Consider the following 72089-nt stretch of genomic DNA (forward strand, 5'->3'; position numbering starts at 1 on the left):
TAGTCAAAGTGTTGCACTCAATAGCTGGTGAATAACTACATACAAACCATCAGGGGCAGCAGGTAGGGCTCTAGTCAAAGTAGTGCACTCTATAGCTGGTGAATAACTACATACAAACCATCAGGGGCAGCAGGTAGGGCTCTAGTCAAAGTAGTGCACTCTATAGCCGGTGAATAACTACATACATACCATCAGGGGCAGCAGGTAGGGCTCTAGTCAAAGTAGTGCACTCTATAGCTGGTGAATAACTACATACAAACCATCAGGGGCAGCAGGTAGGGCTCTAGTCAAAGTAGTGCACTCTATAGCTGGTGAATAACTACATACAAACCATCAGGGGCAGCAGGTAGAGCTCTAGTCAAAGTAGTGCACTCTGTGGCTGGTGAATAACTACATACAAACCATCAGGGGCAACAGGTAGGGCTCTAGTCAAAGTAGTGCACTCTATAGCTGGTGAATAACTACATACAAACCATCAGGGGCAGCAGGTAGGGCTCTAGTCAAATGTAGTGCACTCTATAGCTGGTGAATAACTACATACAAACCATCAGGGGCAGCAGGTAGGGCTCTAGTCAAAGTAGTGCACTCTATAGCTGGTGAATAACTACATACAAACCATCAGGGGCAGCAGGTAGAGCTCTAGTCAAAGTAGTGCACTCTATGGCTGGTGAATAACTACATACAAACCATCAGGGGCAGCAGGTAGGGCTCTAGTCAAAGTAGTGCACTCTATAGCTGGTGAATAACTACATACAAACCATCAGGGGCAGCAGGTAGGGCTCTAGTCAAATGTAGTGCACTCTATAGCTGGTGAATAACTACATACAAACCATCAGGGGCAGCAGGTAGGGCTCTAGTCAAAGTAGTGCACTCTATAGCTGGCGAATAACTACATACACACCATCAGGGGCAGCAGGTAGGGCTCTAGTCAAAGTAGTGCACTCTATAGCTGGTGAATAACTACATACAAACCATCAGGGGCAGCAGGTAGGGCTCTAGTCAAATGTAGTGCACTCTATAGCTGGTGAATAACTACATACAAACCATCAGGGGCAGCAGGTAGGGCTCTAGTCAAAGTAGTGCACTCTATAGCTGGCGAATAACTACATACACACCATCAGGGGCAGCAGGTAGGGCTCTAGTCAAAGTAGTGCACTCTATAGCTGGTGAATAACTACATACAAACCATCAGGGGCAGCAGGTAGGGCTCTAGTCAAAGTAGTGCACTCTATAGGTGGCGAATAACTACATACACACCATCAGGGGCAGCAGGTAGGGCTCTAGTCAAAGTAGTGCACTCTGTAGCTGGTGAATAACTACATACAAACCATCAGGGGCAGCAGGTAGGGCTCTAGTCAAAGTAGTGCACTCTATAGCTGGTGAATAACTACATACAAACCATCAGGGGCAGCAGGTAGGGCTCTAGTCAAAGTAGTGCACTCTATAGCTGGTGAATAACTACATACATACCATCAGGGGCAGCAGGTAGGGCTCTAGTCAAAGTAGTGCACTCTATAGCTGGTGAATAACTACATACATACCATCAGGGGCAGCAGGTAGGGCTCTAGTCAAAGTAGTGCACTCTGTAGCTGGTGAATAACTACATACAAACCATCAGGGGCAGCAGGTAGGGCTCTAGTCAAAGTAGTGCACTCTGTAGCTGGTGAATAACTACATACATAACATCAGGGGCAGCAGGTAGGGCTCTAGTCAAAGTAGTGCACTCTGTAGCTGGTGAATAACTACATACAAACCATCAGGGGCAGCAGGTAGGGCTCTAGTTAAAGTAGTGCACTCTATAGCTGGTGAATAACTACATACATACCATCAGGGGCAGCAGGTAGGGCTCTAGTCAAAGTAGTGCACTCTATAGCTGGTGAATAACTACATACAAACCATCAGGGGCAGCAGGTAGGGCTCTAGTTAAAGTAGTGCACTCTATAGCTGGTGAATAACTACATACATACCATCAGGGGCAGCAGGTAGGGCTCTAGTCAAAGTAGTGCACTCTATAGCTGGTGAATAACTACATACATACCATCAGGGGCAGCAGGTAGGGCTCTAGTTAAAGTAGTGCACTCTATAGCTGGTGAATAACTACATACAAACCATCAGGGGCAGCAGGTAGGGCTCTAGTCAAAGTAGTGCACTCTATAGCTGGTGAATAACTACATACAAACCATCAGGGGCAGCAGGTAGGGCTCTAGTCAAAGTAGTGCACTCTATAGCTGGTGAATAACTACATACAAACCATCAGGGGCAGCAGGTAGGGCTCTAGTCAAAGTAGTGCACTCTATAGCTGGTGAATAACTACATACATACCATCAGGGGCAGCAGGTAGGGCTCTAGTCAAAGTAGTGCACTCTATAGCTGGTGAATAACTACATACAAACCATCAGGGGCAGCAGGTAGGGCTCTAGTCAAAGTAGTGCACTCTATAGCTGGTGAATAACTACATACAAACCATCAGGGGCAGCAGGTAGGGCTCTAGTCAAAGTAGTGCACTCTGTAGCTGGTGAATAACTACATACATACCACCAGGGGCAGCAGGTAGGGCTCTAGTCAAAGTAGTGTACTCTATAGCTGGTGAATAACTACATACATACAATCAGGGGCAGCGGTAAGGCTCTAGTCAAAGTAGTGCACTCTATAGCTGGTGAATAACTACATACAACCCATCAGGGGCAGCAGGTAGGGCTCTAGTCAAAGTAGTGCACTCTATAGCTGGTGAATAACTACATACAAACCATCAGGGGCAGCAGGTAGGGCTCTAGTCAAAGTAGTGCACTCTATTGCTGGTGAATAACTACATACAAACCATCAGGGGCAGCAGGTAGGGCTCTAGTCAAAGTAGTGCACTCTATAGCTGGTGAATAACTACATACAAACCATCAGGGGCAGCAGGTAGGGCTCTAGTCAAAGTAGTGCACTCTGTAGCTGGTGAATAACTACATACAAACCATCAGGGGCAGCAGGTAGGGCTCTAGTCAAAGTAGTGCACTCTATAGCTGGTGAATAACTACATACATACCATCAGGGGCAGCAGGTAGGGCTCTAGTCAAAGTAGTGCACTCTGTAGCTGGTGAATAACTACATACAAACCATCAGGGGCAGCAGGTAGGGCTCTAGTCAAAGTAGTGCACTCTGTAGCTGGTGAATAACTACATACATACCATCAGGGGCAGCAGGTAGGGCTCTAGTCAAAGTAGTGCACTCTATAGCTGGTGAATAACTACATACATACCATCAGGGGCAGCAGGTAGGGCTCTAGTCAAAGTAGTGCACTCTGTAGCTGGTGAATAACTACATACAAACCATCAGGGGCAGCAGGTAGGGCTCTAGTCAAAGTAGTGCACTCTATAGCTGGTGAATAACTACATACATACCATCAGGGGCAGCAGGTAGGGCTCTAGTCAAAGTAGTGCACTCTATAGCTGGTGAATAACTACATACAAACCATCAGGGGCAGCAGGTAGGGCTCTAGTCAAATGTAGTGCACTCTATAGCTGGTGAATAACTACATACAAACCATCAGGGGCAGCAGGTAGGGCTCTAGTCAAAGTAGTGCACTCTGTAGCTGGTGAATAACTACATACATACCATCAGGGGCAGCAGGTAGGGCTCTAGTCAAAGTAGTGCACTCTATAGCTGGTGAATAACTACATACATACCATCAGGGGCAGCAGGTAGGGCTCTAGTCAAAGTAGTGCACTCTGTAGCTGGTGAATAACTACATACAAACCATCAGGGGCAGCAGGTAGGGCTCTAGTCAAAGTAGTGCACTCTATAGCTGGTGAATAACTACATACATACCATCAGGGGCAGCAGGTAGGGCTCTAGTCAAAGTAGTGCACTCTATAGCTGGTGAATAACTACATACAAACCACCAGGGGCAGCAGGTAGAGCTCTAGTCAAAGTAGTGCACTCTATAGCTGGTGAATAACTACATACATACCATCAGGGGCAGCAGGTAGGGCTCTAGTCAAATGTAGTGCACTCTATAGCTGGTGAATAACTACATACAAACCATCAGGGGCAGCAGGTAGGGCTCTAGTCAAAGTAGTGCACTCTATAGCTGGTGAATAACTACATACATACCATCAGGGGCAGCAGGTAGGGCTCTAGTCAAATGTAGTGCACTCTATAGCTGGTGAATAACTACATACAAACCATCAGGGGCAGCAGGTAGGGCTCTAGTCAAAGTAGTGCACTCTATAGCAGGTGAATAACTACATACAAACCATCAGGGGCAGCAGGTAGGGCTCTAGTCAAAGTAGTGCACTCTATAGCTGGTGAATAACTACATACATACCATCAGGGGCAGCAGGTAGGGCTCTAGTCAAAGTAGTGCACTCTATAGCTGGTGAATAACTACATACAAACCATCAGGGGCAGCAGGTAGGGCTCTAGTCAAAGTAGTGCACTCTATAGCTGGTGAATAACTACATACAAACCATCAGGGGCAGCAGGTAGGGCTCTAGTCAAAGTAGTGCACTCTATAGCTGGTGAATAACTACATACATACCATCAGGGGCAGCAGGTAGGGCTCTAGTCAAAGTAGTGCACTCTATAGCTGGTGAATAACTACATACAAACCATCAGGGGCAGCAGGTAGGGCTCTAGTCAAAGTAGTGCACTCTGTAGCTGGTGAATAACTACATACAAACCATCAGGGGCAGCAGGTAGGCTTCTAGTCAAAGTAGTGCACTCAATAGCTGGTGAATAACTACATACAAACCACCAGGGGCAGCAGGTAGGGCTCTAGTCAAAGTAGTGCACTCTATAGCTGGTGAATAACTACATACAAACCATCAGGGGCAGCAGGTAGGGCTCTAGTCAAAGTAGTGCACTCTATAGCTGGTGAATAACTACATACAAACCATCAGGGGCAGCAGGTAGGGCTCTAGTCAAAGTAGTGCACTCTATAGCTGGTGAATAACTACATACAAACCATCAGGGGCAGCAGGTAGGGCTCTAGTCAAAGTAGTGCACTCTATAGCTGGTGAATAACTACATACAAACCATCAGGGGCATCAGGTAGGGCTCTAGTCAAAGTAGTGCACTCTATAGCTGGTGAATAACTACATACAAACCATCAGGGGCAGCAGGTAGGGCTCTAGTCAAAGTAGTGCACTCTATAGCTGGTGAATAACTACATACAAACCATCAGGGGCAGCAGGTAGGGCTCTAGTCAAAGTAGTGCACTCTATAGGGAATATGGTGTCATTTGGGATGCAGTTATAACAACACATCATCATCACAGCCTTGAGTGGATGGTGTGTAAATAACATCACAATAGTTTGGTAATATGGAGTGTCAGCGGTATCGGCAGGTAGCTTAGTGGTTAAGAACGTTGGGCCAGTAACTGAAACATTACTGGTTCAAATCCCAGAGCTGGCAAGGTGGAAAAATCTGCCATTTTGAGCAAGGCAGTTACCACCAGCTTGAATGATAACTCCTATCCCCAAGCTGTGATGATAAACAACAAGTCACACATACCTATTATATCATCATTATATGATAGTGTCTGTATTCACCAAGTGTCTCAGAGTAAGATCTAGGATTAGTTTTCCCATTTAGATCATATTTATATGGACCAGGAGGACCTGATCCTAGATCAGCACTACAAGCCTGAGACCCTTGAGTACATGACTTGTGGCTAAAAACTAAAAACCATATTTCAAGATATCAAGAGTACTTACAGACTGACGGGGAGAGGTCTTGTACAGTGAGTCAACTGACTGGTAGTGAGTGGGAACTGCTAGTAAGTGTCAGTTCTGTGATTGACTAATATGTAAAGTAGTCAGGACACAAGTAGCTGATGCAGAACTGTCCTTTCCTTCCTCTTTAAGTCATTAACATGCATGAGGACCAGAACTGCATGTCAGAATAGTGTTTACTATAGCTTACTATTTAGAATGTTTATAATATATTAGAATGTGTTTACTATAGCCTACGATGTGGAATGTTTATAATATATTAGAATGTGTTTACTATAGCCTACTATTTGGAACGTTTATAATATATTAGAATGTGTTTCCTATAGCCTACTATTTGTAATTTTTATAATATATTAGAATGTGTTGCCTTGCCAGTTCTACATGGAACAGGTCAAAGTTGTATATATATATTATTATTATTTATCTAAGCCTTATTTTACCATGTAAGTTGACTGAGAACACATTCTCATTTACAGCAACAACCTGGGGAATTTTTAAAAGGGGGATGAATGAGCCAATTCAAATATGGGGATGATTAGGTGGCATGAGGGCCAGATTGTGAATTTTAGCAGTGCCTCCTTCTGGCTCTCCAACACCACTTCCAGTAGCTTCTGGTCTCCCATCCAGGGACTGACCAGGGTGAACACTGCTTAGCTTCAGAAGCAAGCTAGCAGTGGGATGCAGGGTGGTATGCTGCTAACAGTTGGCTGGTTCCATGGACTTGTAAGTAAGCATTTCATGGTAAGGTCTACACCTTCCATTAGATTTTCCCTCTATTCTACAAACCCATTCAATTTACACTCCTCATCAGCTGCATCAAAGTGGTACTGAAGGTTCCAGTGTTCTAGACTAGAGCTCTCCCTACTGGCATCTCAACATTACTGCAGTGTTCTAGACTAGAGCTCTCCCTACTGGCATCTCAACATTACTGCAGTGTTCTAGACTAGAGTTCCCCCTACTGGCATCTCAACATTACTGCACCATCCTAATAATAATGTCCTCAATAATGTTGGGCTAATAACAACATTACAAACTGACAATACATTAGATAGAATGGTGAAAAACAACACTGGCTACTACTTGACAAAGTCACATTAATCACACAAACACTGATGTCTGTAGTATTACAACATGCGGCATTGTCAGCTAACTGCTCAGACAAGCCAGCTAGCTGTTTATACATGTACAAAACTACAAGGGTCTGAAAGACCTCTGGATGACCTCTACTAATCCCTAGGTACTGACTCAGGAATGTGTGAAGGACCACAGGGACGTCAGAGCAAAGGGTTGTTATTGTGACCACAACAAGTCACTCCGGTTCACTTTGGGTTCTTATACAACAGGGTTTCTAGGAGGAAGGAGATACATGGAAATAGAATGAAACCTTCTCTCCAGCTGCTTCTTACCCGTTGTGCTTTTTGTCCCTTCCTGCCTCCCGTCCAGGATGAGAACATCATGCAGTCCATGCATCTGTTTAACGTCATTTAGTGACACTTCCTGTGGGTGTGGACTATCAGAAGGGACGCCCATATTTACCCCCACTGCCCCCGCCCCATGTTCTATCCCATAATCAGACTCAATGGGGCTGTCAGGAGGGTAAACGACACCTCTCGATTGGATCTCCACTCTCCCATCCACCCATAACCCCTCTCTTCCTACCTGGGAAAGTTTGACACTAGTTAGGGGGTCAAGAAACATATGACATCACATTCTCACTAAACAATGATGTATTCTATTCTCTAACTACTAGTTGGACAAAATGGTGGATATTCATCTAAGGACAAAGGCTTTAAATCAAAAAATAATCTGAACTTGTTAACTGTGAGATGTAATATTATCAATCATGGAACATTCCGGTATGTTCCATCTTTCTGTGTTCCGGAGTGGAACGCCCTCGCTGGTGGAACTACCTTCAACACTCCAAACATCCATGATGTCATATTGTGTCTGCATGATGTGTTTTAAAATGGCAATAAATAATATTTCATGTAACAGGACATTGCTCCGTCTGAAAGTGTCTGTGTTTATTTTGTACAGGTGATGATGATGATGATGATGATGATGATGATGATGAAGGTGAATAAACGACTATTGCTATACAACCCAATGTAAATGTATTATTTGTAGTTACTATATATACTCTAAAGTACAAGAGGTGAGATGTTGAAAGATTTCCATTTTCTCTCCACTGAAGATACTGTTATAACAAGGTGAAACAATGACAATGAAGTTTATTGTTAAAAGTATATTTAAAAAAATGTCACAACACAGTTTACAAAAAAAGATTTGATAAAAGCATTAAGAAACGTTGCATCAAGCAGAACTCTTTCCTGGACATTGAGGCAAAAGTCTCCCAAAGTTTGATGATTGTTTCAGAAACATAAAAAAATACATAACATAACATAAAAAAATACATAATTATATAAAATGCATTCGGAAAGTATTCAGACCCCCTGACTTTTTCAAATGTTGTTACATTACAGCCCTCTTCTAAAATAGATTAAATAAAAATGTATTCTCAATCAACCACACTCTCCACATAATCACAAAAAACAAATAAAGGGTTTTTAGAAAGGTTTGCAAATTTATTAAAAATAAAAAACAGAAATATCTTTAGATAAGTATTCAGACAATTTTCTTAGAGACCCGAAATTGAACTCAGCTGCATCTTGTTTCTATAAATCATCCTTGAGATGTTTCTACAACTTGATTGGAGCCCACCTGTGGTAAATTCAATTGATTGGACATGATTTGGTAAAGCACACACCTATCTATATACGGTCCCACAGTTGACAGTGCATGTCAGAACAAAAATCATGAGGTCGATGGAATTGTCTCTAGAACTCAGAGACAGGATTGTACTGAGGCACAGATCTGGGGAAGGGTACCAAAACATTTCTGCAGTTTTGAAGGTCCAAGAACACAGTGGCCTCCATCATTCTTAAATAGAAGATGTTTGGAACCACCAAGACTCTTCCTAGACCTGGCCGCCCGGCAAAACTGATCAATCGGGGGAGAAGATCCATGGTCAGCGAGGTGACCAAGAACCCGATGGTGACTCTGACAGAGCTCCAGAGTTCCTCTGTGGAGATGGGAGAGCCTACCAGAAGGACAGCCAACTTTGCAGCACTCCACCAATCAGGCCTTTATGGTAGAGTGGCCAGACGAAAGCCACTCCTCAGTAGATGGCACATGAAAGCTTGCTTGGAGTTTGCCGAAAGGCACCTAAAGACTCTCAGACCATGAGAAACAAGATTATCTGGTCTGATGAAATCAAGATTAAACTCTTTGGCCTGAATGCCAAGCGTCACGTCTGAAGGAAACCTGGCACCATCCCTACGGTGAAGCACGGTGGTGGCAGCATCATGCTGTGGGGATGTTTTTCAGCGGCAGGGACTGGGAGACCAGTCAGGATAGAGGGAAAGATGAACGAAGAAAAGTACAGAGAGATCCTTGATAAAAACCAGCTCCAGAGGGCTCAGGACCTCAGACTGGGGTGAAGGTTCAACCTTCCAATAGGACAAGGACCCTAAGCACACAGCCAAGACAACGCAGGAGTGGCTTTCAGGAGAAATCTCTGAATGTCCTTGAGTGGCCCAGCTAGAGCCCAGACCTGAAAATATCTGTGCAGCGACACTCCCCATCCAACATGACCAAGCTTGAGAGGATCTGCAGATAAGAATGGGAGAAACTCCCTAAATACATGTGTGCCAAGCTTGTAGCATCATACCCAAGACGACTCAAGGCTGTATTCGCTGCCAAAGGTGCTTCGACAAAGTTCTGATTAACCTCTAGAGGGGGTGGGACGCTAGCATCCCACTCGGCCAACATCCAGTGAAATTGCAGAGCTCCAAATTCAAAAACAGAAATACTCATTATAAAAATTACTGAAACATACAAGTGTTATACATTGGTTTAAAGATAAACTTCTTGTTAATTCAACCACGGTGTCAGATTTCAAAAAGACTTTACGGCGAAAGCAAACCATGCGATTATCTGAGAACAGCGCCCAGCAGACAAATCATTACAAACAGTAACCAGCCAAGTAGACAAGTAACACAAGTCAGAAATAGAGATAAAATGAATCACTTACCTTTGATGATCTTCATATGGTTACATTCACAAAACTCCCAGTTACCCAATAAATGTTTGTTTTGTTCGATCATGTCCCTATTTATATCCAAAAACCTCAGTTTTGCTGGTGCGTTTTGTTCAGTAAAACACTGTCTCAAACAACATCCGGTGAAATTGCAGAGCGTGAATCTCAACAAAACAGAAATTCTCATAATAAACATACATAAAAGATACAAATGTTATACACCAGCTTAAAGATAAATTTATTGTTAATCCAACCGCTGTGTCCGATTTCAAAAAGGCTTTATGGTGAAAGCAAACCATGCGATGATCTGAGAACAGCGTCCAGCAGACAAATCATTACAAACAGTTAGCAGCCAAGAAGAGGAGTAACAAAAGTCAGAAATAGTGTTAAAATGTATCACTTACCTTTGATGATCTTCATATGGTTGCCCTCCGAAGACTCCATGTTACACAATAAATGTTCGTTTTGTTCGATAATGTCCCTCTTTATGTCCAAAAACCTCAGTTTTGCTGGTGCGTTTTGTTCAGTATTCCATCGGAACAAAGCGCGGTCACAAAAGACAGAGGAAAAATCAAAAAAGTACCATAAAGGTTCGTAGAAACATGTCAAACGATTTTTATAATCAATCCTCAAGTTGTTTTTGTCATAAATAATCGATAATATTTCAACCAGACAAAAGCTTCATCAGTAGAAAAGGAGAAACAAGAAAGGCACGCTCCCGGTCACGCGCTTGCTTCATGTCTGGAAATGTCCAATGTCCACTCTTTGAAAGTGCTGTTTCTCCTTCATTTTTCAGAGTAAAAGCCTGAAACAATGCCTAAAGACTGGCCACATGTTGTGGAAGGCATAGAGATCATGAACTGCATCATAAGTCTTTGTATGGTGGATAGGCTTTCAATGGAAAAACAGGCATTTCAAAATAAAGGCACTTCTTGGATTGATTTTCCTCAGGTTTTCGCCTGCCATATCAGTTCTGTTATACTCACAGACATTATTTTAACAGTTTTGGAAACTTTTGAATGTTTTCTAATTATATGTGTATCCCAGCTTCTAGACCTGAGTAGCAGGCAGTTTACTTTGGCACGCTTTTCATCCAAAATTCCGAATGCTGCCCCCTACCCTAGTGAGGTTAAAGGCTCTGAATATTTATGTAAATGTGATATTGCAGTTTTTTGTATTTATACATTAGCAAAATTTTCTTATAACCTTTTTTGCTTCATCATTATTGGGTTTTGTGTGGAGATTGATGACGAAAGAAAACTACTTCGTCAATTTGAGAATAAGCTTGTCACATCACAAAATGTGGAAAAATGAAGTCAAGGGGTCTGAATACTTTACGAATGCACTATAAAATATAACTGGAACTTAAGGTTGCCTACATCAGAAATACAACATTTTTCAACTGAAAAATATATTTAAAAAATGTTAAGGTCCCTTTCTTATTCATCATTGTTTCAAAGTCATAACTGACCCTAGATCAGAACTCCTACTCTAAGTTTGAATAGAGTAGTCCTGTGACTCAGTTGGTAGAGCATAGTGCATGGGTTCCATTCCTGCTGGGACTTCCCATACGAAAAGTGTGTTCACACATGACTAATGACAGTGAATTTGGATAAAAGTGTCTACTAGATGGAATATATTATTATATACTATTATAAACTTGGAAGTTTGGTTCATGGATGCTGATTGGCTGAAACAGTATTTCAGAAGTCTATACTGTCTATCAGACAATATACCAACAGGTATGACGTAAAAAGACTTGTTTACTGTTCTATTTATGTTGTTAACCAGTTTAAAAAAAGCCATGGAACAGTATGTTGGTCATATACCACCAACCCCAGAAGTGCCTTGTTGATGTTGCTATAAACTTAAGCAATAAGGCCCGAGGAGGTGTGGTATATGGCCAATATACTACGGCTAAGGGCTGTTCTTAAGCACAATGCAACGCGGAGTGCTTGGATGCAGCATATATATTGGTCACATACCACAAACCCAGAGGTGCCTTATTTTAAACTGGTTACCAATGTACTTAGACCAGTAAATACAAATTTTAATACCCATGGTGTACGGTCTGGTATACCACGCCTTACAGCTAATCAGCATTCACGGCTCAAACCACCCGGTTTATAATGGTCAATATTCCACACCTCCACAGGCATTATATCACTTAGTTTAAATATACAGGTCCAGATATACAAGGTTTTTGTCAAACTTGTTGTGTTCAGGTCTTCTTCTTTCTGGTTTTGTTGTGTTCAGGTCTTCCTGGTTCTGGGTTTGTAATGTTCAGGTCTTCTTGGTTCTGGGTTTGTTGTGTTCAGGTCTTCTTGGTTCTGGGTTTGTTGTGTTCAGGTCTTCTTGGTTCTGGGTTTGTTGTGTTCAGGTCTTCTTGGTTCTGGGTTTGTTGTGTTCAGGTCTTCTTGGTTCTGGGTTTGTTGTGTTCAGGTCTTCTTGGTTCTGGGATTGTTGTGTTCAGGTCTTCTTGGTTCTGGGTTTGTTGTATTCAGGTCTTCTTGGTTCTGGGATTGTTGTATTCAGGTCTTCTTGGTTCTGGGTTTGTTGTATTCAGGTCTTCTTGGTTCTGGGTTTGTTGTGTTCAGGTCTTCCTGGTTCAGGGTTTGTTGCGTTCAGGTTTTCTTGGTTCTGGGATTGTTGTATTCAGGTCTTCTTGGTTCTGGGTTTGTTGTGTTCGGGTCTTCTTGGTTCAGGGTTTGTTGACTGTACTGTAGAGAACAGAGGAGTCCTCCTCAGCTTCTTGTGCTGCTGAAGAGAGAGAATCAAAAATGAAACAAAGACAGCGTCCCAAATGGTGGCAACCTATAGGGCTCTGTCTAAAGTAGTGCACTAAATAGGGAATAGGGTGCCATTTGGAACAGAAGCACAGTTCCTCAAAACCATCATCACATCACTCCCTCATTATAGACATGTCATAGTAATTGTCCTAAGATGTCCATTTTTGCGTTCATAGTTCGGGTTCATAGTGGTCACTTACATGCTGACCAGACCGGACACGTCGCATGCGCGAGTTTTGCAAAATACATTTTGAAATCCATGTTATTCAATTATTGCACCCACACTGCTCACGCGCGCCAACGAGCGTCTGCGATGCCAAGGGCTAAAATAGAACTCCTTTCTATTTCTGACGCAGATCGCACTGAAAGTCCTGCCTCTCCCATCTCTTCATTGGTTTATAGAAGCAGGTACCCACGTGCCATCTCCTCATTGGTTATACCCACGTGGGTGATTGAAAGACAAAGTGTTTTGCTGGTCGTCGTGGCAATACTATGAAAGTTTAGATGCAGATCACCATATAAGTTAAAAGATGAAAAAGCCTGGAAGGAGGAGAGATGACTAGAAATAATTTGGTTGGCCGTTTTATGTGTGGAAAAAGACAGCGTCCCAAATGGTGGCACCCTATAGGGCTCTGTCTAAAGTAGTGCACTACCACCCTATAGGGCTCTGTCTAAAGAAGTGCACTAAATAGGGAATAGTGTACCATTTTGAACAGAAGAACAGTTCTTCAAAACCATCATCACATCACTCCCTCATTATAGACATGTCATAGTAATTGTCCTGAGATGTCCATTGTTGGGTTCATAGTTTGGCTTCAAGGGGTCACTAAGGGTCAACTGTTTTTCTTATTGATGACATCTCCTACAATAAACTGCAGCATATGAATGACCTTAATGCAGAATATGCTCACCAGGTGGCAGCACTGGGAGGTTGAATTTCAGAGCAGCGTACTGGACATACTCATCCTCTTTCTGGGGCTGAGGCACTTGGACGGTGGAGTACAGAGAAACATCCTGGTTTTTGGAACGAGAGAAGCGGACGCTGGCGTAGTGAACATCATCCTGGTAGTCTGTGGCTGCTGTCTGTGCTGCAGTAGGGGTCATGGCCATGTTTGAGATGTTGTCATACACTGGACTAGAGTCTCCCTGATGGAGAGAGAGGACAGACAACATGAGGAGTGGAAATGTTCCACAAAGAATACACAGTAATCACAGTCACCTTCTGATTCCAACAGACTCACCTGTCCATCATCTGCTGTGTCTCTTGTGTTGGAGGTGGATGTGGAGACCTTCTTCCTGTTGTACATTAATGAATGTAAGAAGAAAAAAATCTATCAATGAAGTTACTGTTAATTATTTTTATTTAACCTTTATTTAACTAGGCAAGTCAGTTAAGAACAAATTCTTATTTACAATGACTAAAGTGAAATTATGTGAAAACTATGCATTTTCACTCACCTGAACCACATGAGTCCAGAGAGACAGAGGATGAGAACCAGAACAACCACTATGATTCCTACAGCTGCAGTCAGAACTGAGGACTGTTTCCCTGTAATACATATGGATGATATGAGTACATGTTATGTTCTTATAATCTAAAATCTAACACATTATAGAATATCAACACAATGCATGTTCATATTTTGGGATCTTATAATACTAATGACACTGAGGTGTTCTTTGGAGCGTCTGGTAAATGAGAATTCGTCAGAGGATTATAAAGGTGCAATTACAACCTCACATGACATATATCAAAATATGTGAAGCCAGACTATCAAAAATAAGAATCTACACAAAACATGAACAGGAACACATGTGTTACTGAGCTGTACTTTACTCACATTTCACATCAATGTTGATAGACTCAGTCCTCCCTGTCTTCATCCCATTCCAGGCCTCACAGTAGTACTCTCCAGTGTCAGAGGACTGGATATGATTGAAGACTTGCTGTGGTCCTGTGTTCACATAGGAGAACTTATAGTGACCTCCATTCTTCTTGTACCAGGTGTATTTGTCCACAGGTGGGTTGGCATCACTGCTGCAGGTCAGAGTCACTGAACTGTCCTCCACTATTTCACCAGAGGGACTGACTAACACTAAGGTGTTCTTTGGGCCATCTGGTGTAAAATACAGTGGACTTATTTATAGCAAAATATGTCTTTACATTTCACAGGTGATTTAGAAATAACTTAAGACAATCTGAAAAATAATCATAAAAAATTATGACATTGTGATAATAGAAATTCAGGAAAATGGATGTTACACACTAAAATATGTATTGATAGATATATTTATGTGGAAAACAATCTATTCTAAATTCAAGTATCATCATGATCAGCATATCAAACTGGACGTCTAAACCCCCAATGTACTTACATGTGACAGTGAGAGTCTCTTCAGCAGAGGGGAGATCCTCATGGCCTACTACAGCACAGGAGTATCTGCCTGTATCCTCACTGCTGACTGAGAATAGGATATAGACAGGAGAGGAGGTGTTGCTGTTTGGTATAGGCTGTCCATTCTTATACCAACTGTAGGCTGTGATGGGGTCCAGTGTACATTTGGTTCTACATGTCAGTGTGACTCTCTCCCTCTCTGACACAGATGTAGGATCCATCTCCAACACAACATCTGGAGTAAAAGGAAACAAATCATTATTATCCTCCTATATATGTCCTCTTATGTGAAATACTACATTTGGTATTTTTCCATCAGATACCACTACTGTGTCTGTATGACTGCCCTTAATAAGGTAATTACAGTAATAGATGTGAGATGATTGACAGATTACCTGTGACAGTCAGGGAGACAGGTGAGCCAGCAAACTTTCCTCCAGATGTTATGAATCTGAACTTGTACCCAGCAGAGTCACTCAGTCTCAGGTCTGTGATTCTCAGGGTACAGTCACTCTCCTTATCCCCAAGGTACTCTATATGACCCTCATACTCTGCCACTGAGCTCAGATCTTCAGCATCCATACCAGACCATTTAGTAAACCAGAAAGCTGTTTCGATCTCATGATAACTGGGATATGTGTAAGAGCAGGATATGTTCACTGTTGACCCCTTCAAGGCACAGATACTCAGATGGGTGTAAGTCACACTCCAACACTTCTGACCTGAAACACAAGAAGACAACAGAACACATTATAAACATCTTAAATTACACTATCTACCAGTATAGACTGATATTGTTTATGAAGTAGAATAAAACTCGTTCAACAGTTTACAGTAGTGAAAACCATCAATATTAAATAATTATCAATATTCATTGATTAATTGACATTGGTCTCACAACTAGAAACAACATTCTATTTGTATAAAAATGTGTGTAAAAGAAAGTCCACACTGACACACTGCAGGAGAGCGGAGATCCTCATGGCCTTTTACAGCACAAGAGTAGCTGTCTTCATAGTTCCAGGAGACTGGGTCTTTGTACTGGGGGGAGGTGCTCTCATCTAGATGTTGTTCGTTCTTGTACCAGATGTATGTGGGGTTGTCAGCCAGAGTACAGGTGGTGATACAGGTCAGTGTCTTATACCAATATCCACCAGTCACCTTCACCTGAAGACCTGTAGAATAACAATATCACTGTAAATCCCTTTATCACTGACTTATCACTCTAATAAAAAGATGGAGGAAATCCTATGTTATACAGACATAAATACAAACCAAGACATTTATCCTGAACTAAATGGAGTTCAACAGTTTAACTTTATTGAATGTAACTGTACCTGTGACAGACAGAGTGACTCCAGGATCACCATAATATCTCTCTCCAGTCTGATCTGTTATATATCTGAACATGTACGTAGCTGAGTCACTCTCTCTCAAGTCTGTGATTGTCAGGGTGTGACCATTCTCTTTATCCTTACTGTATGTCACACGTCCTTTGTAGTCTAGGTCATCACTCAAACTTACAGGACCCTCAGCATCATATTTAGTGAACCAGTAGGTTGATGTGACTATATAACCACTGGGATATGTGTAAGAGCAGGTCAGCTTCACTGTTGACCCCTTCAAGGTACAGATACTCTGAGTGGTGTAAGTCACGCTCCAGCAATCCTGACCCAGTACAACTGAAACACAGTTAGACATCACAATGGTATCAGAATGAAGACAAGGTCAATTGATTCACACTGACTGTAAGGTTTGTCCACATTTTGTTGCCATAGTTCCTGATTTGAGTGTGAATGGAAACCACAGGTAAGCATCACTCAGTGAGGTGTGAAAGGAGTCTCCACTTCACTTTAAATAGTTATCTAACAGAACACCAGAATAACATCATGATTCTTATCCTTTAATAAATGTCTATAGATTGATAAACAGAGCAACTAAAAGATAAGAATGAGACCATACCTGCTACAGACCAGAGAAAGACCACCAACACACTTCCTGCTGTTCTCAAGGCCATTGTTGCATCTCCCACCCTGCAGTCTTAGAAACATAAACAACAACTCACTCTGTAGCTGGTGAATAACTACATACAAACCATCAGGGGCAGGAGGTAGGGCTCTAGTCAAAGTAGTGCACTCTATAGCTGGTGAATAACTACATACAAACCATCAGGGGCAGCAGGTAGGGCTCTAGTCAAAGTAGTGCACTCTATAGCTGGTGAATAACTACATACATACCATCAGGGGCAGCAGGTAGGGCTCTAGTCAAAGTAGTGCACTCTATAGCTGGTGAATAACTACATACAAACCATCAGGGGCAGCAGGTAGGGCTCTAGTCAAAGTAGTGCACTCTATAGCTGGTGAATAACTACATACAAACCATCAGGGGCAGCAGGTAGGGCTCTAGTCAAAAGTAGTGCACACTATAGCTGGTGAATAACTACATACAAACCATCAGGGGCAGCAGGTAGGGCTCTAGTCAAAGTAGTGCACTCTATAGCTGGTGAATAACTACATACATACCATCAGGGGCAGCAGGTAGGGCTCTAGTCAAAGTAGTGCACTCTATAGCTGGTGAATAACTACATACAAACCATCAGGGGCAGCAGGTATGGCTCTAGTCAAAGTAGTGCACTCTATAGGGAATATGGTGTCATTTGGGATGCAGTTATAACAACACATCATCATCACAGCCTTGAGTGGATGGTGTGTAAATAACATCACAATAGTTTGGTAATATGGAGTGTGTCACTGGTATCGGCAGGTAGCCTAGTGGTTCATTAAGAGATTTGGGCCAGTAACTGAAACATTACTGGTTCAAATCCCAGAGCTGGCAAGGTGGAAAAATCTGCCAATATGAGCAAGGCAGTTACCACCAGCTTGAATGATAACTCCTATCCCCAAGCTGTGAGGATAAACAGCAAGTCACACATACCTTTTATATCATCATTATATGATAGTGTCTGTATTCACAAAGTGTCTCAGAGTAAGATCTAGGATTAGTTTTCCCATTTAGATCATAATTACATGGACCAGGAGGACCTGATCCTAGATCAGCACTCCAAGTCTGAGACCCTTGAGAACATGACTTGTGGCTAAAAACTAAAAACCACATTTCAAGATATCAAGAGTACTTACAGACTGAAGGGAAGAGGTCTTGTACAGTGAGTCAACTTACTGGTAGTGAGTGGGAACTGCTAGTAAGTGTCAGTTCTGTGATTGATACATATTTAAAGTAGAACACAAGTAGCTGATACAGAACTGTCCTTTCCTTCCTCTTTAAGTCTCTTCCACCATCACTGTGTCTCATGTTAATACTACTCCTAAACACAACCCACCATCACTGTGTCTCATGTTAATACTACTCCTAAACACAACCCACCATCACTGTGTCTCATGTTAATACTACTCCTAAACACAACCCACCATCACTGTGTCTCATGTTAATACTACTCCTAAACACAACCCACCATCACTGTGTCTCCTGTTAATACTACTCCTAAACACAACCCACCATCACTGTGTCTCATGTTAATACTACTCCTAAACACAACCCACCATCACTGTGTCTCCTGTTAATACTACTCCTAAACACAACCCACCATCACTGTCTCATGTTAATACTACTCCTAAACACAACCCACCATCACTGTGTATCATGTTAATACTACTCCTAAACACAACCCACCATCACTGTGTCTCATGTTAATACTACTCCTAAACACAACCCACCATCACTGTGTCTCATGTTAATACTACTCCTAAACACAACCCTCCATCACTGTCTCATGTTAATACTACTCCTAAACACAACCCACCATCACTGTGTCTCATGTTAATACTACTCCTAAACACAACCCACCATCACTGTGTCTCATGTTAATACTACTCCTTAACACAACCCACCATCACTGTGTCTCATGTTAATACTACTCCTAAACACAACCCACCATCACTGTGTCTCATGTTAATACTACTCCTAAACACAACCCTCCATCACTGTCTCATGTTAATACTACCTCTAAAGCTATAAAGAAACATCAACTCAATCACTCTCACTCTTACTTTAGGCGATATTCAAAATGTCTCAACAACAATCTATTGCTCTCAGAGCTCTTAAAATAGCATGCACACGTCTTTATGTGAAACCACATGTACAACGTACTTCCCATCTTTTGTAGCACACAATGTAGCTCAGTATTTGTCAAGGGTGCCAATAATTTTGGTCGTGACTGTATATCTAATAATCAGATTAATATGTAAAAATATATGTATACACAGACACACACACACACACACACACACACACACACACACACACACACACACACACACACACACACACACACACACACACACACACACACACACACACACACACACACACAGTTATACTTGACCCTGTTATACTTTGACAGTGAACATGACCCTATTGAATGGAGATCTGGGTATTACTGGCAAACTCTACTGATCATGTTTTAAACATGTAAATTAATGAACTGAACTAAACTAAACACATGAAACCACAGTCCAGGGTCCGTATTCACAAAGTGTATCAGAGTAGGAGAGCTGATCTGGGATCAGTTTAGCCTTTTAGATCATAATTATACAGACCTTCTGAGACACTATATGAATACAGGCCCTGATGTAACAACCAAAACACATTTCAAAATGAACCAACAAGTACAAAGATACAGTAAGTCATGTGATGGTTGGCTAAAAGCATCAAAACAAAAACTATATTTCAAGATATCGTCAAGTGTACTTACAGAGTGAAGTGAAGGGGAGAGGTCTTGTACAGTGAGTCAACGTACTGTCACTGCATGGAAACAAGAAGTAGTCTACTGTAAGTATTAGTAGAAGCAGGCGTAGCCTAAGTGTGAGTTCTGTGGTTGACACGTTTTAAAAGTAGCCTAGTCAGTGCATTAACATGCTTGAACAGCATGTCACATAAGGGATGTTACTGTATCTAAATAGAAAATGGTCTAAAGTCAGAATACTGTAGTTGCATTTCTTTATTTGAGGAGTGGACCTTCATGTTTTACAAGAGACACAATGTGACCCATTCCCATCACTCCTCATCAGCTGGTACTGAAGGTTCCAGAACAGATGAAAGGGGAGTATCATTGGTACCAGTGTTCTAGACTAGAGCTCTCCCTACTGGCATCTCAACATTACTGCAGCCTCCAGGCTTCATATACAAAAAGGTAAAATAACATTTGAAAATGTAGAAAAAATATATAGAATAAAACAGGCATGCACGTAAAAGTACTGTTATTGGGACTTATGTTGAACTGGCGTTTTAATTGAGCGAACTGGTGATCTCAGCTAGCTTGTTAGCTACATGAAGCTGCTGTTATTCAGCGATAAACAAGTATTTTGTGCATCACACAGCTACTCTGAATGGACTGGATTGTGAACAATATGATGTGCTGCAGCTGAATTACAGCAAGACCCCATAGTTAACTAGTGAGCTAGCTAGTTAGCTAACATTTAGCTATCAACATTAGCTAGCTAGAAACAACAGACGACAGTGAGCTGTCATTATGCCAAGGCCAAGGCAAGCTGCTCTGAGTTTCCAGTGTGTGCTTGTGTGAAAGAGATGTGTTCAGCTCACTGATCTTCAGAGCAATGGACCCAAAGTGAACCCTGACATGCAAATAACTAGGTCTGTCTGTCTGTCTGGGATTATTGTGTCCTATTGTGTCTGAGTGGTGTTTTTTTGTTGAAAATGACAATGAATAATATTTCATGTAATTGTTTATTGCTGCTTCGTTATTGTTATTTTATTGTGTGTTTTTTATTTTTATTTTTATAATTAAAAAAATCTAATATTTTCTTACATATAAACAACTGCATTGTTAGTTAAGGGCTTGTCATTAACCATTTTACAGTATGGTCTACACCTGTTGTACTTGGAGCATGTGACTAATACAATTTGATTTGATTTGTGTGTTTAGGTGCTGGACATTGCTCCCTCTGACACTGGGTTTCTGAACCTCTAAAAGTCTGAGCCGTTTGGGGGGTTCTACTAGCTGACATATGGAATTGTTTTAAGGTGGTCATACCATGGAACATTTAGATATATGATTTTGAATTATAGTACCCCTTTAGGTTAAAAAGGAGAAGGACTAATGTTTGTGAGAGCAGGCAGGTGACTGCAATATAGTCTGCCTGGAACATGCCCCATATAGAATTGTAAAATAGCATATATTTATCCCCTGTAGGGGCAATTACTAGGCACCCTATGGAATCAGGCTGGCAGTGAGTCACACAGTGACATCACAAGGAGTCACACATTCAGGTCACATGTCCAGTCACATGACCATACATACATACACTGTAAAACACATGATAACAACAGATGTCAGCCCCCTTAGTGTCTACAACATGGTCATCACAGAGGAGGTTCACTGGGCAAAGATCCCTTCAAAGTTCTAATGATGATGTAATTTCCATGTTGTTTCACAGCTCAGGCCGAGGGAGAGGGGGAAGGAAATCAGAGGTTCACTCCTCTTCACTTTGATTGCCAATTCACACACTCATTCTATATGTCTAGTGTTCTGTCTGGGATCTGTGGTCTGTGCCAGAGGACTACAAACGGGGTGACACCCCCCCAAGCCTCCTGTTCCATTTTAAAGCAGGGACACAGTCCCTCATCGTCTTCCTTAACCTTCCTCATTCTCCTCCCTCTCCACTATCCAGTCACTGCAAGGTGGTCAGGGTTGACATGGTTTCCTGTCTCTTCCTCTCTGGTCAGGCTTGTGTTTGAAGCAGCACTTGTCACCATAGAAACAGCCGGTGGTCCTCCAGAAGAAACACTCGTCACCATCGATGGGAGCCATCCTCCTGGTCCTGGGAGAGAGAGAGACAAACAGTATGAAAACACAAGCACCTGCACCAGTGCTCCTGCTTCCTCCTTCCATCACTTTGTACATTTCAAAAGTTTATATGAGTTGATTGGTAACACTTTAGAATAACTCATAATGATGTTTTGAATGACAGACGGATGTCCTTACCCTGTGGAGGCGTACTGGGAGGCTGAGGAGGTGTTGAGGCCTATAGGGTTGGTCCTCTGAGGAGAGGGAGGGGTTCTCTAAGTCTAGCTGTCTGGGTACCTGATAACCAGCCGGGTGCTCTCCAGCGCCACCCCCTGGACAGGAGGACAAACTGCAGACGCAGTCCAAATATATACAATTGAACCAAAAGCATAGTCCCAAAAGTACAATGGAACTAATAGCATTGTCACAAAAGTACAATGAAACGAATAACATTGCATTGTATTTTATAACCACCAGAAAGGAGTTTAATAGTTTTACTTTTCTCTCTGTGTTGGACAATGATGATACTATTTATGTGCAAGACTCAAGCTCTCCACTGAAGGCTCTTGACTCTGTGTATCATGCAGAGATGTCTAACTCACCATTGTGATCTCTACAGTGCTGTCAGGTGGACATCAGTAGCAACACGCAGGCTCAAACCCTGGTACATTCTTATTCAGAAGACCATTTAATATGGAAAACTGACATGTTATATATCCTCTCTTCTAGCAGGAAATGAGAACACATACAAACTCAGATCTCAATCTTGTTTTATGCTAACAGTACTGAAAATTAGAACCAAACATGGAAAAAAGTCCATTCATTATTCAGCCCCTTGATCTTGGAATGTTCAACGGTTAAATAGATTAACAGGTTATTGAGACATAACTGTTTCTAGTTGTTAGTCCATGTCACTAGTTTGCATTGCCTTTTTTTAAGCCCCCGTTACCACAGGAGACCTTTTGCCTCCCGCCATTGTAAATAAGAATTTGTTCTCAATTGACTTGTCTGGTTAAATAAAGATTATCCTAAAAGTGCAATGGAACCAATAGTATAGTCCCAAAAGTACAATGGAACCAATAGCATGGTCCCAAGAGTACACACTCCTTAAGTTCAAGCAAAAAAATTGAAAGCACATCTCACATAGTTAAATGAATATGACAGCATTAGTTTCATCCCACCTCTCACCTTTAGCCTCTCCAAGGTGCAAGTGGACATGTTGGGGTTCTTGAAGTTGACAGAGGCACATAATCTCTCTTGTAGAACTCTGATACTCTCTTGTAGAACTCTGATACTCTCTATCTCCCCTCACCTACAGTACATAACCTAGATCTAGAATGTAGAACTCTGATACTCTCTCTCTCCCCACACCTACAGTACATAACCTAGATCTAGAATGTAGAACTCTGATACTCTCTCTCTCCCCACACCTACAGTACATAACCTAGATCTAGAATGTAGAACTCTGATACTCTCTATCTCCCCTCATCTACAGTACATAACCTAGATCTAGAATGTAGAACTCTGATACTCTCTATCTCCCCTCATCTACAGTACAGAATAAAGAATTAGAGAGTATCAGAATTCTACATTCTATCTCCCCTCACCTACAGTACATAACCTAGATCTAGAATGTAGAACTCTGATACTCTCTATCTCCCCACATTTACAGTAGAGAACATAGAGAGTATCGGAGTTCTACATTCTAATTCTATCTCCCCTCACCTACAGTACAGAATATAGAAGGAGGAGAGAAAGGGAGGGAGGTGGCCACAGTCAAAATACAAGGAATATAGGAACAGGGTTCTATTTGAGACAGCCTATAGAACCTGTAACTGTAGAAATGTATACTCTGGAATAACCAGAATTAAACATACTCACCCACTGGAGTCCACAGGGGAGGAGAGGTCCACCACTGGAGTCCATGGGGGAGGAGAGGTCCACCACTGGAGTCCTGCGGGGAGGAGAGGTCCACCACTGGAATCCTGAGGGGAGGAGAGGTCCACCACTAGAATCCTGAGGGGAAGAGAGGTCCACCACTGGAGTACGGAGGGGAGGAGAGGTCCACCACTGGAGTCCCGAAGGGAGGAGAGGTCCAACACTGGAGTCCCGAGGGGGGGAGAGGTCCAACACTGGAGTCCAGAGGGGATGACGGAGCAGCCTGCTCTGTGGTAAACTTCTCCAGCATCAACAATCTCTGCACCTTCTCAAAACCCAGGTCCTAGATGAGAGAGAGAGAGAGAGAGAGAGAGAGAGAGAGAGAGAGAGAGAGAGAGAGAGAGAGAGAGAGAGAGAGAGAGAGAGAGAGAGAGAGAGAGAGAGAGGGGTAAATTGATAAACTGATATCAGTTCAGATCTCAGAAAAAACATCTGAAAATGCAAAGAAGCAGACAAGTTCACCAATCAACAAAGCTTTGGACAGAAATCTAATTTTACAAGACTAGAGCCTGACCAAAGAAAACCAAACCTCAGCTTTGGACACATTGAGTTATCCAACTCTACTACCACCAACTCCATTACGCTGGGCCCTGACCCCTGTCTCCCCTCACTATGATCTGCAGGACCTTGCAGTTGAAGACCTCAGTGGAGGACTCATCTCAGTCCTGATCCAGCTTTAACACCTGATCCATGGCCCTTTCTGCCTCACCATACAGCTGGAGAGAGAAGAGGGGAGGGATGGGCGGAGGGGGGTGGGGTGAGAGGAGGTAGAGGGGAGGGAAAAGAGAGGATGGGGAGAGGGGAGATGATAAGAGAGACAGTAGGGGGGAGAGGGGAGATAAGATGAGTGGGGCGAGGGAGAAGAGATTGAGTCAGATTTCACCGACAGACACACACACACTGTCAGCAATGTCCACGTTCACAGTAGAGAGCGCAGACACTGAACTTTAACCCCATCAGTGCACTCCCCTTGAGGAAGTATCCTTTGGCCAATGGGGGCGAGCTGGATGGACTTCTGAGCGTCTGATAGGGCAGAGGGGTAGAGCTCCAGACACCATTAGGAGAACAAATCACATTCCCAAAGAAATACAAGAAATGAGAACAAAGTGGAAATAGTCCAGATCTTTGCCACCTAGAAAATCTGTTTGACAATTTAAATTTGAGTTCTCCTTCAATAGTCTAGGGAGCAACATACCCATACCACTCACATACACACACAGGCATCCACAAGAACACACCCATACAATGTCTGAACTACTGGGAAATCTGGCAAGGTCTAGACATTTATGTATGTTTGTGTATGTGTATGTGTATGTGTATGTGTATGTGTCTGTCTGTCTGTCTGTCTGTCTGTCTGTCTGTCTGTCTGTCTGTCTGTCTGTCTGTCTGTCTGTCTGTCTGTCTGTCTGTCTGTCTGTCTGTCTGTCTGTCTGTCTGTCTGTCTGTCTGTCTGTCTGTCTGTCTGTCTGTGCCTCGCCACGCCACGCCACGCCACTCATGGTTATGTGGGTCAATGGCACCATCATGTGTCCAATAGGTAGAAATACAAGAAAGAAGAGCAGAATGGAAATAGTTCTGATTCAATGTTAGTTAATGAAATAATCAATTTATTTGTTGTCTATTTATTGTCTACCTTTGAGCTTATTTATAACATGATGCTTATACTGTATTCATTGTATCTAAAATATGTAATTATTAATAATTTGTAATAAAACAAGCAATATCATGACACTGAACAATATGGTATCACATAATATAAAATATAAAACGACCAATAATGACTGACAGGAATACAAAGTAAAACATATTTTAACACATCAGGAGCAACTCGAGAGATACACATATTTAAAAGCTTGTCAATATAATTCATTTTTGTGTCACTAAGACAAGTGAATACTTTAAATGTTATAAAAATCTGGAACTGGCAAAATCCCATAAAAAAAGATAAGCAATACAATCTATAGATAGTAAACTGACAATAAATTTACATTTTGAGCCTGTAATCGAACCCACAAATGCTGATGCTCCAGATACTCAACTAGTCTAAAGATGGCCAGTTTCATTGCTTCTGTGACGACCCTCCCACTCTGTCTGCCGTATTCTCTCTTTGTTCTTGTTTCCTTATTAGGATGTCGGTGGGCGGAGTTGGGAGGGTCGTCAGCTACATGGGAGACACCTGGGCCCGGTGTCTCCCAGGATAAATACACCACTTCCCCATTCATGGAGAGACTCTCTCCAGGCAGACACCTTGATAGATTTGTTTGTGTTTCTTGGTGGTTTTTTGGTTGTTTGTTTTCGCATCTTTCAACACCCTGCATTATCACATTCATGCATGCAAAACACTCACTTACACTACTGATTACTGATTACACACACCATTGTATATTATACTTAGTTACTTTAGTTAATAAATATATATTTTGTTACTCCTTTTCTCCACGTTGTCTCCCTTTTGTTACGGGCTTTGAGCCGGTTCGTGACAAGTGGGGGCTCATCCGGGATAATTGAACGTATTGGTTTGGGAGAACGTGGAGGTACGTGTTTGGTTTGCATATTTTGTTTGAGTTTGATAGGCCCAGTATTGGTTGCCTTTGTTGTTTGGTTTGTGTGCTGCTTTGGAGAGAGTACATTGGTTAGTTTCCAGGGCCCTGCCCAGCCTGGAAACTCTTGTTCTACTTTCTGTTGGGACATCGGTCTGAGGTGAGTAATCGGCTGTGTACCTCAGTGGGAGATTTGGGTAGGATAGTGGAATTTGCTACCCGGAGCTATAGCCTTTTTCCCCTGATAGGCTTAGCGACGTGTTTCCCTTTTGGAATATGTTGGGCATGGTTAATGTTTGTTATTTTTGTGTGGTGTCTGTGGACTGAGCAGTTGTCTCGGGGGCACATCCGTGGCTTGGTGGAATCTGACAGCGTGCTGGGGGGTTTATTTCCTTGCCAGCGGGCTACAGTGCGTAAATACCCACCGCAAATCCGCACGAAGACTAGGGTTGAGTTATAGTAGGTTTTGGGGAAGCTCTGTATCTCATCTCTCTTCTGTGGTGCTCAGGGTGATTGTCATTTCTTGGGTTGTGGTCTGGTGTGCTCAGCAGAGGGGAAGAGTGAGAATTATTTTTGTAACTATGGTGTCTTATGTAGATGAGTTCATTCGCTTTCCATCAGAGGAATTGTTAGAATTAGGTACTAAAGAACAGCTGTTGAAGATCGCTGAACACTACAAGGTTGAAATTAGTGATAAACGTCTAAAGAATTCTATTAGGTTGATATTGAAGGCCAATCTGATGGAGAGTGGTATTCTTGAAGTTACCACTGGGCCAGCCTCTGCTGAGGACTCTTCGTCTCCCCGTAACGTTAAAATGGCCATTCCATTGGTTAGTCATGGTAGTCTTCTTTTTGAACAGCAGAAAGAACTGCTTCTGTTACAGCTGGAGCATGATCGTGAGAAGCTAGAGCATGATCGGCAGTATGATCGTGAGAAGCTAGAGCATGATCGTGTAAAGTATGAAAAGGAATTAGATATGGAGCATGCTAAAATCAAGTTGCAACAAGAACGGATAGAGTTGATTAGGGAAGGAAAGATCTCAGGGGAGAGTTTGATCTGGGAAGGTGACCCAGATTTACCTAGGGGTCGTTCCTCTTTTGGTCGTGCCCCGGACACATTTGATATTGTTGGGAACTTACGGTTATTGCCTCAGTTTAATGAAAAGGACCCTGAGACATTATTTTCGTTGTTTGAGCGGGTTGCTGACGCTAGGAGTTGGCCTGATTCTGACCGCACCTTAATGTTGCAGTGTGTGCTGACTGGTAAAGCGCAGGAAGCATATTCAGCTCTTAGTGTACACGACAGTGCCAGTTATGATAAGGTTAAAACGGCTGTGTTACAGATTTATGAATTGGTCCCTGAGGCTTACCGCCAACGATTTAGAACTTTAAAAAGGGATGATAAACAGACTCATGTTGAGTTTGCGCGACAATTATCTTTACAGTTTAATTGCTGGTTTTCTGCCTCTGCAGTTGTGACTTTCGAAGGGCTGTGTGATCTGATTATGTTAGAGCAATTTAAGGACACAATCCCTGATCGTATTGCCACGTATATTAACGAACGAAAAGTAAAGAATGTCGCTGAAGCTGCGGTTTTGGCGGATGAGTATGTGTTGACTCACAAAAGTGTCTTTGCAGAGCCCCGTATTCGGAATGAGTGGGGGCGTTCGGATAGATTTGGGCTTCGCTCACCGAAATACTTTGGATCACGGGCAGAGTTCAATTCAACTAGGGTTGAGCCTGACTCCCGTGGTAAAGCTGACTTTGGGCAAGAGTGTCACTACTGTCAAGGCTCAGGTCATTGGAAAAACGAATGTCCACTTCTCAGATCAAAGGGTGCTTACGCTAAATCTAAGCCTACCGCGTTAGCTGCGCCTGTTCTACATCAGTTCATTCATGACTCATTGCCTCAGGTCCAGGAGCATGTGAAAGTACATATTGATCCAGACTATTTACCTTTCATTGCGGAAGGTTTTGTGTCTATGTTAGGAAGTAAGGACCTAGTGCCAGTGAAGATCCTGAGAGACACAGGTGCCTCTGAATCATTTGTGTTGGAGTCTGTGTTACCCTTTTCAGCTGAGACTGATTCGGGGAAGAGTGTTCTAATTAGGGGAATAGGTTTGAACACTCTGTCAGTTCCATTGCATAAACTGATGTTGGGTTGTGGGCTGGAAACCTACAGTGAATAGAAATCTGAGTATGATCATGTGTTCAGTGTTAGCTGAGACAGTCAGAGTTGTTCCAGGGAAACTGTATCCCCATTCTGAGGTTTCTGTGTTGAATATGAACTTGTACTCAGCAGAGTCCTCCTCTCTCAGATCTGTGATTCTCAGGGTGGAGCGACCTCTCTCCTTCTCTCCTGCATACTCCACACGACCTGCATACCCTGGGTCTGTGGTTAGGTCCTCAGGGATCAATTTATTACTCCAGCTGTCACTCTGATTAGTGCTAAACCAGAGTGATGATGTGACGGTATCATAACCACTGCCATAAGTACAGGATATGTTCACTGTTGACCCCTTCAAGGAACAGATTTTCCTCTTGGTGTAAGTCACTCTGTTGCAGTCCTGGCTCTGGACACCTGCAACATAATGGAATCACATGAGTACATTATACTGTACTTTCAGATATGTTCATAAATGCCAAGCACTATCAAATTACACAGTGAGACAAAAAGGATGTAGTACAAACATTCTGTATAAATTCTGTATTAGATTCCATATTAAATTCCCACTCACACACTGCAGGAGAGTGGAGATCCTCATGGCCTTTTACAGCACAAGAGTAGCTGTCTTCATAGTTACTGGAGACTGGGTCTTTGTACTGGGGGGAGGTGCTCTCATCTAGATGTTGTCCGTTCTTGTACCAGATGTAGGTGGGGTTGTCAGTCAGAGTACAGGTGGTGCTACAGGTCAGTGTCTTATCCTGATGTCCACCAGTCACATTCACCTGAAGACCTGGAGAATAAACAATATCACTGTAAATCCCTTTATCACTGACTTATCACTCTAATACAAAGATGGAGGAAATCCTATGTTATACAGACAAACACAAACTAAGACATTTATCCTGAACTAAATGGAATTCAACAGTTTAACTATATTGAATGTAACTGTACCGGTGACAGACAGAGTGACTCCAGGATTGCCAGTATATCTCCATCCTCCAGTCTGATCTGTAAATCTGAATTTGTATGTAGCTGAGTCACTCTCTCTCAGGTCTGTGATTGTCAGGGTGTGACCATTCTCTTTATCCTTACGGTATGTCACATGTACCTTGTAGTCTGGGTCATCACTCAGACTCACAGGTTTCCCCTTAGCATCATACTTAGTGAACCAGAGGTTGTTGTGACTGTACCTCTGGGATATGTGTAAGAGCAGGACAGCTCCACTGTTGACCCCTTCAAGGTACAGATACTCTGAGTGGTGTAAGTCACACTCCAGCCATCCTGACCCAGTACCACTGAAACACAGTTAGACAACACAACATTTATTAAATAAAAATTATTCCAAAATGGCTTTCACTAACAAGATGGTTTGTCCACACTTTGTTGCCATAGTTACTGAGTTGGGTGTGAATGAAAACAACAGATAAGCATCGCTCAATGAGGAGTGAAAGATCTCTATTTCACTTTATAAAGTTACGCCAAACAGACCAGCAGAATAACATTATGACATTATTAACATTTTAGAAATGTCTGTACATTGAAAAACAGGGCAACTTAAACAGTTATTTGGGCCATCTGGATAACAAAGTGAAAGTTAGCCTTCTCATTATGAAATGGTGGAAGTATTTTGAACTGTAAAATCAACTACCATTAATCGAAATGAAATAGTAGCTCTATTTCATGTCTGTTTCACTAAACATCAACACTGACCAATGATGTATTGGATGATTTTGACAGACTTTAAAAGTGTATTAGTCACACTCACACACTGCAGGAGAATTGATGCCTTTTACAGCACAGTAGAAGCTGTCTTCAGTATTAAAGTCGACTGAGTATGAGGGGGAGGAGTTATCTTGTACAATCTTACTGTTCCTGTACCAGGTGTAGGTGGGGTTACCAGTCAGAGTACAGGTGGTGCTACAGGTCAGTGTCGTTGACCACCATGTAGTGGTCACCTTCACCTGCAGGTCTGGAGTAGATAACAACATTAAAACCATCAATGACCTGTTGTCTAGTTCAAATGAGGCAGGAGTGGACGTTCTCAAATCATCAACTCAGACATTCCTATTATACCATACATTTATATTTATATTATTTCTGTACAAATCAAGACAATTTTCCAGAACCAACTAAACAGATTAGCATTATATATAATGTCACTGTACCTGTAACAGACAAAGTGACTCCAGGGATACCAAAAATTTTCCCTTCAGTCTGATCTGTTATAAATCTGAACATGTACGTAGCTGAGTCTATCTCTCTCAGGTTTGTGATTGTCAGGGTGTGTCCATTCGTCTTATCACTACGGTACGTCACACGACCTTTGTAGTCTGGGTCATCTAACAGACTCACATAATTCTCCACATTATACATTTTAGTGAACCACAAGGTTGTTGTGACTATATAACCACTGGGATATGTGTAAGAGCAGGACATCTCCACGGTTGACCCCTTCAAGGCACAGATACTCTGAGTGGTGTATGTAACACTCCAGCCATTCTGGCCCTGTACCACTGAAACACAGTTAGACATCACAAGGACGTTACATTAAGTTCAAGGTCTTTTGACTCACACTAACACTTTGTTCCATAGTTGCTGAGTTGAGACATTGATACTCTTTGGTTGAGTGTGAATGGAAACCACAGATAAGCTTCGCTCAGTGAGGTGTGAAAGAAAACTGTTTAAACTGAAGTGGAGACGGCAAATGTGTCGCCAGTAGAACATGAAAATGGTTATGTTTTTAGAAATGTCTGCAGTTTGACAAACCGGGCAACTAAAAGATAAGAATGAGACCATACCTGCTACAGACCAGAGAAAGACCACCAACACACTTCCTGCTGTTCTCAAGGCCATTGTTGCATCTCCCACCCTGCAGTCTTAGAAACATAAACAACAACTCACTCTATAGCTGGTGAATAACTCCACCTGATACATTGAAGTAGAAACTGTAAATGGGGTACAGGGCCTCATTACTGAAAATGAACCAGGCTCACATTGTGTTGTGTTGTATTGTGCTATATGGTCATGACCCTCCAGCATGACAATGCCACCAGCCATATTGCTCTTTCTGTGCATGATTTCCTGCAAGACAGGAATGGCCACGACGAGCCCGGATCTCAACCCCAATGAGCACGTCTGGGACCTGTTGGATCGGAGGGGGAGGGCTAGGGCCATTCCCCCCAGAAATGTCAGGGAACTTTCAGGTGCCTTGGTGGAAGAGTGGGGTAACATCTCACAGCAAGAACTGGCAAATCTGGTGCAGTCCAGGAGGAGGAGATGCACTGCAGTAATTAATGCAGCTGGTGGCCACATCAGATACTGACTGCTACTTTTGATTTTGAACCCCGTTTGTTCACGGACACATTATAAAATTTCCGTTAGTCACATGTCTGCGGATCTTGTTCAGTTTATGGCTCAGTTTTTGAATCTTGTTATCTTCATACAATTATTTACACATGTTAAGTTTGCTGAAAATTAACACAGTTGACAGTGAGAGGACGTTTCTTTTTATGCTGAGTTTTTATATATATATTTTGTAAATATATTTTCCACTCAATGATCATGCTGCTGCTCCCTCTATGGTCATTCCACCCCACCCCCTCTACAGTCTTTACTCTGCCTCCACCCCAATGGTCATTATTCATCACTACCAGAGTTATTATCTATATAGTGCTAGTTCTATTTCTATTGTTTTTATTACCATTTTTCAGAATGTTATTTCACTAGTCCTGCATGTTGGAGCTCGAAGCCTAATATGTTCACTGTACCCTGCAATCACACCTGCAACCCTGTGCATGTGACTATTAAACCATCTGAATCTTTATTATTTTCCCCTAACCCTACTTCCCCTCCTCTTATTGGAGTAAACTAATGACAAACAACACAGACAAAATGTTGTGTTACTATCCTGGACCAAAACGTTTATTCCCATTCAAAATATGTTTTTCCTAACCACTAACCCTAATCCTAACCTTAACCCCTAAACCTAAGTCTAACTCGTAATCCTAACTCTCAACCAAAGATAGCCTTTTTCCTTGTGAAAAAAGTACCCACTTGTCCAACTTTTCCTTGTTTTACTGTCCTTGTGAGGACTTCTGGTCCACACAAGGATAGTAAAACCACACACACACACACACACACACACACACACACACACACACACACACACACACACACACACACACACACACACACACACACACACACACACACACACACACACACACACACACACACAGGCTATACATTAACTGTGCTTTAGGACTGCATTATTCTATGTATGGTGAGGTCTCTTGTGTGTAGGTACCATTTCAGTGTAATTTGAAAATGGATGAAAGTCAGCACAGTTATATTTCTTCTTTTGAGGAGTGGACCTACATTTTTAAAACAGGCAAAATGTGACTATATCCCATCACTCCTCATCAGCTGCATCAAAGTGGTACTGAAGGTTCCAGTGTTCTAGACTAGAGCTCTCCCTACTGGCATCTCAACATTACTGCAGCCTCCTCTCTTCAAACAATGTCCTTATACATTTGGGCAGTAATATAATGCCACTGTGATATTCTGTTACACTGGATGCGTCCCAAATGGCACCCTATGTGCCCTGGTTAAAAGTAGTACACTATTTAGGGAATAGGGTGCCATTTGGGACACAGACACTGTTAGCCATTGTGTTTAGTACTGGTACCTAATAATAATGTCCTCAATAATGTTGGGTCAATAACAACATAATAAACTAATGAAACACAACACTGGCTAGTACTTGACCAAGTCACATTTAAGCACACAAACACTGATGTCTATAGTAGAATAAGCCACTATCATATTCTGTTACACTGTTGGCCCTTATGTACAGCAGAGGAGGCTGGTGATAGAGGGAGATGGTGCAGCAGTGGACTATTTTGTGTTTTTTATGCTGGTCTTAACTGTTTTAGTTCTTAATGTCTCTGCCATCATTTCCCATGTCTGAAACAGCTTCTAAACATCAGAACAGTGATCACTAAACTTGATTTGGATGAACATTTCTACTTCAACGAGTCTGCAACTTTGGACATTCTGCTTACTCCGGACCAGACCCTGATCCCCGGCAACCCTGATCCCCGGCAACAGAGAGTCAAGCGAGCAGGCATCCTGATGAGATTACGTCGGTGATCAAATAGACCAACAAATAGACCAACAAACTGGATGAGCTCGAGACGATCCTGTCAACTGGACCTGAATAACTGTAATATATGTTTCTCAGAGTTGTGGCTGAACGAGGACATGGATATACATCTTGTTGATTTGTCTACACTCTTAGAAAACAAATGGTGCTATCTAGGACCTTAGAGGGTTATTTGGCACTTCCCATAGGATAACACTTTGAAGAACCCTTTATGTTTCCAGGTAGAACACCTGTGCTCCTCCTTTTTGAACCTCACCTGTGCAACTAGGGGCAACACAACTCTAGTTCATCTATACTCTACACATGCATAAAAAGCCCTCTCTTTGGCAAATCAGACCATATCTTTATCCTCCTGCTTCCTGCCTACAAGCAAAAACTCAAACAGGACGTGTTGCCAGAAGTGGTCCGATCAAGTGGATGCTCAGCTACAGGACTGTTTCACTGGCACAGACTGGAATATGTTCCGGGATTCATCCAATAACATGGAGGAATTGACCACGTCATTCACCGCTTCATTAATAAGTGCATCGCCGACATTGTCACCACAGTGACCTACAGACGTACCCCAACCAGAAGCCATGGATTACAGGCAACATCTGCACAGAGCTAAAGGCTAGAGCTTCCGCTTTCAAGGAACGGGACACTAATCCGGACGCATAAAGAAATTCTGCTACGACCTCCGATGAGCAATCAAACCGGCAAAGCGTCAAAACAGGACTAAGGCCGAATCCTACTATGCTGGCTCTGAAGCGAGAAGGATGTGGCAGGGCTTGCTAAATATCATGGATTACAAAAGGAAATCCATCCGCGAGCTGCCCAGTGACACAAGTCCACCAGACGAGCTACAGTAAATTACATCTATGCTCACTTAGTCTATTATCTATCCTGATGCCTAGTCACTTTACCCCTACCTATTGGGCAGCAGGTAGCCTAGCGGTTAAGAACGCTGGGCCAGTAAAGGTTGCTGTTTTGACTTCCTGAACTGGCAAAAGTAGTACATTCTGCAGTTCTGCCCTTGAGCAAGGCAGTTAACCCCCAACAACAACTGTCCCCGGGCATCGATTACGTACATTAATACAGCCCCACGCACCTCTCTGATTCAGAGGGGTTAAATGTAGAAGACACATTTCAGTTGAATGCATTCAGTTGTGCAACTGACTAGGTATCCCATTTCCCTTATATGTATGTACATAAACACCTCAATTACCTCATACTCCTGCACATCGACTCGGTACTGTGAAACAGACATGTTATTTTTACTCGTTATTGATATTCGTTATTCACTCTGTATTTTTTCCTTGTTTCACTATTTCCCCCAAAACATTTATACAGTGTAAGTATTCAGACGTCTTTACCTATTTCGACATTTTGTTATGTTACAGCCTTATTCTAAAATGGAATAACTAAACAATTTTCCTCATCATTCTACACACGATACCCCATAAAGACAAAGCAAAAACAGTTTTTGTTTTATTTACACAAGTATTCATAACCTTTGTTATGAGATTCGAAATTGAGCTCAGGTGTATCATGTTTCCATTGATCATCCTTAAAATGTGATTGGAGTCCACCTGTGGTCAATTCCTGTCTATATAAGGTCCCACAGTTGACTATGCATGTCAGAGCAAAAACCAAGCCATGACGTCGAAGGAATTGTCTGTAGAGCTCCGAGACAGGATTGGGTCTAGGCAAAGATTTGGGGAAGGATACCAAAAAATGTCTGCAGCATTGAAGGTCCCCAAGAACACAGTGGCCTCCATCATTCTTAAATGGAAGAACAGAGCAATCGGAGGAGAAGGGCCTTGGTCAGGTAGGTGACCAAGAACCCGATGGTCACTCTGACAGAGCTCCAGTGTTCCTCTGTGGAGATGGGAGAACCTTCCAGATGGACAACCATCTCTGTAGCACTCCACCAATCAGGCCTTTATTGTAGAGTGGCCAGATGGAAGCCAATCCTCGGTAAAAGGCAGATGACGGCCAGCTTGAACTTTGCCAAAAGGCACCTAAATGAGATTCTCTGGTCTGATGAAACCAAGATGGAACTCTTTGGCCTCAAAAGCCAAGTGTCATGTCTGGAAGTTACCTGGCACATCCCTACGATGAAGGATGGGGGTAGCAGCATAATGGTGTGGGGATGTTTTTCAGCTGCAGGGACTGGGAGACTAGTCAGGGTTGAGGGAAACATGAGAAAAGTACAGAGAGATCCTTGATGAAAACCTGCTCCAGAGCGCTCAGGACCTCCCAACAGGACAACGACCCTAAGCACACAGCCAAGACAACGCAGGAGTGGCTTCGGGACAAGTCTCTGAATGTCCTTCAGTGGCCCAGCCAGAGGCAGGACAAACCCGATCGAACATCTCTGGAGAGACCTGAAAATAGCTGTGCAGCGATGCTCCCCATCGAACCTGACAGAGCTTGAGAGGATCTGCAGAGAAGAATGAGAGAAACTCACCAAATACAAGTTTGCCAAGCTTGTTGCATAAAACCAAAGATGACTCGAGGCTGTAATTGCTGCCAAGGTGCTTCAACATAGTACTGAGTAAAAGGTCTTAATACTTATGTAAATGTGAGATTTCAGTTTAATTTTTTTAATACATTTTCAAAAATGTATAAAAAACTGTTTTTGCATTTATTATATGGAGTATTGTGTGTAGATTTATGAGGGGAAAAAACAATTGAATCCATTTTAGAATAAGGCTGTAACGTAACAAAATATGGAAAAAGTCTAGGGGTCTGAATACTTTCCGAATGCACTGTACATTTATCTTTAACTCTGCATTGTTGGAAAGGACACGTTAGCATTTCAATCCACCGTCACTGTGTCTCATGTTAATACTACTCCTAAACACAACCCACATTCACTGTGTCTCATGTTAATACTACTCCTAAACACAACCTACCATCACTGTGTCTCATGTTAATACTACTACTAAACACAACCCTCCATCACTGTGTCTCATGTTAATACTACTCCTAAACACAACCCACCATCACTGTCTCATGTTAATACTACTCCTAAACACAACCCACCATCACTGTGTCTCATGTTAATACTACTCCTAAACACAACCCTCCATCACTGTGTCTCATGTTAATACTACTCCTAAACACAACCCACCATCACTGTCTCATGTTAATACTACTCCTAAACACAACCCACCATCACTGTGTCTCTTGTTAATACTACTCCTAAACACAACCCACCATCACTGTGTCTCATGTTAATACTACTCCTAAACACAACCCACCATCACTGTCTCATGTTAATACTACTCCTAAACACAACCCACCAGCACTGTGTCTCATGTTAATACTACTCCTAAACACAACCCACCATCACTGTGTCTCATGTTAATACTACTCCTAAACACAACCCACCATCACTGTGTCTCATGTTAATACTACTCCTAAACACAACCCACCATCACTGTGTCTCATGTTAATACTACTCCTAAACACAACCCACCATCACTGTGTCTCATGTTAATACTACTCCTAAACACAACCCACCATCACTGTCTCATGTTAATACTACTCCTAAACACAACCCACCATCACTGTGTCTCATGTTAATACTACTCCTAAACACAACCCTCCATCACTGTGTCTCATGTTAATACTACTCCTAAACACAACCCACCATCACTGTCTCATGTTAATACTACTCCTAAACACAACCCACCATCACTGTGTCTCATGTTAATACTACTCCTAAACACAACACACCATCACTGTGTCTCATGTTAATGCTACTCCTAAACACAACCCACCATCACTGTATCTCATGTTAATACTACTCCTAAACACAACCCACCATCACTGTGTCTCATGTTAATACTACTCCTAAACACAACCCACCATCACTGTGTCTCATGTTAATACTACTCCTAAACACAACCCACCATCACTGTGTCTCATGTTAATACTACTCCTAAACACAACCTACCATCACTGTGTCTCATGTGAATACTACTCCTAAAGACAACCCACCATCACTGTGTCTCTTGTTAATACTACTCCTAAACACAACCTACCATCACTGTGTCTCTTGTTAATACTACTCCTAAACACAACCTACCATCACTGTGTCTCATGTTAATACTACTCCTAAACACAACCCACCATCACTGTGTCTCATGTTAATACTACTCCTAAACACAACCCACCATCACTGTGTCTCATGTTAATACTACTCCTAAAGCTCTAAAGAAACATCCACTCAATCACTCTTACTATTACTCTCACTCTTACTTTAGGGCCATTTTCAAAATGTCTCCACAACAATCTATTGCTCTCAGAGCTCTTAAAATAGCATGTACAAGTCTTTATGTGAAACCACATGTACAACGTACATCCCATCTTTTGTAGCACACAATATAGCTCAGTATTTGTCAAAGTATTTATCAATGGTGCCAATAATTTTCGTGACTGGTCGTGACTGATTAATATTAATATGTAAAAATACATTTATTCTCACACACAGTTATACTTGACCCTGTCATACTTTGACAGTGAACGTGACCCTATTGAATGGAGATCTGGGTATTCCTGGTAAACTCTACTGATCATGTTTAAAACATGTAAATGAATAAACTGAACTAAACTAAACACATGAAACCACAGTCCAGGATCAGTATTCACAAAGTGTATCAGAGTAGGAGAGCTGATCTGGGATCAGTTTAGCCTTTTAGATCATAATTATACGGACCGTCTGAGACACTTTATGAATACAGGTCCTGATGTAACAACCAAAACACAGTTCAAAATAAACCAACAAGAACAAAGATACAGGAAGTCATGTGATATATGGCTAAAAACATCAAAACTAAAACTATATTTCAAGATATCGTCAAGTGTACTTACAGAGTGAAGTGAAGGGGAGAGGTCTTGTACAGTTAGTCAACTTACTGTCACTGTGTGGAAACAAGAAGTAGTCTACTGTAAGTATTAGTAGAAGCAGGCATAGCCTAAGTGTGAGTTCTGTGGTTGACACATTTTAAAAGTAGCCTAGTCAGGGCATTAATATGCATGAACAGCATGTCACATAAGGGATGTTACTGTATCTAAATAGAAAATGGTCTAAAGTCAGCATACTGTAGTTCCATTTCTTTATTTGAGGAGTGGACCTACATGTTTAACAAGAGACACAATGTGACTCATTCCCATCACTCTTCATCAGCTGGTACTGAAGGTTCCAGAACAGATGAGAGGGGAGTATTTTTGGAACCAGTGTTCTAGACTAGAGCTCTCCCTACTGACATCTCAACATTACTGCAGCTTCCAGGCTTCATATGTCCCTACTGAAAATATACAAAATAGAAGGTAGAAAATGTGAAATATATACATTATATACATATAATAAAACAGTCACGCACATAAAAATACTATGTTATTGGGACTTATGTTGAACTGGCGTTTGAATTGAGTGAACTAGTGATCAGCTAGCTTGTTAGCTACATGAAGAGGCTGTTCAGTGATAAACAAGTATTTTGTGCATCACACAGCTACTCTGATTGGACTGGATTGTGAACAATACGATGTGCTGCCGCTGAATTACAGCAAGACCCTACAGTTAGCTAGTGAGCTAGCTAGTTAGTTAACATTTATCTATCAACATTAGCTAGCTAGAAACAGACAACAGTGAGCTGTCATTATGCCAAGGCCAAGGCAAGCTGCTCTGAGTTTCCAGTGTGTTCTTGTGTGAAAGAGATGTCTTCAGCTCACTAATCTTCAGAACAATGGACCCAAAGTGAACCCTGACATGCATATAACTAAGTCTGTCTGTCTGTCTGGGATTATTGTGTCCTATTGTGTCTGTATGATGTGTGTTTTTTTAAATGACAACGAATAATCTTTCATGTAATTGTTTATTGCTGCCTCGTTATTGTTATTTTATTGTCTGATCTGTTTTTTGAAGCATTTTTTAAATATATTTTTTTAATGATTTACTTACATAAAAACAACTGCATTGTTAGTTAAGGGCTTGTCAGTAACTATTTCATAGTATGGTCTACACTTTTTGTATTCGGAGCATGTGACAAATACAATTTGATTTGATTTGTGTGTTTAGGTGCTGGACATTGCTCCCTCTGACACTGGGTTTCTGAACCTCTAAAAGTCTGAGCCGTTTGGGGGGTTCTACTAGCTGACATATGGAATTGTTTTAAGGTGGTCATACCATGGATCATTTAGATATTTGATTTTGAATTATAGTACCCCTTTAGGTAAAAAAGGAGGACTAATGTTTGTGAGAGCAGGCAGGTGACTGCAATATAGTCTGCCTGGAACATGCCCCATATAGAATTGTAAAATAGCATATATTTATCCCCTGTAGGGGCAATTACTAGGCACCCTATGGCATCAGGCTGGCAGTGAGTCTCACAGCGACATCACAAGGGGTCACACTTTCAGGTCACATGTCCAGTCACATGACCATACATACATACACAATAAAATACATGATAACAACAGATGACAGCCCCCTTAGTGTCTTCAACATGGTCATCACAGAGGAGGTTCACTGGGCAAAGATCCCTTCAAGGTTCTAATGATGATGTCATTTCCATGTTTCACAGCTCAGGCCGAGGGGGAGGGGGAAGGAAATCATAGGTGCACTCCTCTTCACTTTGATTGACACTTCACACACTCATTATATATGTCCAGTGTTCTGTCTGGGATCTGTGGTCTGTGCCAGAGGACTACAAACGGGGTGACACCCCCCCAAGCATCCTGTTCCCTTTTAAAGTAGGGACACAGTCCCTCATCCTCTTCCTTAATCTTCATCATTCTCCTCCCTCTCTACTATCCAGTCACTGCGTGGTGGTCAGGGTTGACATGGTTTCCTGTCTCTTCCTCTCTGGTCAGGCTTGTGTTTGAAGCGACACTTGTCACCATAGAAACAGCCGTTGGTCCTCCAGAAGAAACACTCGTCACCATTGATGGGAGCCATCCTCCTGGTCCTGGGAGAGAGAGAGACAAACAGTATGAAAACATAAACACCTGCACCTGTGCTCCTGCTTCCTCCTTCCATCACTTTGTACATTTCAAAAGTTTATATGAGTTGATTGGTAACATTTTAGAATAACTCATAATGATGTTTTGACTGCAGATGGATGTCCTTACCCTGTGGAGGTGTACTGGGAGGCTGAGGAGGTGTTGAGGCCTATAGGGTTGGTCCTCTGAGGAGAGGGAGGGGTGAACTGCATCTAGCGGTCTGGGTTCCTGATCACCAGCCTGCTGCTCTCCAGCCCCCCCCCCTGGACAGTAGGACAAACTGCAGGCGCAGTCCAAATACATACAATTGAACCAATAACATTGTCCCAAAAGTACAATGGAACTAATAGCATTGTCCAAAAAGTACAATGAAACCAATAACATTGCATTGGATTTTAATACTGACTTGTTTTTCATTTGCCGCCAGAAAGGAGTTGAATCGTTGTACTTTGGTGATACTATTTATGTGCAAGACTCAAGCTCTATCCTGAAGGCTATTGACTCTGTGTATCATGCAGAGACGTCTAACTCACCATTGTGATCTCTACAGTGCTGTCAGGTGAACATCAGTAGCAACACGCAGGCTCAAACACTGGTACATTCTTTTTCAGAAGACCATTTAAGGAAAACTGGCATTATATATATCCTTTCTTCTAGCGTGAAATGAGAACACATACAAACTCAGATCTCAATCTTGTTTAATGCTAACAGTACCGAAAATTAGAACCAAACATGGGAAAAAGTCCTTTCAATATTCAGCCCCTTGACTTGGAATGTCCTCCATTGGAGGAGTTCAAAGGTTAAATAGATGAACAGGTAATTGAGACATGTAGCTGTTTCTAGTTGTCAGTCCATGTCACTAGTTTGCATTGCCTTTTTTTAAGCCCCCGTTCCCACAGGAGACCTTTTGCTTCTTGCCATGCCATTGTAAATAAGAATTTGTTCTAAATTGACTTACCTGGTTAAAGAAAGATTAAATAAAGATCATCCTAAAAGTGCAATTTAACCAATAACATTGTCCCAAATGTACAATATAACCAATAGCATAGTCCTATGCGTACAATGGAACCAATAGTATAGTCCAACAAGTACAATGGAACCAATTACATAGTCCAAAAGTACAATGGAACCAATGGCATAGTCCAAAAGTACAATTGAACCAATAGCATGGTCCCAAAAGTACAAACTCCTAAAGTTTAAGCAAAAAAATTGAAAGCACATCTCACGTAGTTAAATGCGTATGACAGACAGCATTATGTTTCATCCCACCACTCAGATGGAGCCTCTTTCAGGTGCGAGCGGCCATGTTGGGATTCTTGAAGTTGACAAATGCACATAATCTCTCTTGTAGAACTCAAAAACTCTCTCTCTTCCCTCACCTACAGCACAGAATATAGAAGGAGGAGAGGAAGGGAGGGAGGTGACCACAGTCAAAATACAAGGAATATAGGAACAGGGTGCTATTTGAGACAGCCTATAGAACCTATAACTGTAGGAATGTATACTGTGGAATAACCAGAATTAAACATACTCACCCACTGTAGTCCTGAAGGGAGGAGAGGTCCACCACTGAAATTCTGAGGGGAGGAGTCCATAGGGGAGAAGAGGTCCACCACTGGAGTTCTGAGGGGAGGAGAGGTCCACCACTGGAGTCCTGAGGGGATGAGAGGTCCACCACTGGAGTCCAGAGGGGAGGAGAGGTCCACCACTGGAGTCCAGACTGGAGTCCACCACTGGAGTCCTGGAGTCCTGGGGGGAGGACAGTTCCACCACTACAGTCCTGGGGGGAGGAGAGTTCCACCACTGGAGTCCAGAGGGGAGGAGAGGTCCACCACTGGAGTCCAGAGGGGAGGAGAGGTCCACCACTGGAGTCCAGACTGGAGTCCACCACTGGAGTCCTGGAGTCCTGGGGGGAGGACAGTTCCACCACTACAGTCCTGGGGGGAGGAGAGTTCCACCACTGGAGTCCTGAGTGGAGGAGAGCTCCACCACTGGAGTCCTGGGGGGAGGGGAGGTCCACCACTGGAGTCCAGAGGGGATGAGAGGTCCACCACTGGAGTCCTGAGGGGATGAGAGGTCCACCACTGGAGTCCAGAGGGGAGGAGAGGTCCACCACTAGAGTCCAGACTGGAGTCCACCACTGGAGTCCTGGAGTCCTGGGGGGAGGACAGTTCCACCACTACAGTCCTGGGGGGAGGAGAGTTCCACCACTGGAGTCCTGAGTGGAGGAGAGCTCCACCACTGGAGTCCTGGGGGGAGGGGAGGTCCACCACTGGAGTCCAGAGGGGAGGAGAGGTCCACCACTGGAGTCCAGAGGGGAGGAGAGGTCCACCACTGGAGTCCTGGGGGGAGGAGAGGTCCACCAATTGATTCCAGAGGGGAGGAGAAGCCTACCACTGGAGTCCAGAGAGGAGGAGAAGCCTACCACTGGAGTCTAGAGGGGAGGAGAGGTCCACCACTGGGGTCATGAGGGGAAGAGAGATCCACCAATGGAGTCCTAAAGGGGAGGAGAGGTCCACCACAGGAGTCCTGAGGGGAGGAGAGGTCCACCACTGGAGTCCTGAGGGGAGGAGAGGTCCATCACTGGAGTCATGAGGGGAGGAGAGGCCTACCACTGGAGTCCTGAGTGGAGGAGGTCCACCACTGGAGTCTTGAGGGGAGGAGAGGTCAACAGCTGGAGTTCTGAGGGGAGGAGAGGTCCACCACTGGAGTACAGAGGGGAGGAGAGGTCCACCAGTGGAGTCCTGGGGGGAGGAGAGGTCCACCACTGGAGTCCTAAGGGGAGGAGAGGTCCACCACTGGAGTCCATAGGGGAGGATAGGTCCACCACTGGAGTGTTGAGGGGAGGAGAGGTCCACCACTGGAGTTCTGAGGGGAGGAGATGTCCACCACTGGAGTCCTGAGGGGATGAGAGGTCCACCACTGGAGTCCAGAGGGGCAGAGAGGTCCACCACTGGAGTCCTGGGGGGAGGAGAGGTCCACCACTGGAGTCCATAGGGGAGAAGAGGTCCACCACTGGAGTTCTGAGGGGAGGAGAGGTCCACCACTGGAGTCCTGAGGGGATGAGAGGTCCACCACTGGAGTCCAGAGGGGTGGAGAGGTCCACCACTGGAGTCCTGGGGGGAGGAGAGGTCCACCACTGGAGTCCAGAGGGGAGGAGAGGTCCACCACTGGAGTCCAGAGGGGAGGAGAGGTACACCACTGGAGTCCTGGGGGGAGGAGAGGTCCACCACTTGAGTCCAGAGGGGAGGAGAAGCCTACCACTGGAGTCCAGAGGGGAGGAGAAGCCTACCACTGGAGTCCAGAGGGGAGGAGAGGTCCACCACTGGGGTCATGAGGGGAGGAGAGCTCCACCACTGGAGTCATGAGTGGAGGAGAGCTCCACCACTGGAGTCCTGAGGGGAGGAGAGGTCCACCACCGGAGTCCTGAGAGGAGGAGAGGTCCACCACTGAAATTCTGAGGGGAGGAGAGGTCCACCAGCTAAACCTCAAAATAAATAATTGTTAGATGTACAACAGGTATTTCTTTATTGTCGTAGTATTTTGATTAAATCAGAAATCAAACTTCTCTAATAATGGCTCTGCCCCCTGTGGTGGGGTCTGGTAGTGCAGTCTGTATATACAATGCCCCCTGTGATGGGTTCTGGTAGTGCAGTCTGTCTATACTTTGTCCCATGTGGTGGGGTCTGGTAGTGCAGTCTGTATATACCATACCCCCTGTGGTGGGGTCTGGTAGTGCAGCCTGTCTATACTTTGTCCCCTGTGGTGGGGTCTGGAAGTGCAGCCTGTCTCTACTATGGTGTGGAGATGGAGTAACAGACAGACAGACAGACACACACACAGACACACAAACACATTTAAGATGAGGGAGGACACACATTTTTTATGAGCATGGCCTTATTTATATCACAGCCTTTTGGATGACTGTCATTCATTTTCCATTCGCCCAGTTCAATGTAACATTGATATATTTAAGCTACTACATGTCATGATACTCTAATGTTCCCTATAGCCATCATGAGGTTCTTACAACCTAGCCTATGAATGAAAGTTTACAACGTAGGTGCACAGGTCGAGAGAAACATTTGAGTAATCAAGGTGACAGAAAGTGACACATTCAGTACTGCCTTGCACACTCTGGCCTGCATCTAGCTGATCTAGGATGTAATCTATAGTCCAACAGTTGCAAACAAGAGTTTCTCTTGGACAAATTCAGGTATGTTTATCCCCATTTCGTTATGTTTGCTTTCGTTTTTCAACAGAATCGGTGGAATGAATACACCTCTGAGGAGAGGTCCACCACTGGAGTCCTGAGGGGATGAGAAGTCCACCACTGGAGTCCAGAGGGGCGGAGAGGTCCACCACTGGAGTCCTGGGGGGAGGAGAGGTCCACCACTGGAGTCCATAGGGGAGAAGAGGTCCACCACTGGAGTTCTGAGGGGAGGAGAGGTCCACCACTGGAGTCCTGAGGGGATGAGAGGTCCACCACTGGAGTCCAGAGGGGCGGAGAGGTCCACCACTGGAGTCCTGGGGGGAGGACAGTTCCACCACTACAGTCCTGGGGGGAGGAGAGTTCCACCACTGGAGTCCAGAGGGGAGGAGAGGTACACCACTGGAGTCCTGAGTGGAGGAGAGGTCCACCACTGGAGTCCTGGGGGGAGGGGAGGTCCACCACTGGAGCCCAGAGGGGAGGAGAGGTCCACCACTGGAGTCCAGAGGGGAGGAGAGGTCCACCACTGGAGTCCTGGGGGGAGGAGAGGTCCACCAATTGATTCCAGAGGGGAGGAGAAGCCTACCACTGGAGTCCAGAGGGGAGGAGAAGCCTACCACTGGAGTCCAGAGGGGAGGAGAAGCCTACCACTGGAGTCTAGAGGGCTTCTCCTCCCCTCTGGACTCCAGTGGTAGGCTTCTCCTCCCCTCTGGAATCAATTGGTGGACCTCTCCTCCCCCCAGGACTCCAGTGGTGGACCTCTCCTCCCCTCTGGACTCCAGTGGTGGACCTCCCCTCCCCCCAGGACTTCGTTTTTCAACAGAATCGGTGGAATGAATACACCTCTGATCACATTCAAACACAGTTCACTTTCAAAGCAGACACATACAAACAGCATGATCACGTTGCCCATTGTAGAATTCCTTCTGGCATCTCTGCACTATACTCCTCTCACCTTTTCCCTTCACTTGTGGACTTCTGTGCACAACACATCAGCTGTCTGTGAGCAGGAGAAAAAACCTTTCCAAGCCAAACATTCATATAATGACTGCTAATGCTACACACAGCCTACATCATTGTTACCATATTAGCTAACGTATTGTCAACATAGCTACTAGAACTACTGCGTTAGTAAACACGCTCCAATCATGCAGTACAGTGTACAGTCAGCAAGCAGTTTAGCAGTTACACTGGTGGGCCCGCGTGGCAATAAATTAATAAAACCAAAAGCTTAACTTGACTTGGAAGAGTTCCAGTGTTGGAGAGCCGTAGCCAACTGGCGAACATACCATCCCTCTCTGTTTGAGACGGTTGTTTGAGTAGGCTAAACTAGCTAGCTGCATTAGATGCTGGCTAAGTAAGTGAAAGTGAAAGGGAAAAAAATACAACAAAATAGAGTTTGCTAGCTCTTCCCACTCTCTCTTGCTTCTCCTTCATTTTTAAAGAAATGAATTTGTTCAAAACTGTTCAACTATTGTCTTTCTCTTTGAGTCAACTATTCACCACATTTTATGCACTGCAGTGCTAGCTGGCTGTAGCTTATGCTTTCAGAACTAGATTAAATATCTGATACTTTGATTGGTCGGACAACATGTCAGTTCATGCTGCAAGAGCTCTGATAGGTTGGAGGACGTCCTCCGGAAGTTGTCATAATTACTGTGTAAGTCTATGGAAGGGGTTGAGAACCATGAGCCTCCTAAGTTTTGTATTGAAGTCATTGTACCCAGAGGAGGACGAAAACTAGCTGTCCTCCGGCTACACCATGGTGCTACCCTACAGACTTCTGTTGAGGCTACTGTAAACCTAAAACAGCTGTTTTAGTGAAAATAAATACTGGCCGTGCTTCTACAGCTGAATACCCTTCACTGGAGGAGACAACAAAGGGTTAAACTAGGGTCATTTTAGTGAAATAATAATTTGGAGGTTAATAAGACAACTAAGTAACACTGCCTCTGTGTTTGAGTAATCAACTCGTCATCAATATTTGATTATTTGAATCAGCTGTGTAGTGCTTGGGCAAAAACCAAAACATTCACCCCTTGGGGTCCTCAGGACTGAGTTGAGGAAACGCTGGCCTCGCCACTCATGGTTAAATGATTCAATGTCGCCATCATGTGTCCAATAGATAGAAATACAAGAAACAAGAGCTGAGTGGAAATAGTTATGAATCAATGTATTATTAGTTGATTAAATTATCTGTGTATTTATTGTCTTAAATGTTGATCTTATTTACAACATGATGCTTATACTGTATTGACACTAAAACACACTGTAAAAACTGCAAAGGTAAACATGTATTTAACATATATAAAATATGTAATAATGAAAAATGTGATGACAAAACAAGTGATATCATGACACTGAACAATATAGCATTATGTAATATACAATTATAATTAAGACAAAATGTAAAAAACTGCAAATGTTTAAATGTATGTAATGTACTGATTACATTTTTTTATATAAAAAAAAACAATATAGTATTATAAATTATAAAACATAAAATGGAGAATAATGTCAGACAGCAATACAAAGTAAATCATCATTAAACACATCAGGAGAAACTTGGCCCAAAAGCTAAAAATATTAAAAAGCTTTTATCAATATTATCCATATTAGTTGCTGAGGAAAGTAGGACTATTGATGTTATAAATCCCTAAATGGCTAAATCCCTTAGAAAAAGATCAGAAATGTAATCTTAAACTATAGATAGTAAACAGATTAGTACACAAGAAAAAATCTGGAAATGGAAAAATCCCCTTGAAAAAAAGCAGAAGCACAACCCATCCTATTTATCATCAATATAAGTATAATAATAAGAAAATAAAAAAATCTATTCCAGCATTTACTCAAAAGTTAAAGTTCTTGGTCTGGAAAACCATCTATATATGATAGCAAGAGAATAGAGGTGTGAGGCCTATTTTTGGATTGGAACTGTAGCTCTTCAGTCCAGCTTCTGTGGTGGTTCTCTTCAGTCCAGCTTCTGTGGTGATTCTCTTCAGTCCAGCTTCTGTGGTGATTCTCTTCAGTCCAGCTTCTGTGGTGATTCTCTTCAGTCCAGCTTCTGTGGTGATTCTCTTCTGTCCAGCTTCTGTGGTGATTCTCTTCAGTCCAGCTTCTGTGGTGATTCTCTTCAGTCCAGCTTCTGTGTTCATTCTCTTCAGTCCAGCTTCTGTGTTGGTTTTCTTCAGTCCAGGTTCTATGGTGGTTCTCTTCAGATCAGGTTCTGTGGTGCTTCTCTTCAGTGGGAAGGTCCCCTCACATTCTGAAAGAAGACACTGAATTAGCAATTTACACTCCCACTAAAATGCTTATGGACACACAAACACACTTACTGCCAGGGTGTCATACTCTGGTGACCTGGTCTTCATGTTCAGAGGTGTGTACATGTCACTGTTGGGGTCACTGTTAGGGTCAGGATGGACACTCTGTGGACAGAAAGAGAGAGAGAGAGAGAGAGAGAGAGAGAGAGGAAATGCATGAGCTGTTTGAAATATATAATTTTCTCTCAACACATTCATGTACTGTATAAAACACAAACACACTCACAGACAATCAAAATGAATTATAAGAGACTTACTGCCAGAGTGTCATAGTCAGGGTACATGGTCCTCATGTTCAGAGCAGTGTAGGTGTCACTGTTACAGTCAGGACGGACACTCTTTGGAGAGAGAGAGAGAGAGAGAGAGGGGTAACAATTAAAATAGTATGAAAGAGACTGTCGTGACACAGTAAATTAATGAAAATGGAGTTGTAACTCAGGGTTTCCCAAACTCGGAGCTGGGCCTGCCCCCTGGGTGCACGTTTTGTTTTTTGCCCTAGCACTACACGGGGGGGGGGGGGTCCTGGTGTAACTGATAACTGATAGAATCACCTGTGTGTCTGCTGTGGCATCACTTCCTCCTGTGGATCTCCTGTTAAGAGGGACATAGTGAGTTCTGCTCTCTACTGACCTCTAGTGGAGGTAGATATGTTACTAATACAGTTTAGTAGTTAAGGGCGTTGGGCCAATAAATACATTTATGAATGAATTAAGTTAATAACAAATCAGTGTGCTGAGGTGAAAGAATAATACAAATATCAGTTTTCTGTTCTTCACTCACCTGAACCACATGAGTCCAGAGAAACAGAGGATGAGAACCAGAACAACCACTATGATTCCTACAGCTGCAGTCACAACTGATGTCTGTTTCCCTAAAAGATCAAATGGATGATATGAGAACATGTTATTATGAAGTGAAAATTAATATACAGCAATACAGGACATTTTTGCAATAGTTGTATATAGAAGCCTATATATATAGTTATAAACCAAAGTGTAATAAGGCAAACTAGTAGAAGATTACCTTGAAACATAATTTATTATTGAACATAATTTTGTATTGAAGTATTGAAGATGTAACTTTACCTGCTACAATGATCATCAGAGCTGTAGAGTTCATAGATCCTCTTCCATTCTGGGCCTCACAGTAATATTCTCCTCTGTCCTCAGAGCTGATGTTAGTGATGCTGTAACTCTGTCCTGATGCTTTTGGTGAGGTTACGTTCTTCTTGTACCAGGTGTATTTCTCCACAGGTGGGTTGGCATCACTGCTGCAGGTCAGAGTCACTGAACTGCCCTCCACTATTTCACCAGAGGGACTGACTGATACTGAGGTGCTCTTTGGACCATCTGGTGTTGAAGATGACAGAAAAAATAACAACTCATATGACATGTAAGACACCAAGAGTTTATGTAAATTAGTATAGATTAGTATATCACACTGACATGGAGAACCATGTATTACAGAGATGATGTAAATTAGTAGAGATTAGTATATTATACTGACATGTAGAACCATGTATTACAGAGATGATTTAAATTAGTATAGATTAGTATATTACACTGACATGTATAACCATGTATTACAGAGATGATGTAAATGATTATAGATTAGTATATTACACTGACATGTAGAACGATGTATTACAGAGATGATGTAAATTAGTATAGATTAGTATATTAAATTGACATGTAGAACCATGTATTACAGAGATGCTGTAAATTAGTATAGATTAGTATATTACACTGACATGTAGTACCATGTATTACAGAGATGATGTAAATGAGTATAGATTAGTATATTACACTGACATGTAGAACCATGTATTACAGAGATGATGTAAATTAGTATAGATTAGTATGTTACACTGACATGTAGAACCATGTATTAGAGAGATGATGTCAATGACTTTCACTGTAGATATATCAACACCCCATGTACTCACATCTGACAGTGAGAGACTCTTCTGGAAAGAGGATTCTCTCTAAGCCTTCTACAGCACAGGAGTAGTTCCCTGCATCCTCACTGCTGACTGGGTCTAGGATCAGACTGTTATAACTGGTGACAGGGTCTAGGATCAGGCTGTTATAATTGGTGACTGGGTCTAGGATCAGACTGTTATAACTGGTGACTGGGTCTAGGATCAGACTGTTATAACTGCTGACTGGGTTGGTGAGACGTTGTCTGTTCTTGTACCAGATGTAGGTGGGGTTGAGACCGACTGTACATTTGGTTCTACATCTCAGTGTGACTCTCTCCCCCTCTGACACAGACGTAGGATCCATCTCCAACAGGATATCTAAGAGGAAACATCAGTCATATTTGACTCCAGACAGACTTGTCATGTGATTAGACTTGTCCTATTACATTACTAACTGTAGGTGGACTATTACCTGTGACAGTCAACATCACACCAGGAAGGCCAGATAATCTCCCCTCATCTGTTGTTAGTAATCTGAATTTGTATTCAGCCGAGTCCTTCTCTGTCAGGTGTGTTATTGTCATGGTGTGGTGGTTCTCTGTGTTTCTATTGTACTCCACACGACCTGCATACTCTGGATATGAACTGAGATCTACAGGGTGTTTCTGTGTAAACCAGAATGAACCTTGTTCTATATAACTAGTGGGATGAGTGTAAGAGCAGGATATGTCCACTGTGGAGCCCTTCAAGGCACAGATTCTCCTCTCGGTGTAAGTCACACTCCAGCAGTTGTGACCCTGAGCACCTGAAACATAAAGAGGTTCTCTGTTAATAGTTTTAACTTTTCATGTCTTGTTTCTTTAGGTGCAAAGTAAAGAAGTAAACTGGTCATTTCAAGTCGTTTCAGTATAAATCATAACCATTTGAGGTGTTGGTATTGCTAGAGTGAAACACTGTTTGAATCAACACTTTTTTTTCCCACTCACACACTGCAGGAGAGCGGAGATCCTCATGGCCTTTTACAGCACAGGAGAAGCTGTCTACATAGTTACTGGAGACTGGTTCTTTGTACTGGGGGGAGGTGCTCTCATCTAGATGTTGTCTGTTCTTGTACCAGATGTATGTGGGGTTACCAGTCAGAGTACAGGTGGTTTTACAGGTCAGTGTGTTGTCATATATCCTCTCCACCTTTAGATCTGAAGGGAGAGGATATGAAACAATAATGGAGGAAGTCTGTCAGTCACCACCATTTCACTGTTCTCATAGAACATGTAATAAATAACTTGTACTCTACTATTTATTCAGTACCTGTGAGACTGAGAGTGAATCCATATGAATATGTCCATTCTGAGTACTGGTTTGTTTTATATCTGAAGTAATATGTTGCTATGTCTCTCTGTCTCAGGTCTGTGATTCTCAGGATGCAGTCCTTCTCTGTAGTTCCATGGTACTTCACACGACCTTCATAATTAGGGTCCCTTCTCAGATCATACGGCTTACCATTCAACCGTTTGTTATACCAGACCATCTCTGTGACTTGGGTCACACTGGGAACAGGACAGCGCATGTCCACTGATGACCCCTTTAAGGCACAGACACTCCTCACAGTATTTTGTCCCAGAACACCTGAAACACAGTGTCACAGGACTCAACCATGAGAGAACTTCATTTGTGACGTCAAGACTATAAAAAAACAGACATTACAATATTACATCCAAATGCATGTAAACGTGTGTAGAATACTGTAGGACCCATCTACTCAAATGTACATTCCCTTATATCATTCTAGTATTCATTTCAATATACATCATGGAAGTAAAAAGCACTGGTTGCCAGGGTTGGGGTCAATCCCATTTAAATTCCAGTCAATTCAGAAAGTAAACCAAATTCCAATTCCACAATTTCTAAATGTTCCTAATTGAAAAGCATTGGAAATAATTGGAATTGGAATTTCAGTCTACTTCCTGAATTAAGTGGAATTGAGATGGAATTGACCCCAACTCTGCTGGTGGTTGACAACATTCTTATTCTGCTACTGCTGCTGATGTGCAGAAGTGTGAATGGAAACCAGAGATAAGCATCACTCAGTGAGGTGTGAAGTATGACTATTTAATGGTGGAGACACCTAACAAAACACACCAGAATAACATTATGATTCTTATCCTTTTAGAAATGTCTGTAGATTGATAAACAGAGAACTAAAAGATAAGAATGAGACCATACCTGCTACAGACCAGAGAAAGACCACCAACACACTTCCTGTTGTTCTCAAGGCCATTGTTGCATCTCCCACCCTGCAGTCTTAGAAACATAAACAACAACTCACTCTATAGCTGGTGAATAACTCCACCTGATACATTGAAGTAGAAACTGTAAATGGGGTACAGAGCCTCATTACTGAAAATGAACCAGGCTCATATTGTGTTGTGTTGTATTGTGCTGTATGGTTGTCTATGTGAATACTGTGTGGCGAAATCCTGCACGGAGCCTTCACCGTGCGCTGCCACTTTAAGAGCGCATGAGCAGTAAGGAAGGAGGAAATAAAAGAGAGCTCGTTCAGCGCTTTGGGGAGGAGCTCTTGGGTTGCGCGACAGTTTGATTGTGTGTGCGATGCTGCAGAAGTTTTGTTTGTTTTCAGTGTATGTAGTTTATAACGTATTTAACTCAATCATCGGTGTGATGGCTCTACTGCTTGTTTTTTTTCGTTTGGGACCGCGCTGGTTATGGATCGCATGGATTAGTAGCAACATTGTTGCGAAGCTTTAACCTACAAACCAACACACCATCGGACAGTCAGACAGTAAAGGCCTTTGTGTTTATGAACACCCCACATTCATACCCTCTGCACTCCTCCACTGGAAGAGAATATAAATTATTGCAAATCCTCTGTTGATGACTGGGTTCTTTCTTGTATGAAGGTGCTGTTTAATTGCTCTTCCATTATTATTGTATGAGGTATGCTTGGTGGGGTTACCAAGAATTGTGGAAGGACTGTGCTGTGATGTGGGTTCTATAGGGTGTGTATTCTCTTTTCTCTCCGCTGGCTATCTGGTGAACAGGCTACACTCTAGGCAGTCTCTTCTGCTGATGTGTGTGGGTCTGGTAGTGGTACTCTCTCTGTTCTACTCTTTTCCTTTCGGCATGGTTAATACCTGCCTGGTGCCCGAACAAAATCTTTTTTTACCCCTCTCTAATAAATACCGCTACAACTGTCTGTCTGTAAGTCTATTGAACTATGTATGTAATGTGTGTGACGTGTTGCATGTCTGTCTACATCTGTCTATTTAAGATGACATGTCTTATGATGCAAAAATAAATTCCTAATGGATACAATAAAGTCATCAACAACAACAACAATCACTTATTGAACAGATGTGTAGAACTGTAAACACATATTTCTACATTGATTGTTCTGAAGCTGTTTTATTCTCAGAACCCCAAATATAGGAGGATAAATGTTCAATCCTCTACGGTCCGTCAAGCTGTACAGCAGCCTAAAGACTGACCACCAGGTTCAATGATAGCTCCTATCCCCAAGCTGTGAGGATTAACAGCCAGTGACTCACACACACACACACACACACACACACACACACACACACACACACACACACACACACACACACACACACACACACACACACACAGAGTGCATCTGTAGTGAAGGTCCATGAGTCCCATGGAGTCTGTATCAAAGTCTAGAGAGCTGGTTGTTATGGATGTAGAAAAGTTAAAACACACATCCTACACAGTATAGATGTCAACCCTACTCCTGATCAGTCTGCTCAAAGGTCCCTCGGATATATCCACTATGTCACACACACACTCACCCACACCGGGGGAGACACTTTATGAATACTGGCCCTGATGTAACAACCAAAACACAGCTCAAAACATAAAATTAAGTAAATGATACATTGCCCTCAAGTACATTAGTAATGACTAAATACAGATAACCAAAAACTATATTTTAAGATATTGTCAAGAGTACCTACAGAGTGAAGTGAAGGGGACAGGTCTGTACAGTGAGTCAACTGACTGGTAGTGAGTGAAAACAAGAAGTCAGTGTTGAAACATTATAAAAGCAGTCAGAACACAAGTAGCTGATGCAGAACTGTCCTTCCTGTTTAGACATTAACATCCATGACAACCAGACCAACACGCCAGAAAAGGGCTGTTACTGTATTTGAACAGAAATTGTGAAAAAGACAAGTCTGGGCATATATTTATTTTATTTTAAAAAATTGTCAATTTCCAATGTGATCTTTATCTTCTTATGGCTGCAAGGCAAAGTGTTGAGTAGCCAGTGAAATCGTGCCCATTTCAAACGGCCTCCTACTCAAATCTTGCTTCTACAATATGAATATTATTATTCTTTTTGGATAGAAAACACTTTCTAGTTTCTAAAACAGTTGGAATTATTTCTCTGAGTGAAACACAAGTCCTTCTGCAGCACTTTTCCTGACCAGGAAGTGAAATGTCAGAAATCTATGCTCTTTTCAATCTGATGCCTATACATGGTCTTAACACCTACGAGTCTGCTGACAGTCTATACGCCTTCCTATTGGTGTAAAGAGGATGTCAGAGAAGAAATTTTTTTGCTCCTCTTGGTCTGTGGTGGAAAAAAACCTATTTCTTTGACCTGAGCGCCAACTTCCGGTATTCTGAAGGAAGTGGGATGGACTTCTGTTTTGCCTTCCTAACGAACGGCTAACGTCTCCGGCTCGAATTTTTTTGGATATATGTGACCATATCATCGTAATGTATGTTTTTTCAATATAGTTTAATCAGATTATTGAAACTTTATTCGGGAGTTTTGCCGTGTTCCGTCGTATGACTGTGTTTACGTTGGGCCACGGCTACTGGAAATGGTAAATTAACAGGGATATTTCTCATTCTGAAACGAAACAACGACTCATCTGGACAGAGGACGCCTGTTTCAACATTCTGATGAAAGATCAGCCAAAGTAAGACTCATTTTATGATGTTATTTCATATATCTGTCGTGCATGTGAACGGGTCGTGGGCGCCCAAATGTGTCTCTCTATTGTGGCTACGCTAATATAGCGATACATTTTGTTTTCGCTGTAAAACATTTAATAAATCGGAAATATTGTTTGGAATCACAAGTTGCCTATCTTTCAATTGCTGCAAACTATATATTTTTCGGAAATGTTTTATGATGAGTAATAAGCTATTTGACGTTGGTGTCTGTTGGTGTCTGTAAATATTATGGCTGCTTTCGGTGCACTTTCTGATTTGTAGCTGAAATGTAAAATATGATTTATACCTGAAATATGCACATTTTTCGAAAAAAAATATGCTATACAATAAATATGTTATCAGACTGTCATCTGATGAATTTGTTTCTTGGTTAGTGGCTATTTATATCTTTATTTGGTCGAATTTGTGATAGCACCTGATGGAGTAAGAAACTGATGCAGTTAGAAAAGTGGTGTCATTTGCTAACGTGGTTAGCTAATAGATTTACATATTTTGTCTTCCCTGTAAAACATTTTAAAAATCGGACATGTTGGTTTGATTCACAAGAAGTTTATCTTTCATCTGGTGTCTTGGACTTGTTAATGTGTGAAAGTTAAATATTTTTAAAAACTAGCTTTTGAATGTCGCGCCCTGCACTTTGAGCTGGATGTTGTCATAGTGTGGGCGGTGTCGGGCTTGCAGCCCAAACAGGTTTTAAACTACATACAGAACCATGTAAACAATGTGTTGACAATACTATTTATAACGTTAACATGTTAATCACCTACCTTGCCCTTCTGAGTTCTGTATATACAGGTCAAAGTTCCATGATGTCATTCAATTAGAACCCATTCCATTTAAAACCCATAACCATCAATCCTCATCATCTGCATCAAAGTGATACTGAAGGTTCCAGTGTTCTAGACTAGAGCTCTCCCTACTGGCATCTCAACATTACTGCAGTGTTCTAGACTAGAGCTCTCCCTACTGGCATCTCAACATTACTGCAGTGTTCTAGACTAGAGGTCTCCCTACTGGCATCTCAACATTACTGCAGTGTTCTAGACTAGAGCTCGCCCTACTGGCATCTCAACATTACTGCAGTGTTCTAGACTAGAGCTCTCCCTACTGGCATCTCAACATTACTGCAGTGTTCTAGACTAGAGCTCTCCCTACTGGCATCTCAACATTACTGCAGCCTCCATTCCTCATGATGTCCTCATGATGTCCTCATTCATTTGGGAAGTAATGGGAATAAAATGAATGGTGTTCCCGTCATTCCAGCCATTATAATGAGTCCATCCTCCTATATACCAGCCTCCTCTGTTGTACAGTACTGGTAGTAGCTGAATCAAGTAGAGGCATGATTGAACATCACCATAGTGTGATGTACTGACTGTGTGGTCTATTGTAGTCTGCTGTCCATAAATAATGCCAATTAGTTATCAAAAGCAATGTACAGTCTTTGTGCATATGTTTAAGATATGGGTGGCCCTGGTAACCTAACCCATATAGTTGCAGGTGCCATGTTCTACCAACTGAGCTACAGAGGACCATATTCTGTAAAGTCTAATGTGCATATATAGATTTCTGATATGATTCAGGAGGCCTGTCAGAGGACAGACAGGAAAGGAGAACAGGAAAGTGATTGTGTTCATCTAAACCAACAAACCCACAACACTGTGTCTCATGTTAATACTACTCCTAAACACAACCCACCATCACTGTGTCTCATGTTAATACTACTCCTAAACACAACCCACCATCACTGTGTCTCATGTTAATACTACTCCTAAACACAACCCACCATCACTGTGTCTCATGTTAATACTACTCCTAACCACAACCCACCATCAATGTGTCTCATGTTAATACTACTCCTAAACACAACCCACCCTCACTGTGTCTCATGTTAATACTACTCCTAAACACAACCCACCATCACTGTGTCTCATGTTAATACTACTCCTAAACACAACCCACCATCACTGTGTCTCATGTTAATACTACTCCTAAACACAACCCACCATCACTGTGTCTCATGTTAATACTACTCCTAAACACAACCCACCCTCACTGTGTCTCATGTTAATACTACTCCTAAACACAACCCACCATCACTGTGTCTCATGTTAATACTACTCCTAAACACAACCCACCATCACTGTGTCTCATGTTAATACTACTCCTAAACACAACCCACCATCACTGTGTCTCATGTTAATACTACTCCTAAACACAACCCACCAGCACTGTGTCTCATGTTAATACTACTCCTAAACACAACCCACCATCACTGTGTCTCATGTTAATACTACTCCTAAACACAACCCACCATCACTGTGTTTCATGTTAATACTACTCCTAAACACAACCCACCATCACTGTGTCTCATGTTAATACTACTCCTAAACACAACCCACCATCACTGTGTCTCATGTTAATACTACTCCTAAACACAACCTACCATCACTGTGTCTCATGTTAATACTACTCCTAAACACAACCCACCATCACTGTGTCTCATGTTAATACTACTCCTAATCACAACCCACCATCACTGTGTCTCATGTTAATACTACTCCTAAACACAACCCACCATCACTGTGTCTCATGTTAATACTACTCCTAAACACAACCCACCATCACTGTGTCTCATGTTAATACTACTCCTAAACACAACCCACCATCACTGTGTCTCATGTTAATACTACTCCTAAACACAACCCACCATCACTGTCTCATGTTAATACTACTCCTAAACACAACCCACCATCACTGTGTCTCATGTTAATACTACTCCTAAAAACAACTCACCATCCCTGTCTCATGTTAATACTACTCCTAAACACAACCCACCATCACTGTCTCATGTTAATACTACTCCTAAACCTTTTACGAAACATTCACTCAATCACTCTTACTCTTACTGTCACTCTTACTTTAGATAATTTTCAAAAATGTCCACACTATAATCTATTCCTCTCAAACCGACACGTGTATGTGAGAGTCTTGGCTTATTAGGCTCACATTTAGCAGGCACAAATATTACAAGCAACATGTACAGGATATATCTCACAATCAAATGTTCAAAAAAAGTATCCACTATAGTCTACTACTGTCTGAGCCCTCAAAATAACATGCACACGTCTCCACTATAATCTACTACTCTCAGAACCCTCACAATAACATGCAGAAGTATCCACAACAATCTATTACTCTCAGAACCCTCACAATAACATGCAGAAGGTTGATACACGAAACCACTTATACAGTATATCTCCCAATCAGATTCATATGCAAAAGTACATCTACAGAGTAAACTGTACATAACAGAAAAACAAAACAACATAATTTCCTATAGCATCGCCATGCCCATAACAGAGGAATATGGTTCATGGCTATAGACAAATAATAAAATATACATATTTTAAGATTTTGTCAAGCATACTTACAGAGTGAAGCGGAGAGAGGTCTTGTAATGAACTATCTGTCAGTCTGAGGAAACAGACACTGACTGTGAGGTATGAGGTCCGTGGTTGACACAACTTTGAAGTAGTGAAAGACCATAGAGTTGGATAAAAGGCACACTAGCTACAAAGGCATTTTAGGCATGGGTATAACATTGTATGCATCTTTTCAGTTTGTTTATCGACTGTCATTAAAATCCTGGAGGTTGAAGAAGAAGAAATTGACAACTTTAAAATACAGAGAGCCCTCAATTGCACTGCCGATATTGTCACAGAACCCATCATGAAAAGATGCAAAGCTGCGCCCTCTATCCAACTCTATGTCAGGGACAAAGATGCTAATTCAGAGATGGCTTCCTTCCTCATTCACACAGGCTCAAGATCATCAAAACTGTGACGTGTGACGGGAAATTCTGACTGACTGACTGATCTACAAATCACCTTGCATGATAAATATCTACTTCATATTATTTGTAGATCAGTCAGTCTCGACTCGCCTTTAAAGTCGGCTGCAATGTCGAACGCGGCCACATTTACATGCTTGACACCCAATGATGTCATACAATATTATAATAACTGTGGAATACATTTAAAATCTTTATTTTTTATTTTTTAGAATGACAGGCTAAACTGTAATTTAAAAGAAAAACATTTTGTTTGAATTGTCTTAAACTTTGAGCTTATTTACAACATGATGCATAAATTACACTGAATCATACTTTATCTAAATTAGGTAATTATTCATAATTGTATGTAAAAAAACTGTGATTATGGTGTAACTTCTCCTTCTCATTAATGCCATTGCTCAATAATGTCTGACAGCAATACAAAGTACATAATTTCAACACATCAAAATAAACTTGGTCCAAGACTTTACACATTAAAAAGCTGTTGTCAATGTTATCAATACCAGTCACTGAGAAAAGTACATTATGTAATAAAATATATCTAAATGGCCAAACCCCACAGGAAAAGAGCAGAAGCACAGTCTATCTTATTTATCATCAATATACTTAATTATCACTACAAGGAAAGAGAATTCAACTCCAAATTTACTCAAAAGTTAAAACTATGGAAAACATTCTGGATATGGTAATAATATGAAAGCATGAGAATAGAGGTGTGAAGCCTAGCTTTGGTTTGATGCTGTAGCTCTTCAGTCCAAGTTCTGTTTTGGTTCTCTTCAGTCCAGGTTTGTTTTGGTTCTCTTCAGTCCAGGTTCTGTGGTGGTTTCCTTCAGTCCAGGTTCTGTTTTGGTTCTCTTCAGTCCAGGTTCTGTGGTGGTTCTCTTCAGTCCAGGTTCTGTTTTGATTATCTTCAGTCCAGGCTCTGTGGTGGTTTTGTTCAGTCCAGGTTCTGTGGTGGTTTTGTTCAGTCCAGGTTCTCTTCAGTTCTCATAATTGGAGGGTTGAGCGTTTCTCTGCTGTTATATCAAACTCCATATTAATGCCCATGATTTGGGAATGAAATGTTCTGTGAGCAGGCGTCCACATGCTTTTGTTGTGTTGTTGTGTCATGTTGTGAATATACACTGAGTGTACAAAACATTAAGGACACCTTCCTAATATTGAGTTACACCCCCCACTTTTGCCCTCAGAACACCGTCAATTTGTCAGGGCATGGACTTACAAGGTGCCGAAAGCATTCCACAGGGATGCTGGCCCATGTTGAGTCCAATGCTTCCCACAGTTGTCAATTTGGCTGGATGTCCTTTGGGTGGTGGACCATTCTTGATACACACAGCGCTTGATGGGTAGCTACTTTGAAGAATCTCAAATATAAAATATATTTTGACTTGTTTAACTTCTTGCGAGTATAGGGGGTGCTGTTTCGACTTAGCATAAATTCGTCTCCAGATTAAACTGCCTAGTACTCAATTCTTGCTCGTACAATATGCATATTATTATTATTATTGGATAGAAAACACTCTCTAGTTTCTATAACCGTTGGAATTATGTCTCTGAGTGGAACAGAACTCATTCTACAGCACTTTTCCTGCCAGGGAGTGAGATTTCAGAAATCTTGGTCCCTGTTCCCAGTTCAGTTTTTAAGTCCCTGTGAATCCTATGGGGCTACAAACACTGCCTACGCCTTCCTCTAGATGTCAGTAAGTGGTGACAATTTGAATGGAGTCGATTGCGCAATCAGGGACTTTATAAAAGACAGAAAGGCGGAAGGAGCTTTCTTTTCTTCAATGCGCTCGACGCACGATGGACGTCGGACTGGCCTCTTTCCAAGCTTTGGTTTAGCCAGTAATATATCGCCGGTCATGTTTTTACTCGTTATAGGTGTTAAAAACATCATAAGGTAGTTAATTTAAACCGTTTTATAGCAATTTATATCTGTTTAGTGCGATTTTGAGGCATTTCTTTGTGACGCACTTTGAAGAGTTGGACACTTTTCCTGTAGATGCCGAACGTTAGTGGCCATTTCGACGGGACAAGAGGACATCTTTCGACCAAAAGACGATTAGACCGGAGAAAGGATACATTGCCCAAGATTCTGATGGAAGATCAGCTCATAGTAAGAACTATTTATGATGATAAATCGTTGGTCTGTAGAAAAATGTTAAACGCATATTCCGCCATTTTCTTTGGGGTAGCTTCGCTTTGGCGCACCCGGTATTGCACAGTAAGGATAATTTAAAAAATGTAATTCAGCGATTGCATTAAGAACTAAATTGTCTTTCAATAGCTGTCCACCCTGTATTTTTTAGTCAAGTTTATGAATATTTATTCATTAGACTAGATCACTGTCCAATATGGCGCCCGACATTTTCAGGCCAGTTTTGCTACTATTCTCATTGTATAACCACGTTTTTTTGTGGCTAAATATGCACATTTTCGAACAAACTCTATATGTATGTTGTAATATGATGTTACAGGAGTGTCATCGGAAGAATTCTGAGAAGGTTAGTGAAAAAATTAATACATTTTGGTGGTGATAATGCTATCGTTCTTTTTGCCTTGAATCAATGCTCGGGTAACGTTTGCACATGTGGTATGCTAATATAACGATTTATTGTGTTTTCGCTGTAAAACACTTAGAAAATCTGAAATATTGTCTGAGTTCACAAGATCTGTGTCTTTCCATTGCTGTGAGCTGTGTATTTTTAAGAAATGTTTTATGATTAGTAATTGGGTAATACACGTTGCTCTCTGTATTTATTCTAGTCGAGTTGTGATGGTGGGTGCAATTGTAAACTATGATTTCTACCTGAAATATGCACATTTTTCTAACAAAACCTATCCTATACAATAAATATGTTATCAGACTGTCATCTGATGAGGTTTTTTCTTGGTTAGTGGCTATCAATATCTTTATTTGGCCGAATTGGTGATAGCTACTGGTGGAGAGAAAAAATGGTGGACAAAGAAAAATGGTGTCTTTTGCTAACGTGGTTAGCTAATAGATTTACATATTGTGTCTTCCCTGTAAAACATTTTACAAATCAGAAATGATTGCTGGATTCACAAGAAGTGGATCTTTCATCTGGTATCTTGGACTTGTGATTGAATGATATTTAGATGCTAGTATTTACTTGTGACGCTATGCTAGCTATGCTATTCAGCTTTTTTACTGGTGGGGGGGTGGGGGGTGCTCCCGGATCCGGGTTTCTGAATCGGTAGAAGTTAACAATTTTTTGGTTACTACATGATTCCATATACAGTGGGGCAGAAAAGTATTTAGTCAGCCACCAGTTGTGCAAGTTCTCCCACTTAAAAAGATGAGAGAGGCCTGTAATGTTCATCATAGGTACACTTCAACTATGACAGACAAAATGAGAAAAAAAATCCTGAAAATCACATTGTAGGATTTTTAATGAATTTATTTGCAAATTATGGTGGAAAATAAGTATTTGGTCACCTAAAAACAAGCAAGGTTTCTGGCTCTCACAGACCTGTAACTTCTTCTTTAAGAGGCTCCTCTGTCCTTCACTCGTTACCTGTATTAATTGCACCTGTTTGAACTTGTTATCAGCATAAAAGACACCTGTCCACAACCTCAAACAGTCACACTACAAACTCCACTATGGCCAAGACCAAAGAGCTGTCAAAGGACACCAGAAACAAAATTGTAGACCTGCACCAGGCTGGGAAGACAATCTGCAATAGGTAAGCAGCTTGGTTTGAAGAAATCAACTGTGGGAGCAATTATTAGGAAATGGAAGACATACAAGACCACTGATAATCTCCCTCGATCTGGGGCTCCTGTCACGCTCCTGACCTGTTTTCTCTTGTTTTTGTATGTGTTTAGTTGGTCAGGGCGTGAGTTGGGGTGGGCATTCTATGTTATGTGTTTCTATGTTTAGGTTCATTGTCTGTTAGCCTTATATGGTTCTCAATCAGGGACAGGTGTTTTTCATTTCCTCTGATTGAGAATCATATATAGGTAGGCTGTTTCACACTGTTTGTTGGTGGGTGATTGTCTTCCGTGTCTGTATGTATGTTCGTACCACACGGGACTGTAGCGTTTGTTTGTAGTCTGTACCTGTTCGTGCGTTCTTCGTGTATTTGTAAGTTCTCATGTTTTAGGTCAGTCTACGTCGTTTATTTGTTTTGTAGTTTGTTAAAGAGTTTTCGTGTTTCGTCGTTCTGTTAATAAATTTCATTATGTATTCATCACCCGCTGCGCCTTGGTCCGCTCATTCACCACAAGACGACCGTTACAGAATCACCCACCACAACAGGACCAAGCAGCGTGATTCAAGGCAGAAACAGGATTACAGGAATTGGGAGGAAATTCTGGACAGCGTAGAACCAGGAGAATATCGTCGCCCCAAAGCTGAGCTGGAGGGAGCGAAAGCAGAGAGGCGGCGTTTTGAGGAGCTAGCACGGAAACAGAAAATGGAGAGGCATCTGGGCTATAATACCTGGGAGGAGATCGACAGATGGGCGATCGACCCAAGGAGAGTTCCGGAGCCCGCCTGGGATTCGATGGAGCAATGTGCGGAGGGATACCGGCGAATGGAGGCAGCACGACGACGCGGTAGGAAGCCTGTTAGTAAAGCCCAAACATTTCTTGGGGGGGGGCTAAAGGGTAGTGTGGCGAAGTCAGGTAGGAGACCTGCGCCAACTTCCCGATCTTACCGTGGAGAGTGAGAGTACGGGCAGACACCGTGTTATGCGGTAGAGCGCACGGTGTCTCCTGTACGTGTGCATAGCCCGGTGCGGGTTATTCCACCTCCCCGCACTGGCAGGGCTAGATTGAGTATTGAGCCGGATGTCATGAAGCTGGCCCAACGCATCTGGCCACCAGTGCGTCTCCTCGGGCCGGCATACATGGCACCAGCCTTACGCATGATGTCCCCGGTTCGCCTACATAGCCCAGTGCGGGTTATTCCACCTCCCCGCACTGGTCGGGCTACGGGGAGCATACAACCAGGTAAGGTTGGGCAGGCTCAGTGCTCAAGGGAGCCAGTACGCCTGCATGGTCCGGTATATCCGGCGCCACCTCCCCGCCCCAGCCCAGTACCACCAGTGCCTACACCATGCACCAGGCTTCCTGTGCGTCTCCAGAGCCCTGTTCCTCCTCCACGCACTAGCCCTATGGTGCGTGTCTTCAGCCCGGTACCACCAGTTCCGGCACCACGCACCAAGCCTCCTGTGCGTCTCCAGAGCCCTGTTCCTCCTCCATGCACTAGCCCTATGGTGCGTGTCTCCAGCCCATTACCACCAGTGCCTACACCACGCACCAAGCCTCCTGTGCACCTCCAGAGTCCTGTGCGTCCTGTTGCTGCTCCCCGCACTAGCCTGAAGGTGCGTGTCCTTAGCCCGGTACCTCCAGTTTCGGCACCACGCACCAGGCATACAGTGCGCCTCAGCCGGCCAGAGTCTGCCGTCTGCCCAACGCCGTCTGAGCTGCCCGTCTGTCAAGCACCTTCAAAGCTGCCCGTCTGCCAAGCGCCGTCAGAGCTGCCCGTCTGCCAAGCGCCGTCAGAGCTGCCCGTCTGCCAAGCGCCGTCAGAGCTGCCCGTCTGTCCCGAGCCGTCAGAGCTGCCCGTCTGTCCCGAGCCGTCAGAGCTGCCCGTCTGTCCCGAGCCGTCAGAGCTGCCCGTCTGTCCCGAGCCGTCAGAGCTGCCCGTCTGTCCCGAGCCGTCAGAGCTGCCCGTCTGTCCCGAGCCGTCAGAGCTGCCCGTCTGTCCCGAGCCGTCAGAGCTGCCCGTCTGTCCCGAGCCGTCAGAGCTGCCCGTCTGTCCCGAGCCGTCAGAGCTGCCCGTCTGTCCCGAGCCTTCAGAGCCGTCTGCCAGACAGGAGCCGCTCGAGCCGTCCGCCAGACAGGAGCCGCCAGAGCCGTCCGCCAGCCATGAGCCGCCAGAGCCGTCCGCCAGCCATGAGCAGCCAGAGCCGTCAGCCAGCCATGAGCAGCCAGAGCCGTCAGCCAGCCATGAGCAGCCAGAGCCGTCAGCCAGCCATGAGCAGCCAGAGCCGTCCGCCAGCCATGAGCAGCCAGAGCCGTCCGCCAGCCATGAGCAGCCAGAGCCGTCCGCCAGCCATGAGCAGCCAGAGCCGTCCGCCAGCCATGAGCAGCCAGAGCCGTCCGCCAGCCATGAGCAGCCAGAGCCGTCCGCCAGCCATGAGCAGCCAGAGCCGTCCGCCAGCCATGAGCAGCCAGAGCCGTCCGCCAGCCATGAGCAGCCAGAGCCGTCCGCCAGCCATGAGCAGCCAGAGCCGTCAGCCAGCCATGAGCAGCCAGAGCCGTCAGCCAGCCATGAGCAGCAAGAGCGGTCAGCCAGCCATGAGCAGCCAGAGCCGTCAGCCAGCCATGAGCAGCCAGAGCCGTCAGCCAGCCATGAGCAGCCAGAGCCGTCAGCCAGCCATGAGCAGCCAGAGCCGTCAGCCAGCCATGAGCAGCCAGAGCCGTCAGCCAGCCATGAGCAGCCAGAGCCGTCCGCCAGCCATGAGCAGCCAGAGCCGTCCGCCAGCCATGAGCAGCCAGAGCCGTCCGCCAGCCATGAGCAGCCAGAGCCGTCCGCCAGCCATGAGCAGCCAGAGCCGTCAGCCAGCCATGAGCAGCCAGAGCCGTCAGCCAGCCATGAGCAGCCAGAGCCGTCAGCCAGCCATGAGCAGCAAGAGCGGTCAGCCAGCCATGAGCAGCCAGAGCCGTCAGCCAGCCATGAGCAGCCAGAGCCGTCAGCCAGCCATGAGCAGCCAGAGCGGTCAGCCAGCCATGAGCAGCCAGAGCGGTCAGCCAGCCATGAGCAGCCAGAGCCGTCAGCCAGCCATGAGCAGCCAGAGCCGTCAGCCAGCCATGAGCAGCCAGAGCCGTCAGCCAGCCATGAGCAGCCAGAGCCGTCAGCCAGCCATGAGCAGCCAGAGCCGTCAGCCAGCCATGAGCAGCCAGAGCCGTCAGCCAGCCATGAGCAGCCAGAGCCGTCAGCCAGTCCGGAGCTGCCGTCCCTCAGTCCGGAGCTGCCGTCCCTCAGTCCGGAGCTGCCGTCCCTCAGTCCGGAGCTGCCGTCCCTCAGTCCGGAGCTGCCGTCCCTCAGTCCGGGGCTGCCCCTCATTCCGGTGTTGCCCCTTAGTCCGGAGCTTCCCCTCATTCCGGTGTTGCCCCTTAGTCCGGTGCTGCCCCTTAATCCAGTGGGGTTAATTTGGAGGGTGGTCATTGGGAGGAGGCTACAAAAGCGGGGATGGACTATGGTGGGGTGGGGACCACGCCCAGAGCCTGAGCCGCCACCGTGGACAGATGCCCACCCAGACCCTCCCCTAGACTTTATGCTGGTGCGCCCGGAGTTCGCACCTTGAGGGGGGGGGGTTATGTCACGTTCCTGACCTGTTTTCTCTTGTTTTTGTATGTGTTTAGTTGGTCAGGGCGTGAGTTGGGGTGGGCATTCTATGTTATGTGTTTCTATGTTTAGGTTCATTGTCTGTTAGCCTTATATGGTTCTCAATCAGGGACAGGTGTTTTTCATTTCCTCTGATTGAGAATCATATATAGGTAGGCTGTTTCACACTGTTTGTTGGTGGGTGATTGTCTTCCGTGTCTGTATGTATGTTCGTACCACACGGGACTGTAGCGTTTGTTTGTAGTCTGTACCTGTTCGTGCGTTCTTCGTGTATTTGTAAGTTCTCATGTTTTAGGTCAGTCTACGTCGTTTATTTGTTTTGTAGTTTGTTAAAGAGTTTTCGTGTTTCGTCGTTCTGTTAATAAATTTCATTATGTATTCATCACCCGCTGCGCCTTGGTCCGCTCATTCACCACAAGACGACCGTTACAGCTCCACGCAAGATCTCACCCCGTGGGGTCAAAAGTATCACAAGAACGGTGAGCAAAAATCCCAGAACCACACGGGGGGACCTAGTGAATGACCTGCAGAGAGCTGGGACCAAAGTAACAAAGCCTACCATCAGTAACACACTACGCCGCCAGGGACTCAAATCCTGCAGTGCCAGACGTGTCCCCCTGCTTAAGCCAGTACATGTCCAGGCCCGTCTGAAGTTTGCTAGAGAGTGTTTGGATGATCCAGAAGAAGATTGGGAGAATGTCATATGGTCAGATGAAACCAAAATATAACTTTTTGGTAAAAACTCAACTCGTTGTGTTTGGAGGACAAAGAATGCTGAGTTGCATCCAAAGAACACCATACCTACTGTGAAGCATGGGGGTGGAAACATCATGCTTTGGGGCTGTTTTTCTGCAAAGGGACCAGGTCGACTGATCCGTGTAAAGGAAAGAATGAATGGGGCCATGTATTGTGAGATTTTGAGTGAAAACCTCTTTCCATCAGCAAGGGCATTGAAGATGAAACGTGGCTGGGTCTTTCAGCATGACAACGATCCCAAACACACCGCCCGGGCAACGATGGCGTGGCTTCGTAAGAAGCATTTCAAGGTCCTGGAGTGGCCTAGCCAGTCTCCAGATCTCAACCCCATAGAAAATCTTTAGAGGGAGTTGAAAGTCCGTGTTGCCCAGCAACAGCCCCAAAACATCACTGCTCTAGAGGAGATCTGCATGGAGGAATGGGCCAAAATACCAGCAACAGTGTGTGAAAACCTTGTGAAGACTTACAGAAAACATTTGACCTCTGTCATTGCCAACAAAGGGTATATAACAAAGTATTGAGATAAACTTTTGTTATTGACCAAATACTTATTTTCCACCATAATTTGCAAATAAATTCATTAAAAAATCCTACAATGTGATTTTTCTGGATTTTTTTTCCTCATTTTGTCTGTCATAGTTGAAGTGTACCTATGATGAAAATTACAGGCCTCTCTCATCTTTTTAAGTGGGAGAACTTGCACAATTGGTGGCTGACTAAATACTTTTTGCCCCACTGTATGTTAGTCTTCACTATTATTCTACAATGTAAAACTAGTACACATAAATAAAAACTCTGGAATGAGTAGGTGTGTCCAATCTTTTGACTGGTACTGTATATAGAGTGTAATGTGAATATTTATGTTGTATTATACAGGGTACATTTTAAAAAGTTACCTAGTTCTCAATATGTACTCCATGTTAAAATAAAGGTTAAATAAAATAAATAAACATTATTTGGGTATGAGTATGATAAAAGGTATCTCTCCATGGGATCTCCAGTCTGCCCTCCACTCCTAGTCCCTCTCTGTCCCCAAAGAGAGACACCCCTACCTGGTAAGGTCGGTCAACAGTTAGGGGGTCAAGAGCCATGTTGGAAACCATAGCACTCATTCTATATGACATCACATTCTCACTGAACAATTATCTATTTTATTTGCACTAAACAATTATGTATCTTATTCTCTAACTACTAGTTGGACAAAATGGTGGACTGTTATTCTTCTAAGGACAAAAGGCTTTAAAACAAGCAATAATCTCACTGCCTGGTCTGAACTTGTTAACTGTGAGATGTATTATTATCAATCATCGACATTCCAGAATGTTCCATCTCTCAGTGTTCTGGAATGGAATGCCATCGCTGACTGAATTACCCTCCACACTCCAAACATCCATGTTATGTCATATTTTGTCTGTGTGTTTTTAAAATGACAAAGAACAATATTTAATGTAACTGGTTGTGTGTCTAGGTAACGGACATTTTTTATTACCTTTATTTAACTAGGCAAGTCAGTTAAGAACAAATTCTTATTTACAATGACAACCTAGGAACAGTGGGTTAACTGCCTTGTCAGGGGTAGAACGTCAGATTTTATCTTGTCAGCTCAGGGATTCGATCTCTCAACCTCTCGGTTACTAGTCCAACACTCTAACCACTAGGCTACCTGCCACCCGTTGCTCCTTCTGAAAGTGTCTGTGTATATTTTGTGCATTCATGATGATGGTGATGAAGGTGGATTAACCACTATTGCTCTCCAAACCAATGTACATTTCTTATTTGTAGTTACTGTATGTACTGTACAGTAGAAGAGGTGTGATTTTGAAAGCTTTCCATTTTGTCTCCGTTGAAGATACTCTTATAACAAGGTGAAAACAATGACGATGAAGTTTATTCTTTAAAAAAGTCACACTTCACACACTAGCTTACAAAAAAAAACATTTGATAAAAGCAATAAGAAACCTTGCATCAAGCAGAACTCTTTCCTGGACATAAAAACTAAAAATATACCAAACTTCTACTACGTGTATCATCTAACAGTACAATATGAAGTAATACAATATAATAGAAGCAGATATAATTACTTTCTTCTTCTTAGCCTTCATACAGCATATAGTCTCACAAGTCTGATGATTGTTTCAGACATATAACATAACAACATATATAGCTATAAAATATAACTGGACCTTGAGGTTGCCTACTTCAGAAATACAACATTTTGGGAAAAAGATATTGTAATCAGAAATGTTTACAATTTTACAAAAAAAATTTTTTTTTAAGGTCCTCCTTTAAGGTCCTCATCATAGTTTAAAAGGCATAACTGACCCTAGATCAGCACTCCTACTCTAAGTGTGAATAGAGCAGTCCTGTCTGACTCAGTTTGTACAGCATGGTGCATGGGTTCTATTCCTGCTTGTCATGCCCTGACCATAGAGAGCCCTTGGTTCTCTATGATGTTGTAGGTCAGGGCATGACTAGGGGGTGTTCTAGTCTTTTAATTTCTATGTTGGTGCTCTTAGTATGGTTCCCAATTAGAGGCAGCTGATGTTCGTTGTCTCTAATTTGGGATCATACTTAAGGGTTCCCTGTTTCCACCTGCTGTGTGGGATATTGTTTTGTGTGAGTGCATTCAGCACCACGTAGTTCATGTATGTTTATTGTTTTTGGTTTAAGTTTCACTACAAATAAATATGTGGAACCCAACTCACACTGCGCCTTGGTCAGTCCATTTTAATGAGCGTGACACTGCTGGGACTACCCATACGAGAAATGTATTCGAACATGACTGTAATGACTGAGTGAATTTGGATAAAAGTGTCTGCTGGATGGAACATATTATTATATGCTATTATAAACTGGGTGGTTTGGGTCCTGGATGCTGATTGGCTGAAACAGCATTTCAGAAGTGTATACTGTATATCAGACAATATACCACGGGTATGACGCAAAAATACTTGTATACTGTTCAATTTATGTTGGTAACCAGTTTAAAATAGCAATAAGGTACCTCAGGGGTTTGCAGTATATGGTCAATATACCACGGCATATTCACTCAAGAACAGCCCTTAGCCGTGGTACAGTCCATATACCACAAACCCTTATAGTTTGTTATTGCTATTATCAACTTAAGCAATAAGGCCTGAGGAGGTGTGGTATATGGCCAATATACCATGGCTAAGGGCTGTTCTTATGCACAACGCAACACTGAGTACTTGGATACAGCCCTTAGCCGTGGTATATTGGCCACATGCCACAAACCCCCGATGTGCCGTATTGCTACTAGAAACTGGTGACCAACATAAATAGACCAGTAAATAGTAATTGTATGTCATACTGATATACCACACCTTTCAGCAAATCAGCATTCAGGGCTCGAACCTACTGGTTAATATTGGCCAATATTCCACACCCCCTCAGGCCTTATGTCACTTAGTTTGAATATACAGGCTCAGATATACAAGGTTTTTGTCAAACTTGTTCTGTTCATGTCTTCTTGTTTCTGGGTTTGTTGTGTTCAGGTCTTCTTGGTTCTGGGTTTGTTATATTCAAGTCTTCATGGTTCTGGGTTTGTTGACTGTACTGTAGATCTCAGAGGGATCCACCTCAGCTGCTTGTGCTGCTGCTGGTCTGAGGAGAGAGAAACAGAAATGAAACAAAGACTGAGTCCCAAATGGAACCCTATACCCTTTATAGTGCACTACGTTTGACCAGGGCCTATAGGGCTCGGTCAAAAGTAGTGCACTCAATAGGGTATAGAGTGCCATTTGGAACTCATCACTCCCTCATTATAGTCATGTCATGGTAATTGTCTTGAGTTGGGTTGGTAGATTAAGGAAATGACATCACTAGTAGTCACTAGGGGTCAACTGTTTTGCATATTGATGACATCTCCTACAATAAGCAGCAGCATATGAATGACCTTATTGCAGAATATGGTCACTGGGGGGCAGCAGTGAGGCGGTTACATTTCACAACAGCTTATTGCACATCCTCGTCCTGTTTCTGGTGTCGAGGCATGAATTACCTTAATGCAGAATATGCATTATTGATGACATCATCATTGTCTACTCCTCCAATGAGCACATGGCCCTAACTACATATGAGGACACCGAATGTCTATTTTGAAAATAATAATAATAGCCTAATACAGATACTGTAAACAATAAAGAAAATTAATTACGCATCATCTTCTAAATATTGATCCCAGCGTTGTTCAAAGCTTATATTCTTGATCTGACTAATTGTTCCTGCCTCTTTGCGAACGATTGGAATCATGAACTGTGATTTGTTCGTTATGTTTGCCTGCTTCCCCCGGATCTTCCTCCCTGATTTGCTTTTCAGCAGCACATTCACCATTCTCTCAAACGGCTAATTCCCTTTCTCGCTGAACAGGCCGAGGGCAACGTGAAACGAAATACCCCAACTAGCAGATAGCTCTGCTGACAATCTGTTTGCGAGATGCCGAACAAAAGGCATTTTTTAAATCTATCTCACAACTCCTGCCGCGTCTACAGACATCCACCAAACAAAAAAATCACTCTCGGAGAATGAGTGCACAAACTGGTAAGTAGTCGCTCATAGACATGTCAGTCAGGTCGGGGGCATAGCTGCCAGCAGACATTTCTATTGCAGTAACATTGAAGGGGTCTGGTTAATATTACTTACACGGAACCCAAACCGGCTGCGCGCGTGCGCCATCTTGTATAAATGTATTTTCTCCCCCTACACCAAACGCGATCACGACACGCAGGTTAAAATATCAAAACAAACTCTGAGCAAATGACATTAATTTGGGGACAGGTCGAAAAGCATTAAACATGTATGGCAATTTAGCTAGTTAGCTTGCACTTGCTAGCTAATTTGTCCTATTTAGCTAGCTTGCTGTTGCTAGCTAATTTGTCCTGGGATATAAACATTGAGTTGTTATTTTACCTGAAATGCACAAGGTCCTCTACTCCGACAATTAATCCACACATAAACGGCCAACCGAATCGTTTCTAGTCATCTCTCCTCC

General features: G+C 43.0%; 1 protein-coding gene and 1 pseudogene across 1 annotated transcript; both read right to left on the reverse strand.

Moving 5' to 3' along the window:
- Nucleotides 1-12489: 12489 nt before the first annotated feature.
- On the reverse strand, nucleotides 12490-31322 carry LOC129863312 (B-cell receptor CD22-like). Its single transcript, XM_055935202.1, has 11 exons — nucleotides 31268-31322; nucleotides 30834-30982; nucleotides 29421-29616; nucleotides 29041-29259; nucleotides 28529-28883; nucleotides 15961-16184; nucleotides 14450-14725; nucleotides 14067-14157; nucleotides 13850-13904; nucleotides 13520-13754; nucleotides 12490-12579 (listed from the first exon to the last, which is right to left on the reverse strand). Exons 1-11 carry the CDS (start codon nucleotides 31320-31322, stop codon nucleotides 12521-12523), a joined length of 1914 nt encoding a protein of 637 aa, XP_055791177.1. The 3' UTR covers nucleotides 12490-12520.
- A 38055-nt stretch (nucleotides 31323-69377) lies between these two features.
- LOC129863313 (uncharacterized) overlaps nucleotides 69378-72089 on the reverse strand; it is a 5545-nt pseudogene continuing 2833 nt past the window's right edge.

Source organism: Salvelinus fontinalis, chromosome 10 (genome assembly GCF_029448725.1).
Source record: "Salvelinus fontinalis isolate EN_2023a chromosome 10, ASM2944872v1, whole genome shotgun sequence".
In the NCBI taxonomy this organism is placed as follows: domain Eukaryota; kingdom Metazoa; phylum Chordata; class Actinopteri; order Salmoniformes; family Salmonidae; genus Salvelinus; species Salvelinus fontinalis.

Coding starts and splice junctions, on each gene's coding strand:
- LOC129863312 (XM_055935202.1), bottom strand. CDS start 31,322: ATGGCCTTGAGAACAGCAGGAAGTGTGTTGGTGGTCTTTCTCTGGTCT. Junction 14,158..14,449: donor TATCAACATTGATGTGAAAT/GTGAGTAAAGTA, acceptor TATGTATTACAG/GGAAACAGTCCTCAGTTCTG. Junction 13,755..13,849: donor ACACAGCAGATGATGGACAG/GTGAGTCTGTTG, acceptor TCTCTCCATCAG/GGAGACTCTAGTCCAGTGTA.